Source organism: Cimex lectularius, unplaced genomic scaffold (assembly GCF_000648675.2).
Source record: "Cimex lectularius strain Harlan isolate CLEC.00 unplaced genomic scaffold, Clec_2.1 scaffold4, whole genome shotgun sequence".
NCBI lineage: Eukaryota > Metazoa > Arthropoda > Insecta > Hemiptera > Cimicidae > Cimex > Cimex lectularius.
Genome location: NW_019392723.1, coordinates 1,304,143 through 1,376,231, shown reverse-complemented (window position 1 = coordinate 1,376,231; position 72,089 = coordinate 1,304,143). Strand labels below are relative to the sequence as shown.

General features: G+C 33.3%; 1 protein-coding gene across 1 annotated transcript; it reads left to right on the top strand.

The window, feature by feature from the left end:
- The first annotated feature begins 19,893 nt into the window (after positions 1 to 19,893).
- Positions 19,894 to 49,042, top strand: LOC106673059 (cell wall protein DAN4-like). The gene is made up of 21 exons (XM_014404993.2): positions 19,894 to 19,958; positions 24,346 to 24,488; positions 28,606 to 28,736; positions 28,805 to 28,951; positions 29,011 to 29,124; positions 29,773 to 29,883; positions 30,092 to 30,292; positions 30,471 to 30,653; positions 30,716 to 30,880; positions 33,671 to 33,817; positions 36,113 to 36,286; positions 36,377 to 36,505; positions 36,971 to 37,123; positions 37,212 to 37,280; positions 37,372 to 37,497; positions 41,461 to 41,532; positions 41,876 to 42,112; positions 43,773 to 43,985; positions 44,067 to 44,294; positions 45,946 to 46,115; positions 48,924 to 49,042. Exons 1-20 carry the CDS (start codon positions 19,894 to 19,896, stop codon positions 46,105 to 46,107), a joined length of 2,970 nt encoding a protein of 989 aa, XP_014260479.2. The 3' UTR covers positions 46,108 to 46,115; positions 48,924 to 49,042.
- Positions 49,043 to 72,089: the final 23,047 nt, after the last annotated feature.

Genomic DNA, 72,089 nt, shown 5'->3' with positions numbered 1-72,089 from the left:
ATAATCAAATTAGAAAAAGCGAAAAAGGTATATTTTGTATTGTCATGAGAAAACCAAAAGAAAACTCGGACCCATGGTTTAGTACACAACATAGTTTGGGAAAATACTTCTGCCGTGTGATTTAGCGGTTGAGATCTTGTCATACCTTGGTCTTATATATTTGTATAGGTTTAGCATGAAAAGTTCATGGAGGAAACAGTTGAACATATAATTACGATTTTCCCAGGGTACAGAACACATGGAGAAACCATGTTTTAAATTATGTCTGAATTGGTCGATTGCCCATTTAATTATTTTCATTTATTAAGCTTGGAAGACTTTTACAAAAGTATATAGAAATGATTGGGGATATTAATCTACGTTTTTGAACATATTAATAGGCTTTAGAATCAGGAATGGTTGGGTCTGGGTCCTCTCAGGAGGTCAATTGGGGGGAGTTGTGGCAACTTATTGTCAAATTCTTTTTTTAGGTGGTAGTTCAGTTTCTTCAAGTTCATCCCAAGATTTGACATATTCATAAAGAAACATCCGTTTATTAGTCATAAGGTGTAACTTATCATTGTAACAATTTTTTTCAATGACAAAAATTTATTAAATTTGAAGGTGGATTGTAAATACTGGTGGGCAAAAAACACAATGTATCTATGAATATTAAAGATTTCCTATTATTTATCTGTGGAGAGAATTAAACAAATTTTTCTTACGTGTTCGTAAAAACGTTCATTTTTCTATCATCATAATTCTTCTTTAATTAGAAAATGGCTATCGTAACCGCTTCAATTATGTATAAAACAGAAAGGAATGAAATTTCTGAAACGAATGTTACATTGATTGTGGGCGGCAACTTTTTACTCTCCTGTTAAATGAATTTGATCCTTGACCTTTATTATATCAGTAGGGCTAAACGGTTCGCGGCAAATCAAGTAAATTTTGGCTTCTCTATATTCTTCAATTTCTATATCTCACAATGGATTGATTCATAGGTTTGTATTTATGATTAAGGACAGGTCAGAAATTAACAAAAGAAATGTATCGATCTGATTTAATTAATGCATATTGAAAAATAAAAATATGTGTCAACAAAAAACAGCTGTTAGGTTCATGGCTACCATGTTTGTTACCTACGTCCTAAAGGGTAACAATGTGATGACACCGCTATTCGATACGACTTTTTTCTTTCTTTTCAGGTTTCGTGGTCCGCTTGAACAAATAAATTATTTTCAATTAATTAGGATTTTGGTTGAGATAAAAAAGTCAGTGTCACCAGCGGGAACCGCTACACACTTTATACACAATCACACAAATAAATACATTTATACCTGTATACATTGTTCGCACTCATAATGTTTGGTAGATGGAGTACTCGATATTCCCCCATTTACCTATTCACTACAATAAACTATTCTAATTTGGGGTAGATGGGGTTCTTTCAAAGTTTTCCGCCGTAGACCCACGTCACTCATGAAACATGAGGGGCTATGGAGATGCTACTTCACCATCAGCCGCTCCCCATTCACACCAATAAATACATTCACTCATACAAGACACAGAAACACAAAACACGTAACTTCTATATAGGATGTAAAATTCCCAATGACCCCAATAGACGGATCAGGGGACTTCAGAATATGCTATATAACCATGTATTTAAATTAATTAAGGTTTGGGTTGAGATAAAAAAGTCAGCGTCACGGAGATGGCCACGGAGAGCATTAGTGAAGTATACTTCATTTTAAATCATTAAATTCACTAATTGATATATTACAATTAATTAAGGTTTTTTAGTTGAGATAAATCCGATTACACGACATTTGAAAAATGGCGAAAAGGAGGGAAAATTCAAAAGGTGCGGTTGAGATGGGAAGTTGGTGTCCGAGTGGATCGAAGTCACGATAGCCCAAGTGGTAGAGCAGCGGCGTATTTAGCCGAAGGTCGTGGGTTCGAATCCCGTTTGTGACACTGACTTTTTTATCTCAACCAAAACCTTAATTAATTGAAATGACGATAGCTCAAGCAGCATTGGCCCTAACCTGTTAGATCGAGTAGTGTTAACTAGCCGATTCTTACAAGTCTACGCCATAATTTTCTCGATCTAACACGACTTAACAGAGTTAACACAAAGATCGTGATTACCCTTAATGACTCTCCGGCGTAAACATACGCTTGGTGAGGGTTTTTTCCACCATAAGCTTACTGTGCAACTCTAGAATTATCCACTTCTCCATTGGTCTTATTTAGATTCATCTGTCATGGAGGATTTTACGTTTCATCCAAATTATGGTCAGGGATTATAGATGAGCCCAGGGTGTGGTTCATTCTTCTCACGGGAGGACGCGACGATGTCCACAACGCGATGACACTGTTGACCAGTGGAACGGTGACGCCTAAATCCAAATCGATGGTCGGGGATTATATTAGATGATTCGAGGGTATTGTGCCTTTGTCTATAAAGGAGTTTTATTTTTAAAAGTAAGAATTTACAGATTATGTGTGCGTTGACAACAGTAACTTTGTGTGTGGACGGATTTTCGTAAAGAGGGTGGTCGATGAGTGAGATAAGGTTAATTCTATACTATTCACAAGCAAAAGGAAAAAATTACCTAAAAACGTGGCCGTGAAGGCGGGTCTTCACAATGATATTCAAGTCACGCCGTTTAAATAAGCAATTCGGCAGAAGCACGACGTCGATGCGTGAAGATGAAGAAACTAATAGAATGGTATATATGAGAGTGATGCGATTAGGCGTTAATCAACTTTTGCCTTTGCCATGGAGATTGTTATTCTGTTAGAAGGAAAACTGATTTAGGGACAAAGATTCAGCGTAAGTGAGTTATATATATTTGCATAATTGGTAGAGAGCCGGAGCACGGTACACTAACTATACTGGGCAGATTCCGAAAAAAAAGAAAAAAGGAGAAGTAGACTAGCTCAATCACGAGTAGAGATTTAGAGTGGGGGAACGTTACACACGTCTTCTGCTAATTGGCCTCCACAGAGCCAGATAGTAAAGTATTGCCCTACTAATTGAACTCTCCCTACCTCAATTTCATTAGGTACTTGCCCCTTTCAAGCCCAATCCCCCAACTCGCTCCCACAATATAAATCTTCCTCGTTTACCTAATTTAATAGTCTTCTCTCAATTCCTGCCTCCGTCTTAATTTTTCCCCTTTATCCTTAACCATAACAATAGGTTTCGAATTAGTTTGACGCGTTTCCTACGGCAAAAGTGTGTTAGAGACTTTGAGCCGTCATAAAAGCCTTGTACCGAGTGGAACGTTGCTTTGAAACCAACGGCGCTCTTCTTTAAATCTTCGATTATGTTAATTGATTAATTATCGTATATTACTGTGTGTGGGGTTTAGTGACCGTTAGGCAATGATTATTCGGAGATCGTGAGATGCGGTCTGGTGTGAAGTACGTTTTAGAAAAACGTTTTCTTTATCGTGCCAACGTTTCGATCTTAATTGAGATCATCTTCAGAGCCTGGGATTTATAAACATTGTTTAAATTTTACAAGTACATGTAGAAGGTAAAAAAATAATTTATACAATGCTAGAAAATTTTATGTATTATCATTACATCACACAAAACATAACATACAAAACAATCATCACAGTACACACGTCGAACATTTCTACATAGTCTAATTCTTCCAAAATTTGACTTTCCTCTCCCTAATTACCGCCATCTATATAATCCTGAAAAGATAATCAGGCCGAGCCATTACCTATTTTTTCCTAATGTCGGCTCCTTTCACCTCAAAGAAGCCGACTCCTCATATAAAAAATGTCTTTCTATTCCCGACATCCCTCCCCACCCCCCCAAAATCCAACGTATATAAACAAAAAACGATATTTCACTGGCACTCTCAACACGACAGAGAAGAATGACACATCAACATGGAAAACAAACACTTTGAGTGAGTACAAATACTTTGACTGAATCTAAAATTTTCTAGCATTGTATAAATACATTTTTTATGCAAAATTTTCTAGTATTGTATAAATTCATTTTTTTAATCTACAATTTTCTAGCATTGTATAAATTCTTTTTTTTCACCTCCTACATGTATTTGTATAATTTAAACAACGTTTATAATTCCCAGTTCCTGAAGATGATCTCAATAAAGATCGAAACGTTGGCACGATAAAGAAAATGTTCACCAGACCGCATCTCACGATCTCCGAATAATCTACATTACATCATCATCATGACATTTTTGTACTTAAACCTAATAATTCCTTCAGACTTTTGTTTATTTATTTATGTTTTAGTGGTCAATTGACCAAGTTACTTCTTTAAATTAATTATTCTTTTTATGGAAGGTCTTGATTGAGATAAAATGTCAGTGTCACGAGCGGCGTGGCCTTACATAAAAAGAATAATTAATTTAAAGAAGTAACTTGGTAAATTGACCACTAAAACATAAATGGATTAATATTTAATAAGTAAAACAAGTATCACTTCACTAACAGCTCCCCGTGGCCACTTCATAAGTCGCTGAGAATGGAATCCTGATTCCACGACATTTGAAAAATGGCAAAAAGGTGGGAAAATCCGACCGGTTGTAGGTTGAGATGTGGAGTTGGTGTCCGACAGGATCGAAGTCACGACTTCTGAAGTGGTAGAGCAGCGCCATATTTAGTCGAAGGTCGCGGGTTCGAATACCGCTCCTGACACCGATTTTTCAAATCTCAACCAAGATTGTTTTTATTCTTGACCTACAACTCTTGATGTCCAGACTGGTCAAATAGTTATAACAAAATTTTAGTTTTAATAGGATAAATTTAATATTATTATTCTGTAATATTGTTGTTCTCTTTCTGCATCAAGGGAGTGTCTGATATTTGGAAAAACGAAAAAACTATTTTTGCTTCGATATCAGGACATACTGAGTAGAGGGACAACAAGAAGGACGTCAAATTGACCAAGGAAAATTCGATCCGGACATCTATCTACCTTGAAACCTTTTGCGGCATAGCAAATTGCCAAAAAAAAAAAAAACGTAGGTCCATAAGTAGCAAATATTGTAGTGTTCGTATAAGGATAACCATTAATTAAAGTTACTTTAGATAAAATTGATGCTCGCCCTTCAACATTTGGTGAATTAAAAAATATATAATTTTATACAAAAATTAAGTACTAAATTGTAATTTTAATTTATTAGAAATAGTTCAAAAAGAAAATATATGTTTGCAATAAAAACAAATTATGTAACTATTATTTATATCCATTAGGTAAAAAATCCATAAGTATTATTACACCATCCTAGTAAAAGGCTTTTTACATACCGTTTCTGACAATGTACTGGTTGAATTGAGGAAAAGATCTTATCGGAAAAACAGGTTAAGAATCAGATTGAAAATGTTTCATAAAATATGTTATTTAAGACTTGTTTTGACTTGACAATAAAATCATTCGTAATAAACGAATCGAAAAATTCAGCCTTTTATTGACTTCAAACCGGAACTTGTATCGCATTCCACATATCAGAAATTGATTGAGAAAGAACGAAATTATTTTGTAACCATTGATGATGATGTATTCTAAGAAGTCGGGGTTTTCGTTCCCAAGCTTTGCAGACTTCTGCAGACTTATTGTACTTTCCTAGTTCCTTAATTCAATGTAATCGACTAGATTCTTCCCTTAAGAATTACTAGGTTATTAACTGTCGTTGCTACAATTCATTTCCCTGGTTTTTATTTTTATCTCAGGTTATGTCTCCATTGAGAGGTTATTTCGCATTCGAAGATCATATTTGTGGTTGTTTCTTCCTCCTCACTGCATAACCTATAAATGGGATCATTATTGATATACCATGTTTTGTAGATGTTTTCTCAGATGTCAACGACCGGTGAGTCCTGAGATTAGTTCGTTCAAATTGTAGTAATGAGTTTCACCTCTAGGATTCACCACATGTCCTTTTATCTTTTTTGGATCCTTTCTGTGATGAAGATTCAATGTTTCTTTTTGTTAACCCAAGAACAGGATCTGGGTCTATGTATGGTCTTGCAGATCCTCCTCTGGCCACTCTGTCTGCCTTTTCGTTGCCCAAACTGTCTTTGTGTCCTGATACCCAAGATATCGTCGGTTTGTTGAGTTTCCTTGGTTTTAGTGATTTTAGATTAATTCTATGACAAGTTTTACATGCAAATGGTTCAATAGTTTGTTGGCTATCCAATCTCATAAGGATTTTTTTTGGCAGTGTAACCACTTAATAAGATTTTCTAAGGCACAAACGTTCATGTCATTTATTTATGCTGGAAAGACCGACTGCACGGCAACATAGCATGCCTATCCATTTGTTTAAACTCTGTCTCCCAATAATACTACCTGTTCTACTTCACATCTATAACTACTCACACCAAAACTCTGTTTTTCCGACAGCCTGGCAAAAAGCCCTTGTCCACCCTGTCAATAAAACCCCCAACCCATCCTCCCCTACAGACTACCGTATCTGCGTTATCCTGGAAAATTTCAAAGAACAAATAACATAGAAAAATACTAGATTGAAAATAAAGGGGGTACTATTTTGAAGCAAAACGTTGAGGGGGTGTCTCGTACATATAAGACACCTTGTATATTTAATTTTATATAATTTTAAATTTAATTGACAATTATTTCCTATTATCTTATAAGAGCCAAATTATTTTATATTTAAAAAACGGTGAAATACACAGGAATATTACATTAAATGCTTATATTTCATACCGTATCCTATGTTTTTTTAATCGTTTAAAGATAGAATTAATTTGAAATTGAGAATGGTAATTTGAATTTAAAAAAGGTTATTTGGAATTAAAAAGGGTTTATTTGACGGAAAAAACTGTATAAAATCATCAACACATGCAGAGCTATACCTAGTTTACAGATAATGCACATACCTTTCTTGGCACCCCTCAGCGAGAGATTGGTGGTCTGTTGGCCCTCTTAGTTTATAACAGCTTTTTCAGCCCCCGACATTTATACCTCCAACTTTATACATTTTTTTGAAACAATAAACTGTACACAGGCAGAAGATAAGTTTTATATGAAAATATAACCGTACGAGATGCTCTCGGTGAGTATGGAGGTGGATATGTGGAAGTTAGATGTTGGATTAAACTGTGGTGTTGTTAGTGTTGAAATTAATTGATAGAGGGTAGATTAAGGCTGTACGTGATAATTAGTTTGAGGTACACAAGAGATATAAATTTATGTAATGGGTCTTAGCAAGCTTTAGCAAATTTATTAAAGGCCACTTTCGTCCAAATCGCCTTTTTGTTTCATTTAGCATTTCTGTTTGCTCTTTTTAATCTAACAGAAGCAAAATAAGACTCCAATGCATTATAGTTTTATTTTAAAAAATTATAGCCAAAACGTAAATATTTGTGCAACCAGAGCTGAATATAGGTTAATGTAAGGAAGTTTTTTTTTTACCCCAACAATAACATTTTCTCGGCGTCAGCGAAATCTCATAATTAGAAAATCATGTTCCGTGAAATGAGGTCTTCCCCTCGGAGCACCCCATAAAAACACACAGAATATTTTTATTGTCTTATAAACGTCTCTGAGATTGCTGTCTTAATCAACGATAACGTGGATTATAAAGATTAGGAAATGTCGAATGATTGAATACTTCGTAATTTAAGTACAGCCCTTTTACTTTTATATTATGATGAAATTTTGTCGAATAATATAATCCACTGAGTGGATTTCTATCATGGTATGTTAAATTGAATCTGGTCGAAAGAATGAGAATTAATTGCAGGTTAAAAATCATAGTTTTGTTTTGAAATAAGAAGCTACTGGTCAACAATAAAATCTTTCTGTTCTATGTAGTGGTCTATTGTCAAAATTACTTCTTTCAATTACTTTATCTTTTATGTAAAGTTTTGGTCGAAATGAAAAGTTGCAAAACGAGGAAAATTTCGAAAGGTTGTAGGTTGAGATGGGGAGTTGGTGTCCGAGTGGATGGAAGTCATTATAGCTCAAGTGGTTAGAGCAGCGGCGTATCTAGCCGAAGGTCGTGGGTTCGAATCCCGCTCGTGACACTAACTTTTTCGTTTCGACCAAAACCTTACATAAAAAGATTAAGTAATTGGAATAATTTTTTTTACAGCTTTTATAATGAACCCACTTTTATAATGAAAGAAGCAAGGCTAAAGATTCACACCGTTAATTATAAAACATTTACTTAATTTGTTAGCGTGAAGTAAGGTGGTTTTTGTCCAATCACCCCAAGAAATATCGAGTACTCTGACCCATTGTGAAAAACGTTTGGTCGGTACATTTTGTTCAACCGCGCGCGGATCAGCAGGGTAGATTTTTGTGTAGTGTGAATGTAATTTATTAGCGTGAATGGTGAAGTTTCTTTCCCAGTAGCCCCGAGGAATATCACTGGGCCAGTGTAAATGCTAACGAGATTGTTTTTAAAAGTATATGTTTTTATTATATTATGTAAAGATTGTGTATTTAACATATGTACATGATTATCGTTGACTGACTAGGTTCTGAGGTAGAGACAGGCTGTCAGCAGGATACAAAAACTGGAGTGTTAACATTACTTTATCAGCAAGAGCATAATTAATGTGACTATTACTTACATGCCTTAGAAAAATGAATTAACCCTTTTTAACTTTTAATTAATCCGTTTTTATCTCCAATAAACCCTTCTTCCGTCAAATTAACCCTCTTTAACATCCACGTAACACTTTTTAATTTGAAATTAATCAATTTTTACTGCAAATTAACCTTTACTAATCATATGCAAATTCATTATAATTATAATTAAATTTTATATAAAATTAAGTATAAATGCAAAAGTCAATCATTAGAGATTGTTAAGATACAAACTGGTTAGTTTGTAAAATATTTTTGTTTGTAAAAAAAATCTCAAGTTATTAAAATACATATAACGTTACAGAACTTTTAATTTTAATGAATTTTTATGTATTTTAGAAAAACCTACTTTATGTTTTTAAATCTCATATTAACCGGAAATTTTTTATATATTTTTAATTTAATTGTATATAATTTTTTAGTTTAATTATAATTAATTTTCCTGTGGTATTCTCAAAGCTCAATTATTTTAAATTAAAAAAATCAAAGGTACCTAGGAATTTTACTTTATATGCTTAAATTTCGTACAATCCGCTAAGGGTTCAAATAAATAGAAGGTTAATTTAAAGTCAAGAAATGTTAATTTGATGTTAAGTAGGGTTAACTTGACAATAAAAATAAAAAACAAAAAACAATTTGGAGTTAAAAGGGTTAATTTGAAATTAATAAGAGCTAAATTTGAAGTTGAAAGAGTTAATTTGTAATTAAAAAGAAATACTTTGGTTTTAAAAGTGTTAATTGGAAATTTAAAAAGGTTAATTAAAGCGTTAACAAAATTAAAAGCGTTATTTTGACAGAAAAACAATATATAATAGGGTAGATAAGTAGTTTGCGATTAAAGTACAGCGTTTTTATTGTTGTATAAATGCAAAGTACATAAATCACGTTTTTGAATTAAATATTGTTTTGTGTAAAATATTCTTTGTTTAAATTATTTACTATTGAAATTTATAGTATAATCTATAGTATCATAGTATTATTGTAAAATTATAGAAAGTTGTTGGAGCAAATATTTGACGAGTTTTTATTCAACATTAACTTACATTTTTCGTCCTATAATAGTTTGTATCTTGTTCCTTTTCCTGTAGTAAACTTGACAAATATTTGATCTAGCATTCTGTAATTTTGGTCGTTACTGATCTTTTTGCCTGCCAACGTTCGGTTGGTCCGTTAGGCGCGTTTCATTCTTTCTTTGAAACCCAGAGAAAATTGGCAGACCATAATGATCAGTAACGACAAAATTGTTGATTAACTCTGCAGATCACAATCTCAATCTCTTGCGTTCTTTACATTGTTAATTTACATTGGTTGTAGTAATTATGAGTCAAAAGCCAAAAAGTATGTATTTCATTTAGTCAATTCGATTATGTTCAAATAGTAAAAATCACTGAATTTTAGACTTTTATTTCTTTTTATTTTCAGTATATGAATTTTTATAAGTGTTACTTGCTTTGAAATTTTAAAGTAAACAGTAACGTAAACATTGTAAATTGTTTTCACTTTGAACGAGCAAAACATGGTAAATTATAATCGAGTCGACCTGTTGGATCAAATAAACAATGATTTTTAAACAATTTCGGTCTCACAAAGCATTATTTTTTTAACATTTCGCCCAAAAGTACAATGATTATTGTAACGTTGATTCATTCGCAAATAATCACACAATATTACTCACATTTGAATTTAGGCAGCTGAGAAGCCGTTTTTATTCACTAGATGAATCGCTTTGATCTTAATCACGTCTCTCTTGCTTCTGATTTTCCACTTGTTGCTTCTAAGTATTATAATTAAAAGTGAAAATTACTTTTGAGCCAGTCGAAAAGGTGTACTTCTTTCATGAAAACCGCGTATACACCAGACCCGTTAATATTCTATAATTCTATTCTTGGTTAACAGATCCGCTTATTCGCTCATTACATTCTAAGAAGATTAACGTTGTATCGGCCGACCTGCCGAGGAAATTCTGCAAACAAAGCCTCCTGATTTTAAATTGTTATATCTTTTATAAATTTGCAAAAGTGTTGTTAATTTTTTTAATTACACTCCTTGTCCAAAAAAAGCAAAGACCTTTGGTTTTACAGAAACCGCAAATATTCTTACTTAAACGTTTTAACTTTTCAACCCCTCCAATAAATATCATATATATATATGTGTGTGTGTGTGTGTGTGTGTGTGTGTGTCGGAGATGAAATGGAATGCAGTGACGTATCTGGCTAACTGTGACGTCGTGACATAGTCGAGACAACGAGTGGATCACAAAGAAGAAGAAGAACANTTTGTTATTTCAAATTAATTATTTTTACCTTCAAAAAAATCGTTTTTTTAATTAACCCAGTTTAATGTCAAATTTTTAAACTGGTATATATAGCTTGTTTTATCAAATTAACCATTTTTATCTTCAAATTTACCTTGTGCATTTTCAAATTAACCCGGTTTAATTTCTAATTTTTTAGCCCGTATTCATACGTACAGATTTTTCTATTAAATTAACAATTTATAACTTCAACTAACTTCAACTATTTCAAATACCAACATATTCATCAATATGAATTATTTGAAAACTTTTTAGCGCTGAATTCAATAGAAGAAACGCTTTTTAATTTGTACCAACGATTCTTAAATTATGTGCAAAGAAAAAAACTGCTCAAAAATGATATTGGTAATTTATGTTTATTTGATTAATTTTAATTAAATTAACCGATATATTTTCGTTAGATGGATAAAACAAAATATTAAATACAGCATGAAGATTACTCATTTTGTAAACAAACACCTCGTTTCTTGTCTTTTCTCCAATTTAATCCAGTTGTATTCTCTTGACCCAATCATCTTGAACCAGATGTTCTCAATATTATAGTGAGAATGAATCATCGAGGATATCGCAGAGGCAGTGGGCATTCTCAGAGCGTGCCCTCCCGGGCTTTCGCCCGATTCCGGGAGGCTGGAAGTGCCAATAGGAAGCCTGGTAGTGGATCTCAGCTCATTACAACCCAAACGGAGGGCAGAAATATTGTCATTGGTGCAAGACGGAACCCTTTCCATAGTGCCCGCCAGATCCTGAATGAAGTACACGATGTTTTGGCAAGGCCTTTACCAACACAAACAATTACGAATTGGCCTCACATCTTATGCCCCTTTGAGACGACCAGCAGCAACAGCTCGCCGCCAGCACCTCAGGAAAATATGGTGCAGGTTCCCGCAAACTCGGTCATCCTGAAAAGGACTCTGAGGATCTTTTACGTCCTCACCTAGCCTATTCGGCCTTATCGGACATTTTGATTCTCAAGATGAGAGCTGACGCACCTCCGCATACGACAGGATTGTGTTACCGCCGCGGCATTGAGCCCAAGTGGGGTGAGTTGCAGAGAAAGCCCTTCGATCACCATCCTCAGCCAGTTGACCTTGCAACAACTGAGGGCATGTTGCAACATCTATGGAGTGAAATTCCGTATGAAATTAGTGAAAACCTTATTAATAGAACGCCCAAAAGGTGCACAGAGGTTTTAGCTAACAGAGGTTATTATACACACGGTATTAATTAAAAAAATTATTATGTCCAATAACCAAAATTATGGAATTAAAACCTAAATTTTTAATTCAAATTTACTTTGTGCATATAATATTTAATTTCTCTTTTTTAGCCCTTATATGTATATAGATTTTATCCGTAACCATATTTAGCTTCAAATTAACCTCCCTCCTAACACTCCCGGTCAAACCGAAAACGATTACCTCCGGTTTTAAATAAATCAGAAAAATGAAAAAAGTACAAAATAAAACCTCCTCCTATGACTTTAATTACGTAACTAAACAGATACTTTAAATATTTTATTGAATGTAGATAATGTAAATATAATTTCTGTTTTGTTGTGGTAGTGAAATGGTCGTCTTTGTACTGGTATCCATCTTTGATGTGTGAGATGATGTGGAACGTAGTCACATAGTCCTTTTTTTTCTTTCCACGATTTGTAACGTAAACATTGGTATTCCTCAGCCGATGGTGCCCTGAGTGATTCCCGGTCTCCCTTTTCCCTTGGTTCTAGAAAATGATGATTAATGGTGAAAGGGATTAGCGCAGCTTAAAAGACTCGATACGACGCAAACAAAATTTGCAAAGTAAAGAAAATAAAGGAAAACTAACAAAGGGAACATTGTAATGAACCAGGGAAATATTTGATCCTTCGTTTTTTTGGTTAACAATGATTAATGTCTCCAGAACAAATAATATCCCTAAAAATATAACATCGGTTAAGGTCAAAAATATCGAGTTAGTTACTGCTATATTTTTAAAACATTAATGGATTTTGTTCCGTCAAATTAACCCTTTTTTATTTGAAATGAACAGTTTTTAATTTCAAATTTACCCCCCTATTACCCTTCTTTAATCCCGACATACTTACTTACATGGGCTTTATTTACAAACATTGGCATCGCGAGGGTTCATTAACCTCGTAGTTGAAGTACGGTCGTAAAAAATAAATAATATAAATATATAAGTAATAGCGGGGTGAGAAATTAAACTCACCCAGTACAATCCGCTTATGAATGTTTTAAAAATTATACAAAATAATTCTTTATTTCAATATCTAACTTCGCATAAATTTTAATGATAATTATAAGTACTGTTTATATATTTATATAGAAGACCAATATTTACATTTTGAAAAAATCCTGAACGAATAATATTCAGGGTATCCCTTTACTAAAACCGTGGTCCGATCCCAGATATCTAATTTTTTTTCAATTATTTACGGTTTTCGTCATAAATCTTAAATAAGATATTGAAAAGGAATTAAATTGAAGGAATAAGAAAGTTGATTGTTAAAACAGTTAATTGGAAATTAAAAAATGTTTATTTGAAGTTTAAAATGCTTAATTTGAAATTAAAAAACGTTTCATGAAAGTTAAAAGGCTTAATTTGAAATTAAAAAGTTAATTTGAATTTACAGAAGGTTAATTTAATATAAATAAAGAAAAATGTGCAATTAAGAAAAGGTAAAGTCATTAAAAGTTAATCTGAATTTTAATAAATATGGTTATTTGACGTTATGCATGGTTAATTTTAAAATGAAAATAATAATTTGAAATTAAAAAAAGTTAATTTTAATTTAAAAATAGGCATTTTTGAAAAAAAAGTAAATGGAAGTCAACAAGTGTTTGAAATGAAAAAAAGGTTAATTTGAATTTAAAAAGGTTAATTCGGCGGAAAAAGTTATAATGAAGATTGAACAATTATGCACATTAGAGAAATAATTCCCAAATCTTGAGGAAGATTTCATTTTTGACCAGACATAAAAACGCAAAAAGTCCGAATTTGAAAAATAATTTATAAAAAACCTTTTCCTCGATCATCTTTTAAATTACCTTTCATCGTAGTATTTTAATTTATTCATCTCCATGTAATTTGCTTTAAAAATTCGTATCTATTTTTGGTTCAAATCTTGATCTACACTATTCAACAGACGGAAACAACGGAATAGTGTGGACCAAGATAAAATAAATTTTAATTACATTCTATAGAATAGAACAACAACAACAACAATATTATGACGGTAATATAATATAGTTTTTATTAATTGCACGGCAGAATATAATTAAATATGTTTTTCCAATTCGTTAAAAACATTTTTTTAAATGAAAAACCGACTTTTTTCATATACAAGGGTATAATATTTTTTGGTATAAAGGAGGTCTTAGTATGCCATAAAACAACCTCAAATGACCCTCTCTTTTATCGGGTTGTCCGGAAAATAATGCAGGATTTTAAGTTTTCATTAAAAAAAATCTATATAAAATATTCTGTTNAGAACATTGCTTTAAAGTAACTAGTTTCTTTTTTTTTTTGTTTAATACCAAAATCCTGCATTATTTTCCGGACAACCCAATACATTGAGCACTCCTATATGTATTAAACTGTAATAAAATTCTTTATTTTTCCCCTGATTATACCAAAGTTAAATCCAGTGAAGGGCATGGAAGGAAAACAAGTTAGTAATATCGAGGGTGTATGCGAGGAGGTCACCATAATGGGTAGTCACTCGAACCTGTCAAGGGCTGGCGTCGGTGGCCGTAAATTTCAAATACAACTCAATCCTGGAAAATCCCCCTGGAATTATGTGAGCCTATATCAGATTCAAACGCAAACAGGTGGCTAATATCAGTCAGGACCTTTGTTTCGCCTTCTGGCCCCTGTAATCTCATGATTGCTCCAACATTTTGGGATTTGTCTGATTGTACACTATATTTTGATACGAATTTACGTCAGATGAAGGTGAGGAATGAGTGTGATAGTCATGCAATATTATTTGTTTAGTCAGAGACTCATTTTTTCTAAAAATGTTTCTATTGTTAAAACACAAGAAGATAGAACATATCTTCTCTATTTGAACTCAATTGAATAAATTGTACAATCAATACAATGTACATAATTTTTTAATTTCTACATTATAAATTATTCTTATGTGGGATTGGGATGTGATTCGAAGGTTTTACTGAGGCATCTGTATTGACCACTTAGATATGAAAGTATGTTTAGTAAGGTTTATTAAGAATTAGGAAGATCGGGCAATGAGTTTGAAGGAGTTTGGGCTTGAGTGGATGAATTTGGATTAATTCTTTGGAGGTTGGAACGCTTGTACCCCACAGTTCCATTCCGTAAATGAGGGGTTTAGTACTGAGAGCTTCGATGATAATGTCAAGTAGACGGGTAAAACGTAACGGACTAGGGATTTGGACGAGTATAGGGTTTTGTGGATGGGACAAATGGGATCTGAAGATCTGTGTAATAGTAAGGTCAAATAGGAAGTAGAGAGCTTGGACAGGGGTTCGAAAGATTTTGGACTAGGTTGACTCTATTCTTTCAAGGTTGGAACGCTTGGTTGAACCCCACCGTCTTATTCCGTCCAGATTGGTTAAGGTGTGATGTTCAAAGTAAGTTATTTGTCGAAGTAAAGTCTTAACTAGATGACATTAGCTGCCAGGAAAGAACAGAGTTGTATTTAATTGGAGGAAAACTTAAACGGCGAAGGGTGAAGGTTTATTGGTGAAATTTGGTTTCATTGAGTATGAACTTCCATTTTCTGGTCAATTTTCAATTATCCTATTGGTTTCTGACAAGCCAGGGGTTTGGGTTTGCTGAAAGGATAGAGCTATCTTCTGAATATATGTGGAATACTGTATCGGAATTGGTAGGAATATCTGATGTGTATACTGAAAATGGAATGGGACCGGCGATGCTTCCTTGTATCTGCTTCTTCCTAGTGGCTGAACAGGAAGGATGTCCTAATGCGGACCGATAGGACTTTAGTATGGAGTAATAATTTATATAAAAATATATCAACAAACAGAATTAAAATTTGACGTAAGGATTCTATGAACAAATTTCAACTACATGTGGACACGCAGCTAAAAGTATTCTGAAGGACATCGCCAACAATGAGAAGAAACTCGCATCTGCTATCAACCAGAGAACTTTTTTGCTGAAATGCAGACAACACAAGGCCATGAAGATGATCTCAATAAAGATCGAAACGTTGGCACGATAAAAAAATGTTTTTCTGAAACCTACATCATACCAGACCGCATCTCACGATTTCTGAATAATTTGACGTAAGTTGAAAGTTAAAGTAATATGAAATTTCAGATGATTTCTATGGAGCTTTGTGAACTTCGCTCTGTCTTTAGGAAGGTCCTGGTAGTTTTGCCTTTGTGTTATTTATTTATTTACAAGGCTTCGCATCAGCAGAGGTCATATAAACCCTCAGGGTGCCGGTGTTTTTGAAAAAAGCCGATTTGTGAGCATGTCGAGTTCAAATTGATTGATCAAAAGGATTGCTAGATTGAAACCCGGGATCTTTACCTTACAGTGATGAGCGCCGTGTCAACGCCTGAACCGTTGGGGCCACCGACGCCCCCCTTCTTTGTGTTATTCTAGTAGTAATGAGTTAATGGACTACTCATTTTTATGCATGACAAATGGGTTTGCTGAAATGATAGAGCTGTCTTCTGAATATATGAGGAATACTGCATCGGAATTGGTAGGAATGTCTGATGTGTATACTGAAAATGGAATGGGACTGGCGATGCTTCCTTGCAGAATACCTGCTTCTTCCTAGTGGATGAACAGGAAGGATGTCCTCATGTCGGACTGATAGGAATTTAGTATGGAGTAATAGGTTATATAAAAATAGATCAACAAACAGAATTACCACAACTAAAATTTGACTTATGTTGAAAGTTAAAGTGATAAGAAACTTCTGATGATTTCTATGGAGCTATGTGAACTCTTTAGGAAGGTCCTGGTAGGTTTGCCTTTGTGTTATTCTTGTAGGCAATCCATTCACTCATTTTTATGCATGACATTGCACGACAAAACTTTCCAAACCGGATTACCAAATGAATATGAAGTCATGAAAATACTTCACCTCTTATATCATTTTTGTACATTCCATTACACTTACAACTAAAAAAGTGAAGCAGCTAATTTTTAATGTTTGTATCTTTAGGCTACTTTGTTAGTAACAATCTACGTCTAAATTAAAAGTCGCAGACAGGAACCACAGTCGCATCTTTGAACTGGCGGTTGGCATCATTTATTTATTGGAATCCCGGTATAAAAATAAATCTTTCGCGCTAGTCTGATTAATAATCGCGATTGATGCCGTTCCAGATTGGTCCATGATCAAACATTCATGCATGGCCCGCATGACTCTAATAAAAGAGCCGGACAGGGAAATGCAATCACAATATGTAAATGGGCTACTCTGCAATCAACCATTTGCTCACCTCCCTTCAACCTTCTCACACCAGATTTCACATTATGGACTTTTTTTTACAAATCTGCCCAATATTAAACACGTGTTTTCTTTCGAAAGGATTCTTGATGAAATGAAGGATGACGGACATGAAACATTTTCTAGAGTTTTTCTATTTTAGAGAGAAAAAAAATGCAAGTAAATCTAGTCTGTTCTGATAGAGATCATCACAAAAGTCATACAGTTACTTACAAATATATTGGATTTGTGTATTGCGTAGTCTTTTATGCCAAAATAGTTATGCCAGCACATACGAATACAGGTGATTGATTTTTTTGTCACTATTATTCAAGAATCAATTAGAAAATCATTCATTTAATAAAACGTAAAATGATTTCCGGATATACGCAAAAAAAGTTATAACCTTGCCGAAGTAAAATAGAATGTAATTATTAATATAAGTGAAGGGTAAGGAGAATAATTTACATAGTTTAAAAGTTTGTAATGGTTCTCCATTTTGGTAATTATTCATTTTTGTAATGTCTCGTAATTGGGGTGTTGAAGAGGGGCCATGTTTCCCCTTTCCTATCAATTTTCTCTCATCTCTGATCCTCTATGGCTCTCTTTTATCAAGGTAGCCGACGTGACTTGAGTAGTCAACTTGCCAACTTTACCCAACACCATGTTCTTTTTTTTCTCTCTCTCCTTTTTTTTTTTTTTTTTTTTTTTGGTTCATCCAAACGAATTTATACGTTCCCACCCACCTTCGGCCCAAGTTTCCCCAGCTCCTCTTTTCTTTCCTCAACAACCCAATTTTGAAGTATCATAAGTATTTAACCAACCGCTCGCCTTTCCCTCTCACTGTCTTTCGCCATCCCTCCATTTCCAGCTTTCTATATCTCACTCTTTTATTCCTGCCCTGACTTACTCGGACTCTGCTAATTATACTTAGCATGATTGACTATAATAGTAATTTTTTAAAGATATAATAAGGAAAAGGATCTTAAGGATATACTAAGATTTAAAATGTAATTAAAATTTTTTTGTCATGACTGTCCAATTAAAAAAACAACAAGAATCATTGCCACATCAGTTTAGCTTTTTTATATCAGACTTTTAAGTCAGACATGTATTACTCAGATTATCTGTGTTTAACTACAAATGAATTTTTTAATTTCAAATTGACCTTTTAAATTTCAAATTGTCTCTTTTTAAATTTAAAAACATTCTTTTTAATTACATATTAATATTTTCAATTGCATCCTTTTAATTTTAAATTGGGGGACCGCGGTAGCCGAGTGGTTAGCATGAGAGACTCTCACGCCGCGGTCGTGGGTTCGATTCCCACCGTCGCCTCTGGCCCTTTTTTCACAACAACCCCCCAATTTGAACACACATATAAGAATTGTCACATGGCTAATATGCATAGTTCATAACGCCAAAAAAAAAATTTAAATTCGCCTGTTTTAAATTCAAAGAAACTTTAAATTTAGATTCAAATTTTATATTAAAAAAATATATATTTAAGAGAGTGAATGAAATTCACTGACAGGCAAAAAATTCCATCCACTTGTAATATAACTTGATTTGTGTATATTTTTATATATTAATCAAAGTTTCACGTTTTATAACGTTTAATAATTAGTCTCTGTCAAAAAAGTTAAAAAAATGTAAATTGCTAAAGAAAATGAAAAAAAGACAGATAAAATTTGTTTAAATTTTGTTTTAAATTTTTAATTAACATTTCAATTTCGCGTATTTCCTCCTCTTGCCTTAATTACATCTCGAAGAAGTGTCGGCATACTTTCTATCAGTCTGGAAATGTCTCTTTGCTGGAGGTTAGTCCATTTTTCACAAAAAGTCCTTTCAAGATCGTGGAGTGTATCAGGAAGTGATGGACGTGCTCTTATTCGTCTTTTGAGGGTATCCCAGATATGTTCGATATGGTTCAAGTCTGGAGAACGGGCTGGCCAGGCTATAAGACCCTGATGGTATGCTGTTGAAGTAACTATGTTACACGGTTGTAACATAGTTAACAAAGACAACCAAAAAAATTGAACAAACTATGTACACTAAACACAGACAACAAAACGAACCACAATACAGAAGTTGTAAAACCCAACTTTAACTTAACAGCAAAGCACAGAAATAAAAGTAAAAAGGTGAGCGTAAAAACAAAGAAAAAATGCATTAAAAAAAGAGACAATAAACACAGTGAACAACCAAATTTTTAGAATTTTTCCTCTTTTTTGTGTGTGTTGTTTGTATTAGGATATATTTGAGTTGTATATATTCTGTATATTTTGTCCTTATTTAGTTTTACCTAAAATATATATTTTCCCCGTATTCCAAATCCGAAAATTGGTACAATCGCTCGGAAAAATGTCTAAATTTTTCGACTTAAATCGCCATAAAAATTTCATTGATATCTATTGTCATTAGCCTACACCATTGAAATGAATGGTAAGACAAAATCAAAGCTCATTCTACGAGGTAGAATTCACCTTGAACGTGTCACTGGATCGTTTTCGGAGGGGAAATGATTTCTTTCCGCCATTCTAGGATCAGTCACAATTTGAAAACGGAGCAGGTATTCGCTATCAGGTATTTTCACACAATTAGGAAATAATTGCCGAAAACAATCAACCAAACAGATTAGGTTTTCACAAGTTAGTTGAATTTTTAGCATGTAATTTTTAGTAATAGTAATGTTTTCGAATGTTTTGAGTAGTAAACTTGTCTTTTTATTTACAATTAATAATTATTTTTATCATTATTTTATAACAGGTTTTTTATAACAATAAAAATCAATAATTTAAAGATAACGTAATCCAAATAAACACTATTTTCCTTTACCTAGGGGAAATATTATGTCGTATAATTTTTTCCCATTTTTCTTTTTGTATTTTTAAAGCATAGCATTTTAATTTTTTTTCCTGGTTTTTGTGTTTGTTATTTTTCAAATGGTTTAATATTAAAATTATACGTGAATCAATTGATCTTGCTGAAAATTTCGCCACAAACGATCATTCGCTAATTGATCTTAAGACGATTAATATTTTACATTATTATAATGATTGTTATAAATTTAACTAAAATCTAATTATTATTCATTGAGTTAAATAAATTAATGTTATTTGTAGGATGGGGCAAAATTAAATATTTCATACTTGAAAGTTTCAACAAACTGGCCAATCGCAGAGAAAAAGTCCTTTATAATATTAAGCTAGAATTAGACTTAATTAATTAGACGACCGAATTTAAACCAAATGTAAATTACGATGGGAAAAGGTCTAATATGTATTATAAACGAATAAACGGATGCTATCTGTGCCTAATACTCTATAAACATAGGGTAGAAATACGCGCACTTTGAAAAAGCAAGACAAAAGTGCTTCGTTGTTTCGTTTAATCTCGTTATATCCGATTATTTTCGACCTATATCCAGGATTGTAGGTTAATAATAATTGAAATTAATAATAACTCAACACTGAAGGTGGAGAGAAGCAAAAACTCGTCTGACATAATTACACGTTCGGAAACAACCAGGTTCATCAATTCACAGACTACACAATTTAAGAGTTAAAGTGAAGCGAAATCAACAGAAGTAACAATAACTAAACATTAATTGCTTTATTTATTTATTTAACTAGAACCTAGAAAATACTATATTTTTCAAACTGACATGTTTTCTACAATATAATTTTTTTATAATTATTTTAAGTACACTACAGTAAGAATCATTTTTTTCTTTATCGGTGATATTGGTTAATTTTATATGTATTTATAATTTTTTACGAGGGTTCGCAACAGCAAAGGTCATATAAACCCTCAGGGTGCTGGCGTTTTTGAAAAAAAAAAACATTTGTAAGTATGTCGGGTCGAATGCAGGGCCGCTGGATTCGAACCCGGGACCTTCACCTTACAGTGATGAACCTAAACCGTTGCGGCCAATAACGCCCCCAATTTTTTTATTGATAAAAATCCATATAAAACGGGAAAAAGTTGTTTTGAAATTAAAAAGGGGTAATTTGAAATTTATAAAAGTTAATTTCAATTTAAAATGGTTAAATTGAAATTTAAAGAGTTTTTGAGCATATATTGGTATTACTGGTTAATTTGACATACATATAACTATTGAAATTTTGGAAATTGAAATAGGGTTACCTTAAATAATTTATAAAATAATAATTTGAAACAATTTTTTTGCCTTATCAGTGGTATTGTCTAGTTCCAGGAAAACCTCTACGCAACTGTTAACAAATTTGAAACTAAACAGAGTTAATGACAAAATAAAAAAAATTAATTTGAAGTTAAAAGAGGTTAATTTGATACAGGTAAAAACCTGTAAATGGCAGTTAAAAAATTGAAATTAAAAGAAGCTAATTTGAAAGTAAAAACGATTAAAGGTAAAAAGGGTCAATATGAAATTAAAAATGGTTTATTTGAAGTTAAAAATGGATTCTTTGAAATTTAAAGTTTCTTGCCTTACTGGTGATGTTAGTTAATTATAAATATTATATTACTAGTTTTTCTTTTACAAAAGAAGTTATTCTTCTTTTTTATATTAGAGTACGTTTGATTAATGGACTGTACAACATATTAAATATTTTTTTACAAATCTTTTATAGGTTGTTTCAAACGTGTCACGATTTTTCTTCAGATATAAACTAATTTGGCAAAATTATATTTAGTACATTTTTCCCTCTTGTTGATACAAACAAAAAGTAAATACATGTCCTACTTTACAACACTCGGTTCCATTCATATTGTTCCCCACAGCTTTGGCCACGGAAGGTAAAACAAACGAAAACTTTTATGCCAAAAACTCCCCCTGTCCCATAACCTGTGTAACCGTTCGATTGGAATGTTTGGAAAAAGTATCCCTCGCGTGACGAAGTGTCAAGGAAGTAGAAAACAGTGGAAAAAACTCAAATTTGAATCAATTTAAATCAAACTAGTAAAAAATTGTCCGCCTGCCCGAAATGTGAACCTTGTGTTGAAAATCTCTCAAGCCACAAAGCGGCCCATAGACGATCAATATTATTGCACAATATTTTGGGTTGTGCAATTTAAATGATCGTGTGTAGACGATATTGAAAGTTTGTGCAATACATTNAAAAAAAAAAAACAAAAAAAAAACAAAAAGAAAACAGCCAACTTCCGGCAGACGGATAAGCATCCATGCTGTAAAACGCTTTTAATATTGTATATTATGTAACACTTCTCTTTAATGTAAATAAAGCATGTTATCTATCTATCTATCTATCTATCTATCTATCATATTAAATATATGAACAGTACCAAAAACCAAAATAGGCTATCAGTAAATTAAGTTGAATTTTTTTTTTTTTGACAGAAACGATTTGTTATAAGAATCCTCTAGCCCTCAAATACGACGTTTAAACGAAATAAACAACGTTCATTTTTGGCATCAGCCGTAACCTTTTGTGCCCGATATTGCCCTTCTACTTAAAAAAGTATAGCAATTCTGTTCTTTATCCAAACCGAACTTTTACACAACAATTGAAAAGAAGAGTATTTCCTACAACCTTGCCGACTGCACCCTAAGGACATACGTTAGGAAAAACCAACTAACACTGAGACTAGATAAGATTCATTGAGAGAAGATCTCAAGCACATTGTCGTTTAAGGATTAAGACAGGTTTTCGAGAAAATGTAGAAAAGGTTTGGGCAGTAGGGCTAAGGTGGATCGAAAGCTCGTTTTTACTTTTAAAAGTAGGACTCATTGTCTTGAGATATGGTATGTTGAGTTTATAGACTGTGATGTTAATGGCGCAGTTATGACGTTCCACGACAGCTTTCTGTGTACAGTCCTAAGTGTATATGGCTTGGCTGGAAGTCAGTGCTTGTTGTTGATGTACAATGGTGGGCCAGGCTGTTATTATATTTGTGTTTTTAATGTACATGTACCTTGTGTACATTTTTCCTCATTCAGTTTTGTCCTCTACTTCTTGCACCAGGCTTTGAATGATGAATTCGAGTTATTCTTGGTTGTTTAAGGCTGCTTGGAGTATTCAGGTTAAAAGACAGATATGCGATGAAAATTATGGTGGTGGGACTTGTAGGAGGATCAGCAGTGTAAATGGTACACAATATGAGATATAAAATGCACTCTTGTTGAACCCCGGCTTAGGTCTAATATCTTCTTTTTTTTTAAATGTGAACTGTGTACAGTTTTTCCTCATTCAGTCTAGTCCTCAACCTTTTCCCCAGTAAGGTTTACTTGGATGTTGAAAGTTGTTCGGATAGTATTCTGTTTCGAAGAGAGGTCCCCTTTTACCAATGAATTTCATACTCTTTTTCTATAAAAGCCAAACTTTTTAAAACACCCTTACTTAACTATTCTGTTAACTTGATATCTTACAAAGCAATTAGCATTAGCATCAAAACAATAAAAGCGTATTTTTTATTTAATCCACTGCCTGTTTTCAATCATATAAGTGTATAAGTAATCATAAGAAGAATATACGTTATACGAAGGACATCATCATTATAAATAATAATTGACTTCAGTATTAGCGTGCGACATAGTAATGATGTCTTAAAGCGTGTTAAGCTTAAAATCTGAGGAGTGATTTGTTTACAACTTATCATTGTTTTTGGTGTGCTCTAAATTTGTCATCAGAGATAAGCGATAAAAAAAATCTCCTATCGCTTAGTAATACAGTTTGGAATAAAATTCAATCCATACAATGCTCACCTAGTCATTTGTTAGTCATTTCTTTGAAAATTCCCACCTCGATAAATAATCTTGATTAATGCGATTTTCGCTTAAGGGAAATTCCCTTCCTTCGCGCACTTGAACACTCGTTTTTTTCTATCAGCGAAGGGAGGTCTTGAAATTTGAATGGCGTGGTATTAAAGGTAGTATTATTATTACTATTATTTGTGATTTTTTAATTTAAAAGAAAGATCTAATTTTTATTAATGTAATGTAAAGGAACTACAAATTTTTTTTCGATTTCAGGAGTTTGAAAATGACAGAATACCCTGATGAAACAAAAGCGTGTGATAAGGCACCTTTAACGTCAAGGAACACAGAGAATAGAAAATGTTGCTACAAATGGGCGGCCGCTTTTGGAATATCATTAGCTATATTTGGCACGATAGGTATGTTATTGCATTTAATTAATTTCCGTTTACATCAACAAAGTTACACATTGGCGAAAAAATAAGCATCCGCGGGAACCATCGGCTTCGGTGTTTTGATGATGCAGAGTCATACCTCGGAGTTGTCATTCCAGCCGTCGGTGTGTGGCTCCAGGGGCTGTTAACTGCAGATCATTTCAGCCCCCAATTCATACATTAGATACAATTAGTCAGGTAGTTTGGAGTACTCGATAATCCTCCGCCCTGTACACATACTCTATAACTAATTTAATTGGGGAACGATTGGGTTCCCGTTTCTCCAAAAATCCTTCACTTTCTCTATAAGGAGCAAAGGAATGAACTTTGCATGAATGTTGAAAAATTTTTATTTCATTTATTAATTAAACAAAGTTAATTTGAAAACAATTGAAGTTAAAAAGGGTTAATTTGATTTTATAAAAGCTTTGTTTGACTTATCCGTGATGATATTGAATGAAATTAAAAATGATTTATTTGCCAGGAAAAAGTTGTATATGCCAGTTAAAAAGTTGGAAATTAAACAGGGTTAATTGGAAAAAAAAGTTAATTTCAATGTAAATTTGCAGTAAAAAATGTAAATTTGATGTAAATAAAACTATAAATAACAGTTAGAAACATAGAAATGAAAAACAAGTACGGAAATAAAAAAGATTGATTTGAAGTTAAAAAAGTAAATTTGATATGAAAAAAGTGTTGTTTTTTGCCTTATCGGTGATATTGGATGAAATTAAAAATGATTAATTTGCCAAGGCACAAAAGTTGTATATACCAGTTAAAAAGTTTAAAATTAAACAGGGCTAATTCGAAAAAAAGTTAATTTCAATGTAAATTTGCAGTAAAAAATGTTAATTTGACGTAAATAAAACTATAAATAACAGTTAAAAACATAGAAAGTAAAAACAATTAATTTAACATAAAAAAAGGTTGATTTGAAGTTAAAAAAGTTAATTTGATATTAAAAAAAGTGTTGTTCTGCCTGATCGGTGATATTAGTTGAAAGTTAAAATGGTCAATTGGAACTTAAAAAGGATTGAAAAAAAAAACGTTAAGAAATTTGAAAATAAATAGAAAGTTAATTTGAAGGTAAAAATGGCCAATTTAAAATTACAAAAAGGTTAATTTGAATTAAAAATGGTTACTATGACGGAAAAAAACTGTATGCAACAGTTAAAAATTTTGAAATTAAACAGCTGCTGACTTAAGCGTGGCAGTATGGTACTGTTGCTCACACGGATCACTGTATCAATATCCCTGGGCTATAACAGTTTTTAAATGTATGTGTTTATATGTTGGTGTGAATGTAAATTATTAGTCTTTTTATGTAAGGTATTGGTTGAATTGAAAAAGTCAGTGTCAAGTGCGGGATTCGAACCCACGATCTTCGGGTCAATAAGCCGCTGCTCTACCTCTTGAGCTATCGTGTCTTCGATCCACTCGGACACCAACTCCCCATCCCAACCTTCAACCTTTCGAATTTTCCTTCTTTTTGCCATTTTTTGAATCCCGCTCGTTTTCATTTCAACCAAAACCTTACATAAAAAGATTAACTAATTGAAAGAAGTAATTTGGTCAATAGGTCACTAAATATGCTGGGAGTAAATTATTAGTTTGAATGAAGGGATTATCCTCCGCCCAGAAGAATATCGAATCTCGGGTAAGATTGTGTTGTCTGGAAAGTGAAAGTAATTTGTAAGATATAAGGAAATAAAGTAAACAAAAATTAAGATGAAAAAACTAATTTTTAAATCGAGAACCCACGTTATAAATAACAGTAAAGGCTTCACAATTATATTCCGATCAGTTATGAAGTTGAAAACTTTCTTAATTTAATAACCACATCCCATCCGGCTAGCACGGAATTTATAAATTACGGTTCAATTAGCTTAAAATCAATTCGAATGAGTTTATGTCAATTTATAATAAATTAAGATAATAATACGATATATTGTTTCTCACGTCGTACACAATTTTCTCGAGAGAAGTTACCTTTCTTTAAATTGTTGACAATTTTAAGCGTATATATGGTTGTCTTTTTTGTGAAATACATTCCATGAAAATTATCCCATTCGATTTAATACATTCATTCATCGGCTATAACAATCCTTAGGTAACAATTTGATAAAGATTATTACCTAATTGAGTGAGAATTGTCATAAAATAACAATAAAACTATTGAAATGTAAACTTCGAAATAGTAACAGATATAATTATTTAGGAGTATACATCCTTTTTAACAGCATTTTAATCTACTACTAGAATACCTGAAATAATAACCCAGAGAGTTATATCAAAAAGAAAAATTAAAAACATGGCTAAAGTTAAAGGCGGTTGAAGGTACCAACGTTACGATTAGAAAATCTTTCATTCCAATTGTAGGGTCCTTTTAAATATCACAATTTTTCTTATTCTTTGGGTCATATTTCTAGTATTCTTCACCTTTTGTATCTTTCCTTACAAGTGAATCTTTAGTTGTATTTTCCACCTTGAACCATAAACGCTGTAGATTGTGTTGTGATGCACTGTTCATATGTACATTCTACATATTTATAGACATGTATTTTATGGTCATTGCCAGTGTGACCTGAATGGATTTGTGGAAATGAACTACACTAAAAACATTAATGGGTTCATTGCTTTATTCTTCAACACTGAAAGTCAGGTATCAGTAAAACGTAAACAAGCAAGGTCACATTGACTCAGTTAACTGATCAAAGGATCAGGTCTGTACCGCAGTTCGAAGAAACACCACCAAGCAAATAGATTTGGTTAATCTGATGATTTTCTGTTCGTACTCTACTTTTCCCAATTGCTCCTGTATTGTAGAGTGAATTCAGTGTCTATGAAAAGGATTTATAGTAAAGTGGATAGTATTTATTTGTACATAGAATTATTTATTGATTATATATGAATGTATCCCAATTGTTAGTTTTTATAGTTGACTACGCAAAGAAAGTTTAGATGAAAAGTGATAGATTTTTCTGTTAAATTAACGATTGTTTAATTTCGAATTAACTGTTTTTAGCATCAAATTGGCCCTTTTTAATTTCAAATTAACATTTTTAACTTCAAACTAACCCTGTTTAATTTTAAATTGTTGTTAAATTGTACAATAGTAATAGCTGATTTCCGTCAGATTAGCCATTTTTAACCTCAAACTAAACTTTTTTAATTTCGAATTGATCATTTAAAATTTAAAATTAATGTTCTGTTTTCATTTTAACCGTGTTTATTTTCATTTTATTTGTTTACGAGGGTATTTCAATTACGTGGTTGTATGAACTTTCGGGGTGCCGGTGTTTTTGAAAAAAACAAAAAAAAAACCGTTTGTAAGCATGTCGGTACGAATGCAGGGCCACTGGACTCGAACCCGGGACCTTGAGGGCCGTGTCAACACCTAAGCCGACCCCCACCCCACCTATATCTTTGAAGTACTTGACGATGTGGAATGTAGTCAAATAGTTTATTTTTTGGTTTTCTAAATTATTGGAATAAAATAATTGGTCTATAAAATTATTACTTTATATTCTTTTAAAATCTTGAATTAATGGTAAAAAAAATATATTTAATTTTATACCACTTTATCATAAATTAAGATAAGAACCTTTATTTATATAATTTCTAGTTTTAATTGTAATTGATGTGGTCTCCATTATTTTTTATGTAAACAATTTATTTAATAAAAAAAGAATTTTAATTAAAATTATTATATTTCATACCTGTTCCTAGGTTTCGTAATGGTTTAAAGATAGATTTTTTTTTAATTTAATTTTTTAAGGAGGGTATTTCAACTACGAGGTTTCGAAACCCGTACCTATACCCTACAGCGATGAACGTCGAGTCAACTCCTAAACCGTTGTGGCCATCGACGACCCCAAAGATAGAGTTGATATTTAATTCGAAATTAAAAAGGGTTAGTTTAAAGTAAAAATGTCAATTTGATGTTAAAAACAGTTAATTTAAATTTAATGAAAAGTTAGTTTGAAATAAAAAAAGAGTACATTTTGTGCGAAAATGGTTAAGGACGGAAAAAAATCCAAGCGAAGACTCGAACTCACTCATGTTTTATCTTAACATAATTTAGGTGTATTATAATTTACAGTTCTTATAAACGCCGATGGTTCAAGAGATTCATCCCAGCATGCGACTTGTTCAGGACAGTTCTCTTCCTCTGCACAGGAGCAGCAGAAATTGATCGAGGAGCCCATCACCACGAAAGCAATTCGAAGCAAGGTGGTATACATACAATTCTTATTGAAAAACCTTTGTTGTACAAATCTGCAATGTTTGATTCATTATAGGACCAATCGACAAAAGAACCAATTTTTGATACATCAAACGAGATAAATGCACTAGAAGGTGAGCAGTTGTCAAGCCAAATCAGCCACGGAAGACCAGAAATTCCAGTTTATAGACAAAAACGGGATATACTCGACGATTGGGGACAGGTATTTTTTTAATCTTTACTCCGCAAACAAACCGTTGTTCTCAATTTGTTTTGTTTTAGTACGAAGACTTAAAAAATTACAGACAGATGAAACAATATCTTAACTGGCAGGGTTATCAGGCAGATGATCAATTGGATGGAAAGTGGGTTGACATACATAGCATATACCCAGCAGTAAGTGGATTAAATTTAATCCTTTATATTATATTTGTTTTTCGTTTGGTTATATTTACTGACGAAAATTTTCATCCTTAATTCAAGATTGAATGAAATCATCTCGTAAATTTAAATATATATTACACTTGGTAAAACTTATTGATTAAATTATTACGAAACTTAAATTAATTTTTTTGTAGTAAAATATGTTTTCTGTGCACGCTTGTATATCGACATGTTGTTATGAGCTCATAGGAACTGTAATACTAGAAAAATAATATCAGTCCATAATGACTTTTATGAAAGAATTCATAAAATTCCGGTATACAAAATTCCACTAAATCCCTCGTCCTAATCATAACCTCCTGTAGTATTATCAATAATCCTGCCAGGAGGTTAAAATAACGGTGGACATGCGATTGGGTAACCCATGCGGTCCGCGGAGTAATAACAGATTATGGACTATACCCCATGCGTCTCCAAACGTAGGTATCACACGTAGGCATGGGGGGGTATTTACTTTTCTTCTCCCGGGATGCATCGGGTACTTTTTACCACAACCGGGCCGCATGGCGTATGCTTAAGTTGACGCGGGACGCATGGGATAAAACGCAGGACTTGCGTTCTGTAACAGTCAAAATGATAGTTCTGTTTCTGTGTTAACAGCGTCGGTCGAGTAGGCAAAAATCCTCCAGAGCGACAACGGTCAAACGTGGAACGCACAAATCACGCTTTTACAAAGATCTGAGTGTACAAAATACTACAATGGCCAGAAGGGTAAGGATTATTTTTAAATCATAATGCAACTATTAATCTTCAATCTATCGGCGGTAGAGAGAGGCATGTGTCCTCCGTGCTCACAGGTGTGAGCGGGAAATAAACTAAACATTTGCAATATATATTTTCATATGTACAAGCTACAAGTAAATTATGTAGTGAAAAAAATTTATAAAAGTGTAACATTTTGACCTGAATTTATTTTCAGAGCCACAGGAGACGTATATCAAAAAAGCTAACGGCCGTAACAGATTCTGTCATTTCAACTGAAAAACAGACTTTTAATCTATCAACAACAGCAATTACTAGTGACTTAAATAGTGACTTAAATCTAACCACCACCACAACAACAACATCAACAACAACAATTCTATTAAAAGAACAAATCACAAAAAAGGAAAAACCAAAGGTTAATCATTGTTACATATTTAAATCAAAATAATGTCATATGAGATAGCTTTTTTTGACTATCTGCGCTAACAATGCCAAAACTAACAACTTTTTAATATAAATTTTACAAATTATAACCAGTTTTTAAAAAATATATACTTAAAAACGTTTCATACGAATTAATTTTTCTCTAACAGAGGAGACGTTTAATGAAAAGGATATCTTCCACGAGTTCCCCTACATTTTCAACGACGTCTTCACCTTTACAGTACATCCCTTTAAGCCAAAGGACGTACCGAGTTAGAAATACAACCCACATTAAAAAGAAGAACAGAAAAACGAAGAGTCGTCATTCATATGTTCACTATACCAAAGCTCAAGTACTTTTTAGTTCAGAATATATCACTTTAGAAAATGGTTCACCTTGGATTTCTTTTTTTAGCACTTTGTGAGCAATGAGACTACAGCAACGACATTGAATTCGACGACGCCTTCCATGTTGAAGACTTCTCCTTCACAGACGACCTATCTTGAGACGACGATAAGTATAGGAAATACTTCAACCACACAACCAACGGAAGAACCTCGCAATATAACTACGACGAAGGTAATATAATTAAATCCTAATCAACTCAAAAACATAAAGTTTAATATAAAAAAATTCCATAGGTATGTGAACGAATATTGTACGAATCACAAATTACATTTCCACTTGATTTATGTTAATTTCTTTCTTTCGTTGATAAGGGCAGGCAGCGTCAGGTGGCAGAGTAGTGGCAACAGTGAGTTGTTTCAGCAGGCAAATGAAGCCAGAGTATCGTCATTAATGTGTTGTTTCATCGGGCAAATGACATTACAAAATAAATCATGGATGGTTTCTCTTTTGGCCTATGCATTTGTAGATTTGCCTCTGAGGTAGCTAAAGAGCTATTAATTGATTAATTGATTGATAGGAGCTCAATTCTTTACATGTATGCTCTTGAATACATAACTATGAACACGAACCGAGCCTATGACGTCTCCTGGTATGACTCTAGAATCAGCCACTTTGAAATTTTGGTGGTCCGGGGTCATACGATCGCCAAAATTAGGCATAAGGGGCTATCGACAAGGCCATTTCAGTCCCAACCGCAAGCATATGATAAATCGTGGGCTTTTGTGGTAGTTTGGTAGTTAGACCGACACGCTCTCGGTTCGTTGACGGTCGTGGTTCGAACTCAACGTTTCCCACTGGAATTTCCAACCCTGACCTCCTTCCACAATTAAATATTTTAACCATTGTTCATACTCCGACTAATATGTGCGAACACAATGCCATTTTAATTATAACAATAATAATAAAAATAAGTTCAATGTATGTCAGGATGGTTTGACCGTCCATTGTGATGTAGTTTTTTCTAAGATTGCAACAAGTCTTATCAACGGTAGAACTTGTAAAAAAAATTGTGGGGTACGTTTTGAATGATTTATATTGACAGGTAATCTGAAAGCATGCAGAGCATATATGATGGGTAAAGTTGCACATCAAAGCCCTTATTAGAACAATTTGCATTTGAGATTCGTCATTAATATTTTTTTGTATTGACGAGGCACGTGTGCAAGGGCACCCATCGGCCGGATGAAAACACGGTCCGAGGGTAGCGCACACCTCGGGTCACCTTTTCTTTTCAATTACTGTATCCTTACCTATACAGATTTTTTAGAAGGATGTGCATGCAGTGCAACCATCCACATCCTTCCCCAATTATGGGTCTTATTATGGGCCAAGAAGCCTTAAGAGCGCGCATCATCCAGCCCAAGGTACTCACCGAAGAGCCTTCAAGTAAGCTCTTTTTTCATTGTATTAACATCATCAATATCCTTGGTTTGCAGTTTTGCATTTCTTTCCGCTATATTATTTCCAACTATACCGCAGTTCCCAGGTACCCAGAGGAAGAGAACCTTAATATTTTGATTCTGTAGTAACTGTAATACATACAGAATATTCAGAACTGATAGGAATATTCTGATGATAGGGTAAAATAATGCAGATGATGAGTCCGTGCAGATTATCAGGTTTTCATGTTTTACAGAGGTTTATTACATTAATACATTTATTTAACGCATACACTTCAGCGGTGTGGTTGCTACACAAATATGGTAAGTAAAACATATGCCTACCGGCGATAGTCATAAACGAATGCCGCACCGAGTCCGAAATTACTCCCTTGATCCATCCGTATAAATAAACTAACAAAACTTAATATCTTCCATTACATTTCGTGGTCCGATTGATCAAATAACTTCTTTCAATTAATTAATTTTTATGTAAGGTATTGGTTGAAATGAGAAAGTTAGTGTCACGAGCGGGATTCGAACCCACGACCTTTGGCTAAATACGCCGCTGCTCTACCACGTGAGCTATTGTGACTTCGATCCACTCGGACACCAACTCCCCATCTCTACAACCTTTTGAATTTGCCCTCCTTTTTGCCATTTTTCAAATATCGGTAAATAGATTTAAGTAATTTGGACAATCGGACCACGAAATATAATGGATTTAATAAGTAAAACGAAGTATATCTTCACTGAGAGCTCTCCGACACCATTTCATTTGTCGACGAGAATCGAATCCTGTTTACACGACATTTGAAAAATGGCAAAAGGAGGGAAAATTCGAAAGGTAGGTTGGGATGGGAAGTGGATGTCCGAGTGGATTGAAGTCACAATAGTTCAAGAGGTAGAACAGCGGCGTATTTAGCCGAAGGTCGTGGGTTCGAATCCCGCTCGTGACAATAACTTTTTCATTTCAACCAATACCATATAAAAATATTACTCAATCTCTTCGTTAATAATGTTAATAATAACGTTCGTTATCATAACGATCTATTGGTCTATGTGATTTTACACAATGGTCTTTTTCCTGGATAAACTCCGTCAAGTTTGTTATCAGACATATATCAAATATTTTTTGAACAAAGTTGTTCCCTGTAGTTTAATTTTCATGTTGTTTGCTGCACATCAGAATCTAATAATTGAGTCATTATTAAACCGCTTAGACAGCCAACCACCATTGCGGTGTCATCAATAACCACTGCTTAACGAGTGTGTAAACAGAACAATAATCGAGACGGTCAAACATACGCGGGAATCACAAAACTGTTTTTCCAAATCCACACTTACAACTTTCACTCTTCGATTGGAACTTCCTTCAACCGATTTCCTATTCATAAACCGCATAAACCAACGCATTAAAATCCCCTTTTTATATGCAACAAGCTTCGCTTAAGTAAAATTCCCGTATTATTAAGTTTCGTCGATTTTGTCAATTTTTTAAATTATAACTTGGAACCTTCCGTCAGTATACATATATTTCTCGGTTTTTTCTTTTTTATTGACAATATAATTTATTGTTAAGGTTCCGAGAAAGCGAATGACATCAGTAGGAAAACCATATTCTCGCGAGATGATGTCAAACTCTTGGAACAGTCATGGTAGCTACCCAGCGTACAGAGGACAAACAAAAGGAAATCGTAGGAGAACCAGTGCTTGGAGGCCGACAAGGGTAATGTATCATTTTCTATTTTTTATTGAAAATTAAGTAATAAAAGGCATTTTGAGAATTATTTTTCAAGTAGGTTTTAACACGAGCATTAATGTACATGGTCAGTACAGAAAAATCCATGTCATTTAATAAAATTTGATGAGATTAAGGATAAAACGCCTACGTTTTTATTGGACGTAAAAATTGCCAAATTTGGCACAAACTACTTTTCGATTTCAATGTTTAATTTTTAACTTTTAACCTTTTTTAACTTCTTAGTAATTAGTCTTTTTTAATTTCAAAATAATTTTTTTAAGTTCAAATAAACTTTTTTATTATAAAATCTTAACCCTGTTTGTAGGAAAAGCATTAAAAAAACGTAGAATATGGTATGAAATTTAAGCGTGTAAAGTAAAATTCCCGTTGACTTCCGAATTTCCATAAAATATAAAATGATTGGGCTCTTAGAAGACAATAAATATTAAAAATTAAGTTAATAATTAAATCTGTGGTGATTATTAGTGACCGTTAATCGATAATTATTCCGAAATCGTGAGATGCGGTCTGGTGTGATGTAGGTTTCAGAAAAAGGGGCACTCTCAACACGCCACGCAAGAATGGCACAGTTACACAGAAGACAAACACTTTGAGCCCAGAAGATGATCTCTATAAACATCGAAACGATGGCACGATAAAGAAAATGTTTTTCTGAAACCTACATCACACCAGACCGCATCTCACGATCTCTGAATAATTAATTAATTAAATATAAAATTAATTGTTATAACCTTCTTTTATTTTGAAAATTATAAAATGGGCTCTTATATAAAATACCAACTGAATATTAATTGCAATTAATATTTATAGTATTCTAAATTTATGTATAAAAATAAAGAACAATTCTTTTACTTTGAAAAAAAAATGGGCTTTGAGTAATATATGGGTCCTTATTCAAAATAACACCTAAAATTAATTAAAAATGACGTCCAGTTAAATATAAAAACAAATGAATCTACCTTTAATTCGATATTTTATAATTATGAAAACATTAACCTATAAAAGAGTTATTTTATTTTTTTAAATTTCGAATTGATTTTTCTTTTAATTTGAGATTTTAAAAAATACATAAAATACCACCAGAAAATTAAAAGCAATTAAAATTAAAAGTTATATGAACAAATATAAAAACAAATTATTTTTCTAATAATTCGAGATTTTTTAAATATAAAACAATCTGTCCATTTAAAGAAATTCTTTTTTTTATGAGATTTTAAAAAATATATAAAATTGTTTGTTACATAAAATATAAAATTCTGTAAATAAAATGAAAAGTTATATACAATTAAATACAAAACTTACTTTAATTGAACTATTTAAAGAAATATTTTTTATACGTACAATATATAAGGTCTTGGTTGAAATGAAACGTTAGTGGCACGAGAGGGATTCGAAACTGTTTATTTCAACCAAGACCTCACATAAATAGAATAATTAATTGAAAGAATTAATTTGGTATATCAGACGACTAAACATAATCGTATTTAAAAAAGTTAAACTGGGTTCTAATCTCAAATACTGACGTTTACTTACAATTAATTAGGGAATTTATATAAAAATAAATTTAAAAAACTGTTTCTTCTATTAATTTAAGATTTTTTCAAACATGAAATAATAGGCTTATAAAAAGTTATTTTATATTTAAAAAACAAAATCTTGAATTAATGGAAGAAACTTTTGTTTGTGTATTTTTTCATATAACTTCACTTTGAATAGTAATTGTAATAAAATTAACTTTTATGTGGTATATCACATAACCTAATTTATACTTATTAAAAATTTCTATTTCAAATAAGAATTGTTTATTTTTATATTTAATTTTTTATAACTATTAGTTTTAATTAAATTTGATTTTCATATGGTCTTCAAAGAGACCAATTATTTTATATTTAAAAAAATGAAGGTTAACTTTAAATGAAAAAGGGTTAATGTTACCCGGAAAGAGGGTAAATTTCAATTTAAAAGGGTTAATTGGACCGATAAAGCTATATGAGGGTAATTAATTTGTATTAAAAAGATACTCGAATATTCAGGAATTTTAGGTCAGGTACTTATATTTCATAAAACCTAGGTTTTTAAATGTTGTAAAGAAAGGGTCATTTTGAAATTTAAAATAGTTAACTTGAAATTAAAAAGGTTAATTTCAAGTTATAAATGTTAATTTGAAACATTTAAAAAATTTCTATACATTTATTTTTATCAACAACTTAACAATATAACAAAAATAATAATAATACCCATATTATTTTTATGTTTTAGTATCCGAGAAAAAGAGGTTCAAAGAAAAATTACGTTGCCAAGACTGGGCAGAATTGGACGATTACAACGCCAATAAAAACCACTAAAACGACAATGACAACGCTCACGGATACCAATACAGAAACGTCGACGTTCCAGCCTATGGAACAAGTTACCAACTGGAATATAACTCTGGTAACGTTCTAATTGATATCTTGTATTTTAACTCAAAATACTTTTGTTCTGCTCGTCAGTGATGTTTCACGGTTCAGTGCTCAATTCCAGGCTATGCAACCAAAGATGAACCATTTAGAACACCAACTGGAATATGCGAAATACTTAGAGAATCTTAAAGAATTTCTACCTTTGCTGTACGGAACTACCAACCCGACGACTGAAACCTCTTCGCCAAAGGTATGCCAATGAGAACAACCGGATAGAAAAATAATATTTTAAAAACGTACTACATTGGATCCTTGAGAGTACCACATCAAACTTGATGTATTAGATTGTTCGAAGGTTTAGAAAAACAAATAAGATATTTAATTTTCACTGAATATTCATGTTAAGTCTCGTTGGCTTAACGAGGTTTTTTTTGACCCCATGCGTTACCGAAATTGTCCAGAGTAGTTCTCTTAAAAGACAGAAAATGTTTTACTTATGAGAAGTACTTTTCCTTACTTACATATATAAATTCCTTAGAAATACAAACACCCCAAAGAAATGATCTTTTATCTAGATGATTCCAAAGCATAAAAAACCTCATAGCCTTTCATCATCCTCTCAATTGGAAACAAATAAATTAAAAATCCCTTATTCAATCAAAGTAAACATTAACAACTTACAGCATTTTAATAATAAATGCGTATGTTTCTGCAGGTTACAAATACAATGGCGACAACAACGAAAGTTGCAAATTTGATAATCGATACTAATCCTGCTTTACCTCCGTCGACAGGAAATTACAATCCAACTCATGTTGAGGCCATGGCAAACTCCTCAGCTCCCAAAACAGGCTCTGAAAGAAAACAGGTGCGTTGGCCTTATCAATTTCTCATGTGAATTTCTTTTAACCCAGAACATCCTAGATTTTAGATTTTGACACAATTTATGTTACTAGGGGGATACAATTGAAGGAACCATTTCCAAAAACGTCACTGCAAGACCGGATGTGTCACCAAAATCAAATGTAAATATATGAAATAACGATAATAATGTTAATAATAATAGAACATTCAATATTTTGAAAACTGTAGGAACATTGAATTTTTCTGTTTTAGGTGGAATGCTCAGTTTGCCCTGTTATCACAACGCTAAAACCATTATGCGAAATATGCCCTTTTGTAAGTTTGTTTCATTCCGGAGAAATAGATGAAAATAAACCAAACTTCACGATTTTAGCTAAGGTGATTGAATTATGTTATAATTTCACGCATTTAGGTAGACGAATACTAATAGTTGAGAAATCAATATTGCATTTTTGATAATACGCTCATAAAAAAAATTTATTAAACAAAGTTACTTGATAATACGTTTATTTGTTGTGAAAAGAGAAGGCTACGGACCTATAATCGCCGATTTTAATTAAACTTTCTTTAGTGATGCTAGCTGGAAAAATATTAGACAAATATCCTAGTATTCTTGCCAATGGGCCCAAGTAGCCGAGAAGAAAATATTTTAAGTATCATAACCTTTAATACATGCATGTTAGACTTTTATGGGATTTTTTTAAAGAAAAATAAATTATAAATTATTATTATTATCTTTTGTTTTTGTTTTTTGGAAAAAATATATAAATAAAAGGCAGCTTTTACTTTTTAACAAAATATACTCCCAATATTTTTTTAAAAATTAGATTTACACCCTTTTTTTATTATAATCTCCGAATATAATATTTACAGAAAAAGAAAACCTGGTATTTTTGAACTATTATCAAAAAACTTAAAATCTAATTAACAAAATTTAAAATAATTATAGAAAATAAGTATATTAAAATTTATGTTTGTGCAACCCCAAATGAATAGAAAAGAGGAATGATGGAAATGTGAAACTCACTCGACATATGCCTTCTTAACCAGATTACTCTTTAAAAAAGTCGATGATTTGTTAAAGAAAAACTTCGTTAAATATTCATTTATTTTAGGTACACGTTAAAGCGTTTCAATTCTAATTTTATAATAAAAGAATAGACATTTTTGGGCTGGATCAATAGGGCAAACTTTTCTAGGAGGTCTGAAAACTTAATCCTTCTGCCTTTATACTTTTTCAAGAATGCTTACGTTTTACGTCATTATAATTGAAAGAAATAGGGATGAAATAATTAAATGCTGCTCAAACGTTTTATTTTTTTTCCAATTGTAGATTATTTACAATTTGAACCAGTAGGTGTAAATTATATAATTCTAGAGTCCTGTAAAGTTTTCTTATGCTTAATCCTTCTGCTTTTAGGCTATACCAATAAAAATTTGATGGTATGTAATTACGTGGGAGAAATAAGGACGAAATAACCAAAACTCTTCAAACGTTTTATTTTATATTTGCGGTTTTAATTTATTTACGGAGGCTAAATTGATGGAATTACGTGTAGTTTATATGTAGAATTCTAAACCCTAAATTCATGTAAATTAATAGAGTCGTAAACTATTTTAATCGCGATAAAAAGTAGACATTTTTGGGCGGGATTCTGTGGGACAGTTTGTTTAATCGTTTGTGTAATAGTCCATCTAAAAATTTATCACTCCTCTGGATTTTATATTATTTAAACGTTATTAAAACCCATTTATGTTTAGTGATCTAATTGACCATATTAATGATTTCAATTAATTATTCCTTTTATGTAAGGTCTTGGTTGAGATAAAAAGTAAGAAACTCGGGATTCGAAGCCTGACCCGAAGGTCGTTGGTTCGAATCCCGCTCGTGACACTTTGTCATCTCAACCATGACCTTGCATAAAAACAATAGATAATTGAACGTGAATTACAACCGTTCAAAAGAGCAATCCTTTTTGTTTTAGATTACATCAAAAACATTTAGATTTTATGTCAATATAAGTGAGAGAAATAAGGATGGAATCAACAAGAACTTTTCAAACCAAATTATTATGTCTCCTGTTTTAATTTATCAACAGAGGCAAAATTTAATTTTATTATGTGGAGTTTATAAAGTTGTAATAACCGAAGGGTCTTGTGGATCGGTGAATTCATTTCAATTTTGTCGTCCCTTTTGTGATTTTAGAAGACAGTCGCATTTGAAAGACAAATAATTTTAGAGAGAAAAAATATTTTTTTTATTTTCCCGAAAATTTGAATACAGGGATTTTTGAGGGTGCAAAGGACGAATGCGAAATTTGTATTTTCTCCAAAAAAAATTAATCTTCTGTGTAATATTTAGTGACTATTAATTAATGATTATTTACAGATCGTGTCATGCGGTCTGGTGTTACGTAGTTTTAGAAAAACATTTTCCCTATTGTGCCAACGTTTCGATCTTTATTGAGATCATCTTCAGGGCACGTAGTGTTTGTTTTCTAGGAAGATGTGTCATTATTGTGTGTCGAGTTGAGTTTAGAAAAACATTTTTTTTACCGTGCCAACGTTTCGATCTTTATTGAGATCATCTTCAGGGCTCGAAGAGTTTGTTTTCGAGGAAGATGTGTCATTATTGTGTGTCGAGTTGAGTTTAGAAAAACATTTTTTTACCGTGCCAACGTTTCGATCTTTATTGAGATCATCTTCAGGGCTCGAAGTGTTTGTTTTCGAGGAAGATGTGTCATTATTGTGTGCCGAGTTGAGTTTAGAAAAACATTTTTTTACCGTGCCAACGTTTCGATCTTTATTGAGATCATCTTCAGGGCTCGAAGAGTTTGTTTTCGAGGAAGATGTGTCATTATTGTGTGTCGAGTTGAGTTTAGAAAAACATTTTTTTTACCGTGCCAACGTTTCGATCTTTATTGAGATCAGTTTGTTTTCGAGGAAGATGTGTCATTATTGTGTGTCGAGTTGAGTTTAGAAAAACATTTTTTTTTACCGTGCCAACGTTTCGATCTTTATTGAAATCATCTTCAGGGCATGGGATGTATAAACGTTGTTTAAATTATAAAAATACATGTAAGATGTGAAAATGAGTTAATACAATGCGGTACACAATATAGAAATTTTAGTTTTGATCTAAGTATTTGTACTCACTCGAAGTGTGTGTTTTCTTTGTACATTGTTGTGTGTCATGTTCGGAGTGTTAGTGAGATATTGATGTTTTATATTTGGTGATATGTATTGTTTTATTTATATTTATATATGTTTGATTTTGAAGGAGTGGGTAGAAAGAAGGTATAGAAATTCATTTTTCTATGAGGCCTCGGTTTCTTTGAGGTGAAAGGGACCGACAATGGAAAAAAGGGTAATGGTTTGTCGTCGGGCCTGGTTAGCCTTTCAGGATTATTATAGACGGGATTATTAGGAAAAGGAGAGATAAACGGGTGCGGTTTTAGACTATGTAGAATTGTTTGATGTGTGGAGTGTAATGATCGATTTATATGTTGTATTAAATGTTTTGTGTGTCATATGTATTTTATTGATTTTGAATTTGATTTGATGCTGTGTTTAACCATTTGTAAAAAGGTACGTTTATGTTTGTTTTGTTATGTGTTTTATACTTTTGGATTGTTGAAATCGAAATTGTGTGTGTTCAAAATGGTGGGTAGCCAGTGCTGTAGGATTTTGTTTGGGATATTTTTTCAATCATAGATATGTTGTTTTACCTTCTTATCCAGATATTGGATGTAATTATAAATCCCCGGCCCTGAAGATGATCTCAATAAAGATCGAAACTTTGGCACGATAAAGAAAATGACCGCATCTCACCATCTCCAAATAATCATTAATTAACTGTTACTAAATATTACACATTTCTACACGAGATGTTAATTCAGGTAATTTGTTGATCACGGGTAATTTATTATTTTCTTATCGCAAGTGAAAAATAATTTACTGATATTATAATTGAAAAGACATGCACAACAAAGGTAGAAAACATATATATAAAAAAGTAGTTGTTTTTATATTTTGGATGTTCCGGCAATTCCCTCATCTTCAACAGTCCTAGCAATCATACAACAAGGTCCGAATAAGTAACTTAAAAAGATACTTCAAAAATGTTCTCAGCTCCTAGGGCCTATTGGTCAGAAAGCTCGGATACGTGTCTAATATTTTTTGATCTAGTATCATCACAAAAATAGGTTTCATTAAAATCCGTGATCCCTCGTACTAGCCTACCCTTGTAAGTTAAAAGACTACGCTATTGTTCAATGTAAATTCCACTTATTTATCTGTTTTTGTTTTCAAATCTAACTTTACTGTGGAATTTTTTTATAGGACTGGAAATTTGGAAAAACAATCTGGAAAGAGGGAAGTGAGAAATTAGAGCTTCCGAGATTTAAAAGACAAGTAATTATCAAGTTAGCTGCTATTTAGTGTTACCGCAGTTTTAATTAAATTTTAAGTTTAAACTAGACACTTTCATTGCTAGAAGGGAAGTTTTTCCTTTTTTTCTTTGAGATGGTTTCAAATGAGTAACATTAAGATAAATGCATGTCTTCATACAAAATCTATTCTTCAAATTCTTCCATGCTCCTTGTATATTTTAGGGAAGGTTCCGATGTGATGAAATGATTTACATTTTAGATTTAAAAAAATAACAAGAAAAAGTCACCTCATATAATTGTTTATAATTAAAAAAAAATAGCACGAATAAATTTCCTTTCGCTGTGATCTCGATTTCTCTTTTCAGGTCCTTCTTCTATCTGATGGGCTATGTAGCGGTAGCCCGATTTCAACAACCGCCCTGCACAAGAAAAGGATATTGTGCAGATTGTACGATGAAAAGGATTTCGAAGTTATTTGGAGTAGTAGAAAGGATATTAAAAAGAATTTGAAACATTTATTATACACAGATCACAATTTAACATCTGAAAACGCGAACACTTGCCGAAGCGTAGAAAATAGAACACTCGCTGAAAAGCAGCACGTGAGAAAAAAAGATTTTGTTTTTTCTTTCGTGGTTTTTCCTTTCATCAACTGAACTGTAGCCCCATATCAAGATTACAAAAATTAAAAATTCATTTTGGATTTGACTAATCTAGGATTAGACCCTAGTCGGTCTGTCAGACGCGTTTCAGCATTTCGTCATCTTCAGTGAGCCTGTTTGACTTCAAAGTATTTTTTGTAGGTCATGATTGATGAACTGTGTCGGGCTATATATACGGCTGCCTGAGCCTTTGGAAGTTGGAGCCTGAGTTAAATTAACATAGTCAAAGCACCTCACCCATCACGACTTTATAAAAGAGATTTGATGTCACTTATTAATCGCAATGGGTATTTTTCAGTCCTTCTTTCTTCCTCTCCCTAGAGGAAACTTCCAAAGTTGTCTACACCTATAAAGGGCATATTTCTCTGTTTCTCCTTCAATATAACAATATTGGCACTGGTTTTCTGCCACCTCTAGCCTGTAAATATGCCTCTAGATTCTGCACTCCTTGGTTTAGTAGTTCTCCAGTTAGTTTCTGCAATGGTTCTTAGTTGTTCAGTCTCCATTCTGATATTGGCCATACCGTCTAGAGCTGTATGTGGACCTGACTGTTGCTGATCCTTAGACGGTTCAGTATTTGGCCAGCAAGTAGCCTTTGGTTTTTCTCGTCTGCTGGCTGCAGTGTTAGGGGTGTCATCCCTGACTATAGTCTGGAGAACAGCGCCCTTCATGAAGCAATCGCCCGCACAAGTAACAATAAGGTACCATCGTCCATTTTTCCGAACTTTACCTGAGGTCCATCGCAGGGGACGCAGTGAGGGGCATTAAAAGTCCTGGAGGGTATCCGGTCTATCCGTGTCTATTTCATCCTCGGGGTGTCCGACTGAAATCACAGTGACCTTCAGTGCGGCCAGGAACTCGCCGAATAGTCTTCGCTCTTCGTGGATCTACGGTTTTACAGGTCTTGCGGTAATTCAGCAGATTTTCTTTAAAAGTCCTCCATGACAAACTTTTTAACCTAAACATACTCAACTCCTTGTTTGACTAGGGCTTGCACCTCTTTAGGTTAGCTATCTTCTCAAGGGATTTAGCCTGGTAAATCTAGTGGATGTGGCACTTCTGCGTTCCCTTTGGCACTACTGCCTGCACTAGACGATTGTTTTAGGGATTTTTATTTGTTTTATTTTAGTATCTTCATACATTCCCAGAGAAGTTAGGAATCTAGAAGTCCTGTACAGAACCCTGCATATATGGGTAAGGTGCACCAGTTTCTCCAGGGAACCTTAAGGTTATCCAGCTTTGGGTGTTTTTTTTATGGTTGTTCCTTTCCCTACAATTCACCGTTAATGTCAGGAATCGTCCTCACCTCTCACCTTTCATGGCATCTCCCTTCACCAAGTCCTTCATGGACGTGGTAGTTATACTTAAGAAAGTGTAGGAGTTAGGGCAAACGTCTCGTTAGTTATTGGGAACATCGGGACCCATTTTACAACTCCACTACAAACTAAAATTAAAAAGTATGTCGTAGCAATTAAAAATTATCACTTCGACTGTTCAATGTTCAATTATTTTATTTATTTATATATTTTATATATATTTATATATTTTAAGACATCTAACAAGTCATTCATACCCAATGAAGATGACATTTACTTTTCAGACCTCGTTGGAAGAATATCAGTTCAACTGTACGGAAACAGTGTACATTTTGATTCCTGCTTTCATGATCAGAAGGGGAAAAGTGGAAACTCGCATTGGTACAACGCCCACACCGGCCAGCTCGTTTCCAGCAAATAAGACCTCTTTATTCCCAACAAAAAGTCTTAACACATCTCAAAATACGAACGCGTTTTCGAATTTTTCCAAGGAACAGGTGAAAAAAATCAACTTTTCCCTGATTATTCTTCTTCTAATAAATACAATACAAATACTAATATTATATTACGATTTTTAGCCTTTGGTTGGTGCGCCTAACTTTACTACGCCCAACTCGACTGATGTCGTTTTCGACCCAGCAAATAGCACAACAGTCGTTCCAACGACCGTCCAAACCACACAAAAAGTAAACGCATCGGAAAATATACAGACTACAGTGTCGCTTCCAGAAGTAACGTATTTGATGAAAGACTGGAATATAACTCAGACTGAAGTGGGCAGTCATCAACTGACCATCGAGCAACAGGTAACATAGACTCAATAAACTTGTATAGTCATTGCTTATTATCTATTATATAGACAAAACTAGTTAAATTTAGGTTTTCCCTTTGATGTTCGTTAGCTCGTAACTGAAGTGTAGGAAGTTCGTAGAGCTTGGTCATATTCAGTCGTTTCACAGTGTGCCGTAGATCGCTTTGAGATTTAGGTGTCCTCGGAGTACTAATAGCCGCAGCAAAGTCCCAATGAATACCTGTGCATCAACCCCACAATTGTCCTGTAGATGGAGATTATTTTAAGGAGCTGGTAATAGATGAGGATTTTCTTCTGGTTCCCAAAGGCCAATTTGTATTTATTAACCAGTCTAGTTCGTTTTTCTTTTTACTTTGTATTCTCTATTTAAATTTAGAATCTTACTTATTTATTTTCAAAGCTTCTTTTGTTTCTTTTTTTATTGATAGAGTTGCAGTCTGATCCACGATTGTTGCTGTAGTTGTGTTTTCTTTTGGTATAAATCAGAAACAGAAATGATCCTAGAACGCTTCCTTGGGGAATACCCTTCATTTTTTAAAAGTTCGAGGTCCTCTTGTTATTATACGGAATAGTCTGTCTGTGAGATAGGATAAAAATTCACTGTGTTTTTATTTATTCATTTTTTTAGGATGGTTTAAGTTTTATGTATCAAGCCTTTATTGCCAGACTTTATCAAAAGCTTAAAATATCGGGTAGTGAAATAAGTCATTAGGTTTATTACGTTAAATCAATAAAAATTTAAAGTATTAGTGAGAAAATTTAATCAACAATATATATGTTTTTTCTATAAAACTGACGTTATTAAATTTCAAATTAACCTTTCTTAAATTCATATTAACTCTTTAACTTAAAATTAACATTCCTAATTTCAAATTAACCTATTCTAAATTAAAATTAACTTTCTTCTTTCAAATTAACTCTTTTAATTAACGTAAAAATATTCTTCTTAATTACAAATTAACCGTTTTTCATTTCACATCAAGCTTTTTTAATTTCATATTAACCCTTTTTTAACGTCAAATCAATCTTTTTAATTTTAAATTAACCATTTTTCAGTTAACAAATCCTTAATTTCAAATTACACTTTTTAATTTAAACAAAATTCTTGCTTTAGAGCAAAAAATAACAAATCTTTTGAAGAGGCTTTAAATCACTGGAACAAATCAACATTTACGGTGGCTATTTTTGTGATACCGGCCATTTTACTGATTCCAGAAATTGTTTTAAACCTTGTTTTACTACATTTCTTTTTTTAGTGTTTTCTTTCAAAATTAACTTTTTTTGATACAAAATTCCGGGGTCTTTCTTGAGTTTATGCTTGATTTTATATTATGAGCCCCTTTTGGTGTAACGAACTTAATTACTTCTTCCTCTAAAAATGTGTTTTTATTATAGAAGGCATCATGTGAGGTTCAACTTTGTTTAAGTATATGTTCTAGTGCATTCACCGCCTTGAGTTTTTATTCGTATTTGGGCAATAGATATTTAATATTTTAGTAGCTTTCCTTTGTGAATAAATCCGTCGATATGTGGTGTTAGGTTTGCTAGATAACTGAATTTTTCCGTTCTTACATTTTTGAAGGTATCGTTTTAAGGCCTCTCACAAATATCACAACAATTAATAGAAATCATATCATTTGTGTCAGGCTCATACAGCTCTAGCATCGACAGACAGTTATGTTATGACCGTCCAGCCAACAACATTGGAAAAGGAGTCATCGACGCCTATCGTTGTCAAGAGTCGAATGGAACCCGTCACAAATCCAAATATATTAATGGATCACCCGGCCGAGGAGGAAAAACATTAAAAGTACAGGTAATATTATTTTTCACAGTGAACTCACAAAGGGAGGCTAATGACTTGACAGATGCATTTACAAAAATGAAACAAGCAAAAGACGCTTTTAGTAGAGCAGATTATTAATTGATTATAGAACAATTAGTTTTAGGCTTCCTGTTGTAACACGTTCGTTGTGGGACCTATATCGTTTGACTTTACCACTCCGGCGTCATTGGCCTGATAAATATATATAAAGTGGGAAGTTTATGGGCCGACAAACAGCTGAGGTCATCGCCGGCCCTCTGCGTGTTTCCTTCTTTTTCTCTTCTTTCGCGCGTATTTTGTTTTAAACAGCAGCCATTTGAGCGTCTAGATCTGCTTACTGATTCTGGTTTTAAATATATGCTACGTGAAATCCTAGAATGCTAGCATCTTGTTTGTACCTCAGGTTGTCAAATACGGAATAGAAACAAAACATACAATACACACAGACGCATATATATATATATATATATATGTATACATCACCACTTATCACTCCCCCCCAGAATACGCGATATTCCTCGGGGCGGGGTTGAACCCACTCCACTCTTGCTGATAACTTACTTTCACTCTCCAGACGTCACACACTTACCTCAGAGTACTCGCTATTCCTCGGGGCGGGGTTGAACCCATTACATTTTCGCTAATAAATTAATTTTATTCTCCAGACGTCACACTTACCCCAGAGTACTCGATAATCCTCGGGGCGGGGTTGAACCCACTCCATTTTCGCTAATAAATTAGTTTTACTCTCCAGACGTCACACACTTACCCCAGAGTTCTCGATATTCCTCGGGGCGGGGTTGAACCCACTCCATTTTCGCTAATAAATTAGTTTTACTCTCCAGACGTCACACACTTATCCCAGAGTACTCGATATTCCTCGGGGCGGGGTTAAATCACCCTTTCCTTTCATGCAAATAAATTACATTCATCTCATAAATTAACATAAATTCAACACAGACACAACACAAACACACATAAAAAAACTATATACATTTCTTACTTCTTTATACATTTCTAACTCTAACTTTATATATTTCTTCTTGTATATACATATAGCCCTGAGGTACTGGAACAGCGATCTGTGCCTGCTGCCGTGCTCCAAGACTCCAAAATATTGTCTATATACATCAAGCCTTCTACAATTGAAAAGGTGCTCGACCCTTATTCTATCCTTGCATAACGGGCACCTAAGCGGTTGATTTCCGGCAGAAGGTGTCCGTGCGTTATTCTTGTATGACTTATGCGTAGTCTTGTCAGTATGGCCTTTTCCCTTTTCGAACCGTTCTCCGTGGACCAGAGACCGACTTCTTTCTAAACCTGCCACAGTTTAGCAGGGTTTCTTCTATTTTTACGAGCCCTGCGGTTTGCCCATTCTCTTTTTACAGAATTTGAAATTAATAGTTTTAGGTCCGCTGGGCGTGTAGGTTGATTACTCTGATAAAACTAGATAGATAGATGTATAGGTATTTTATTTGTCTTCAACAATTTATGTTACACAAACGTCAGATGCAATAAATAATAAAGAAAGAAATACATTTATATGAAGAGGCACTTGTGTTAAAGTCTTCTACACAGGACAGTGCTTTTTCTTCAAGAATCTTTTTTAATTTTTTGACGAAGTTTTCATAAGGTAATGTCCTTAGTTCTTTTGGAAATAAATTATAAAGCTTAAGCAGGGACGTCACTGTTTTTGGCTGATTTTCAAGTCTGACAAAGTAGGAACATGTAGCCATTGTCTCTCAGATAGTAACTTACGTTTGTCCCCATTAGTTTTAGTACTCGATAATTTCAAATGGACATGACAACCTTTAACAAAAATGTACAATGAATTAATAGTTAAAGTTCTATATTTACAAAAACATTAATGGTTACAAGGTCACATTAAACTTAATACTTTTTTTACCGTTGCGACCACCCATGCTCGCAAAGATAGAATTAATTTGAAATTAAAAAGGGTTAATTTAATGTAAAAAAATGTTAATTTGATGCGAAAAACAGTTAATCTGAAATTAATCAATGGCTAATTTGAAATAAAAAAAGTAAATTTTGCGCGAAAGTGGTTAATTGTACGGAAAAAAACGCAAGGTGTCACAAGCGGGACTCGAACTCACAAAGTTTTTATTTTAACTTCCTTACCATAATTTAGGTAGGCGTATTGCATTCCGTTTTTTTTTTTCTTCTAATTAATATTATTGGCATTGCGTGCATTTACTTATAACCCAATACTATAAACTACCAATGAATGGAAAATTCCATAATAAACCATTAACAAGTCATCTATTGTACATCTGATCAGCTTTTAGCTTTCTTTCTGTTAACATACATTGATGTTGACAGTTTTATAGAGAGATTATGAATATGTTCATTCCAATTTGTACTCTAAATAAAACCCAATATTTATCATTTTCTACATGGTTTTCAAACTTAACACTTTTTAATGTAACACTTTTATAGCTTGGGTAGGGAACTAGTAAACTGATGGCACCATCGTAGCGTCATTTGTCTGGTAAAACGTCACTGATGGCACCATTATGTCGTCATTTTCCTAGTAAAACTAGTAACTGATGATGCAGTCCTGCTAAAACTATTCACTGATGACGCCCATTGTGGAAAATTAAAAACGATCTTTTTTCATATGATACCACAAGAGACTCCTACTAACAACATAGAAAATCTGCTCTATTTAATTCACATTCCTAACACGATAATAAATATAGAATAATTCTATGGTTAATCTGTAACATATTGTCACAAAGTTGGTGTTATTTTATTTAATAGTTTATATTTTTGTTGTAGGGTAAACCACTTTAGATGGCGACTTGAGAGACGATTCTTTGGTTTAAAAATATTTAACTGCATTCATTTAATTTAATTTATCCAATCAGTACATAATTTGTTGTTAAATAAAATGTGGTGTTGTAGTGAAAATAACAATTATTGTATTAAAAAGTTAAGTTTTAACATTTCTAAAGGTTTTTTATTATTCTTGTTTTAAAAGTTAACACCAATAAACACCTGTTAGCGTTAGGTTCCTTGTCTGTACCAGCATAATAAAATAAATAAAAACAGGAACATGGAATCACTGGAGATGTGCCGTCGAACAAAACCTACACGAGTGTTCGAAAAAGTCTAAAGCTGATTATTTCTATTCTATAATATTATTATAGCTTTTTATGTCAAATTACTTTTTTTTATTTTAAATAAATCATTTCTATCTTCAAATTTACCTTTTTAATTTCCAATTAATCCTTTTAAACTTCAAACTCACTTTTTTAATTACTAATTATCACTTTTTAACTTCAAACTTACATTTTTAATTTCAAATTAACCATTTTTACTTCAAATTTACCTTTTTCAATTTCAAATTAACCCTTTGCAATTTCAAATCTATCCTTTCTTTAAAGAATTAAAAAACTTAGGAGATGCTGTGAAATATAAGCATTAGCTTCAAACTTACCAACTTTCTATCTTCAAATTTACCTTTTTAATTTCAAATTAAACCTTTTAAACTTCAAACTCACTTTTTTTAATTTCGAACTATCACTTTTTAACTACAAACTTACTTTTTTAATTTCAAATTAACCATTTTTACTTCAAATTTACCTTTTTGTAATTTCAAATTAACCATTTTTACTTCAAATTTACCTTTTTGTAATTTCAAATTAACCCTTTGTAATTTCAAATTTATCTTTTCTTTAAAGAATTTAAAAAAACTTAGGAGATGCTGCGAAATGTAAGCATTATCTTCAAACTTACCTTTTTCATTTTCCTATTAGTTGTGTTTAACAAATAAAGTACTGGACCTTGTCTCCATCCTTGTGGCACTCCTACATTATTTTTAGTTGTAATATTAATCGTCTTGTTAGACTCTAAAATTTCTGCCAGTTCGGTTGGAAGTGATAATATCTGTTTTCCTAACTGTTTTCCTACCATCCCTTTTAGTTCACTGATGAGTCGTTCATGCCAGGCCATATCAAAAACTGTGAGGCATTAAGGAAGATCTTCGAGTGTTCTGTATTAAGTCAGAGTGTGTCAGTAGTATGGATATAGTTCTGTATGGTTTCACCTCGTTCGGCGGTTTCCACGGTTTTGTATCATGATGACTGCAAATTTCGTGATGGTGGGAACATGTTTTAATCGGATTGCAGCATTAAATAGGTACGTTTATTTAACTAAATCCCTTTTTCGGGCCATTTTTTTATATTTCTTCAGTGAAAAGGTCATATCCTGGAATCTTTTTAGCAGGTAAGTTTTTAGCTTATGCTATTTCGTTAGGTGTAACTAGCTTTGTATTTTCTTTGGTCAAAAATGAACTAATTTTTTTTTCTTTCTAATCGGCTTTCATTCACTAAGAAGTATAAAACAGTGTCAAATTTGCCAATTTCAACTGCTTTTAAATTACATATGTAAAGATACTTAACTGCTGTCAGTATCTTTCGATGGTGTCCTTTATGCAGAAGCGTGTCGTGCCTTGGCTCCCTACAGGGCGCGAGTAGGCATGCCGCCAGATTTAAAGAGGTTCTCGGACACAACAGCGAGTTTCAGGGTCCCCTATTCCTCTTTTTAAAGGAATTGGGAATTTTTTATTGTATATAAGTGTTAAGTTATGTGTTTTGTATTTCTGTGTCTTGTATGAGTGAATGTGATGGTGTAAATGGGGAGTGGCTGAAGTAGCATCTCCATCCCCTCATGTTCCGTGCGTAACTTGGGTCTCGGTGGAAAACTTTTAAAGTGCCCCATCGACCCGAAATTAGAGTAGTTTATTGTAATGAACAGATAGATGGGTAATATCGAATACTCCATCTCCCAAACAGTACGAGTTCGATCAATGTATACAGGTATGAATGTATTTATTGGTGTGATTGTCTCGTCAGTGGGCGAAATCGTCGGAGAGGCTCTTGCGAGTCAAGAGCACGACCGGTAGATAGCTCCCCGAGGATCTGAGCCGTAAAGAACGAATGGTTCATGCCAGACTAAGAATAGGTCATACACAGTTGACACATGGGCACTTGCTGGTGGGCCAATCTCCCCCCGCAGGTGACCCTCATGCAGAGAAAGGTTGCTCGACCTGTCCCACATAGTCAAAACGTGTCGTGCCTTGTATCCCGAGTAGGCATGCCCCCAGATTTAAAGAGGGTTCTCGGAGACAAAAGCGAGTTTCAGGGTCCCCTATTCCGCTTTTTAAAGGAATTAGGAATTGTTTATTGTATATAAAATACGATAACAGTTAAATTATGTGTTTTGTGTTCCTGTGCCTTGAATACAATTCACTTCAGGTTGTGTATATGACTCGGGCTGATGGCGGAAATTTTATAAAAATACCCCATTGACCCCAAATTAGAGTAGTTTATTATATGGAACAGGTAGTTGATGGAATATCAAGTACTCCATCTACCAAACAGTACAAGTGCGAACAATGTATCATATCATACCATACCATACATAATTATGATCATATCATATCTCTATATCCTATATCAAATATCATGTAAAAATATATATTTTTTTGATAGGGGCATCCGACAGCTTGGTCATTTCAGCCCCGAAGCACTAACAAAATACCTCGGTAGTGTCACACCAATAAATACATTCATACCTATATACATTGTTCGCACCCATACTGCTTGGTAGATGGAGATATTCTTCGGGGTCAACCCAATCCATTCTTGCTAATAACTTACTTTTACTTTCCAAACGTCCCACACTCGATATATATATTATTTTTTATTTTTATTTTTTTTTTGTGAAAAAGGTTTAACATTATAAAAATTTTCGTATATTTTTAAATTAAGTAGAAGCTTTCGAAAAATCAGGGAATATGATAAAATAGTGAAAGAGACGAGATCGATGAAAGTCTTCAATTTATGTTCTCGTCGGTTTATTTTTCTAGCGGATTCAAGGCGTTCTGAATAACTTCAAAGAGTAATATTGTAAGTCTATCTTCCCTGTAGACGTATAATACGATTAAAATTATTCCGGGAACCATTTTATGAAGTATTTTTTTCTACTAGCTGTACTGAGAAATCAAAGACTTTTCTCTTTTTCAACATCAACCAGGATGAAAGGAAAGCCGTTTTCTGAAGTGGAATATTATAATGAATATAATTTATTAACTAGAGTATTAACGACAAAATGTCAAAAACTGAAATCTATCAATTGACTTTTTAAAAATACTCGTCGCACATGAGATAGCGTCTATGTAAAAGCACGGCGTTAAAAAGTCATCAAAGTTAGTCACATTCTCACTCAACTTTATCACTCCTACTATCGCCCGTGTAGTAAAATTTATCTCGCTCATCTCATTCACCGATGTGCAAGTGCGTACAAGTAACCAGCCGTTTTTAAAGAGATTTATCGCAGTAATGGAAATCAGATAATGAAGAGAAAACGGTGAATAGGACGTCAATCATTGGAATAGGATTGAATGTAAAACAGGCTAATCTCTTGTTTTGAATCTGGCGGCGGAGCACCCTTGTAATTATGTGCGCCATTAAAGAAGCTCAAACTAACGAACCTTGAAATAAACGTATTTTTCGCATAGGACGATATTTATTAAAGGGAACATTAACAACATTACGTTTTCTATTTCCTAGATGAATTTCTCTTATTTAAATTCCATTGATGAAAAATAAATTGTATAACTATATTCATACGATGTTTTAATTCGTACAAGATTCAGTGGGTATATTTCTTTGAAACATAATTTGGTAAAAATGTAAAACGACTATGACAGATCCTTTCTTACCAATTAAATACTGATGAAATTCTATCGTAAAGCATCCAATAAACATTGTGTGTCACCATTCTTCATATTTTTCCTAACAAAAAAAAAACTATCATAGCTAATGTGTGATAACCGATTTTAATCAAAAGTTATTAAACCACCAACCGCTAGAAATCTAGAAAAAACATTTATTAAGTTAGTTATATAGTTTTTATAACCTTTTCTCTTTTTTGTTCACGTACTTAAAATTATTATATAACAAAGAAAGGATAAATTTGAAATTAAAACGGGTTAATTTGAGGTCAGAAAAAGGCTGTGGAACAGGCTGACCAACTAGGCAAAGAAGGTACAGAACCACAGGAGGACCAGGCATGAGATTTATAAATTTATCAGTACATTACATTTTAAGAAAAGTATAAATCTCTAATGGGTAGTTTCAATTTAACAATTTTGATATAGATCGACTCTCATAGAAAACATGTTGCTAATATTTTCATCAATTCATTCAACGCTCTCAAATCTGAAAGTAAATAAAGGACAGGATTAAAAAGAAAAAACCGAATTTTAGTGTCCTTAGGAAATCGTTTGACACGAAAATTAAAATTCCACTGATATTGCCCAAAGATTATAGTTAGAAAAGAATTGATCCCAAAACTGAGGCCATATTTTTTACCAGGCGTCGCCCTATCTTTAGAGAACAAATATTTGTTAACAGCTGGCAAATTCCATGGGATGAAAAAATCAAATACTTATTATTATTTTGGCGTTATTTTGAACGTTTAGAGATTAGTGACCGTTAATCGATAGTTATTTTGAACGTTTAGAGATTAGTGACCNTGGACAGAGGGGATCGCAGAGCGTCGGGTAGGTTAGCGTGGCATAGCATCGGGTAGGTGTGCACGGGGGTAATGCAACCTTGTGGAAAATCGGAGTTTGGATTTGCGTCGGGTAGCATCGGGTAAGTGTGTTCCTGGCTTAAAGGTATTCAATTCAATATGTATCTGATTTCATTTTGCTTATATCCTTTTTTTGTGGGTTTTTTTGTAATTTTCCACGAGCACAATATTTTTAAAACCTCTATATTTAGACAAGGGATCAAATAGATCAATTATTTTCACAGGATGTGCCCCGCCACTTCCCTTGAAACTTAAAGGAATGTGTTCTATGTAAATTTATTACAAATAAATAAAATCTAATGTAATCTAAAAAAGAATATATGATCTTTTGTCTAAGAGATATTTTATTTTTAATGTGTGGTGATTAGTGACCGTTAATCGATAGTTATTTTGAACAGCAATCTCAATTTCTCTAGTCACGTATATATAATCATAAAAAAAGGGAAGGTGGCTACGAGGTACCTCTTTCCGCTTTTGTCCCACAATTCTGGACTCAATTTCAATAATAAACTCCTCCTTTACAAAGTTGTGTTAAAGCCTGACCTCCCGTACGCCTGGCCCGCTTGGAATCACACCTCCAGATCAAATTTGAAGAAGTTACAGTGCACACAAAACGAATTTCTGATGCTGGTAACCTCTTCGAGCCGCCGCACTAAAATTAGCCTACTCCATGAGAGTACAAACATGAAATTGATACACGACGAAGCTAGACGGCTCACTGAAAACTTTTTCAATAAACTGATTGAGCCCAGATATCTTACATGCCAAGAAATTAGAAGGAACCGTACGAATACAATTTGGAAGCACAGGACAATAAAACGTACATTAAACTAATAATCAGGCTAATATATGGTTAAAGATGCGTATATGTGTGCGTGTATGCACACTGTAATTTTGTAAATTATGTATACGAACGTGTATAGAAATGTACATACGTTGCATATTTGTTTGATTATTAATCTTTTAATATATTAAGGTATTTCTCTTATTCATTTTTTATTTATTTAATTACTTATTTGGAACGTCGGTGGCCGCAACGGTTTAGGCGTTGACACGGCGCTCATCATTGTAAGGTAAGGTTCCCAGGTTCGAATCTAACGACCCTGCATTCGAACCCGACATACTACAAATAAGCTTTTTTTTCAATAGCACCGGCACCTTGAGGGTTTATATGACCTCTGCTTTCGCGTCGTAAAAGAAAAAAAAGATTTACTTATTTACTTTGATTAACTTAAATTGATTATCCCATTTATTATGCCAAGTTACTGTTATATGTTATTATTTTTATGTTGATATTATATTTGCACATACCATTTACTTCTGTGACATCGCNGGTTTCAGAAAAACATTTTCTTTATCGTGCCAACGTTTCGATCTTTATTGAGATCATCTTCAGGGCCTGGGATTTACAAACATTGTTTAAATTTAACAAATACATATAGGATGTGGAAAAAAGTGAATTTATACAATGCAAAAAAAATCTATTTTTTTATATTCAATCTTGTTGAACTTTGAATGAGTCGAAATACTTTGATTGAATAACCAAAAAAAAATTTTTTTGTATTGTATAAATGCACTTTTTTCCACATCCTATATGTATTTGTTAAATTTAAACAATGTAAATCCCTGAAGATGATCTCAATAAAGATCGCAACAAAGATCGCAACGTTAAATAAAATGTTTTTCTAAAACGTACGTCACACCACACCGCATCTCACGATTTCCGAATAATTTTTTTTTTTAATATATCAAGCCCCGATAAAACATGAAATGGATATGTAGAAAGCATAATCCCATTCCGTCTGAATAAAAATAAATGGTTCTTAAATCACGTTATTTTCCACCGGGGGTGAAATAGTTTTGCGTCGGCGGACAGATGGGGTGGCTAATGGTAGCATAATTTGTCTTAAGAACCAGTCTTTGATATGAGTCCAAGTTTCAGGGTGATATAAGAAGTTTGCCGTTGGATGGTTATTGGCCACAAGTTACCCCTAACTTGTCCTCCCTTTAATCACGGGGCCCCAACACCCGACGCAACTATTTGATTGAAGTTTCTTTAAGATACGAGTACTCTATGGGGAGTACGCGTTACAATCTTCTGGAAAACACAGGGAAAACTATATAAACCCGTGCTCACCGATAATAGTTGACACGTACGTGCCGACTGACTTTTGTCATTTTTTTAAAGAATAAATTCTACAATTCTCCTCTTAATAAAATTACTTAATACTAAAAATCATTAATGATTGTATCAAAGCTAGTTTATCTACCTAGCCAATTAACTTATGTGCATGTCTACACTAGGCGCTCCCCACCGTCAGTGCTGGGATATAACGGCGGCACGTTGATTAAAGAGCTTGGACCAATGGGCTAGGGTGAAAGGATAAATTGGAGTGAAAACTGTAGTAACGTTTTCAGATATGATAGTTCATGAAAGGGATGTATAGGGATCCGTTAATCCTTATAAAGCGGTGACGTGAAGGGAGCATTGAGGATAAACGGAGGACTTTGGATTCGTTGGAAGTTGGAACTTGGAAGATAGCTGGAGGTATTCCTTGAAATGATCCAATTGCTATGTTTTTGTCAATCGACTATTTTGTTCAAAGGTTTTTTTTATAAGGTTGTAAAGGGCGAAATGCGTGTTAACAGATACGATATTATGAAAAGATGTTTACAGTATGGGTATTAATGATGTTTGTAAGATATTAACTCGTGTTAGTGAGTACACATTTTCAATAGAGAAATGTCCAGTAAGATCTTGAATGCCTTCTTTTCTTAGCATGTTAAACGTTAATTTTTCCGCAATGCATCGTGTGGCGATTGGTAGAACCAAAAATAAAGCTATAACAGTCCTTGAAGGCTTGTTGTTGTTTGTTTTGGTTTTATTTTGTGTTAAATTGTAAAATGCTATCATGCACTCGAAAAGTACTAACAAATGACACGCTTCAATTCGTGCCGACATACCTACTTGCATCTTAACGGCTAAAAGCCTACTACTTTATATGAGAGTATAAGGACAGATCAGAAATTAAAAAAAGAAATGTATTGATCTGATTTAATTAATACTTATTTAAGAATAAAAATACGTGTAAACAAATAAGCTGTTAAATTCATGGCTGCCATGTTGGTTACCTACGTCCTAACGGATAGCATTATGTCTACATTTTTCTACCTAAAGCCAGAAACACACTTACCCGATACTACGCCATGCGACGCTACCCGATGCTACCCGACGCAAATCCAAACTCCGATTTTCCATAAGGTTGCATTACCCCCGTGCACATCTACCCGATGCTATGCCACGCTAACCTACCCGACGCTCTGCGATCCCCACTGTCCAGATTTTCGTCGGGTCGCATCGAGTACAGTCGAAGACAAAAGAACCGGACACTCATATTTTTATTCAAACTACATGTATTATTGTCGTTATATTAATTACAACATACTTATTTTAATATAAACCAAATTAACTGTGATTAAAAATTAATTAGTTTTTATTTAAAAAATTAATTTTAATGGTTTGGTAGAAAATTAATCAAAACACCGGAATACGATTTTTTGATATAATGAATTTAACTAACAATTTATTGTACTCGCTTCGGCGGTACATATACTAAAATTGGAACAATTTGTTACACGGTTTTGCTCATAAAATTTAATTAACAATTTATTTCATAGTTTTGCTCGTAAAATTACACCATTTTTGTCGGGTAGCATCAAAACAGGACACTCATATTTTTTGTAGTTTATTTCAAACTAAGTATATGTAATTTTGTCGTTATATTACAACGTGTTATTTTAATGTAAACCGAATTAAACGAGTTCAAAAATTCATCAGTTTTTATAAACATTGTTTAATTATGATGGTTAGGAGTAACTTTATTTAAAATAATTAAGTTTAACAAACAATTTATTAGCCGGTTGTACTCACAAAATTTAACTAACAATTTATTACAAGGTTTTGCTTAAAATAATGCATTAAGAATAAAAGGTGCGTGGCGATTGTGATAGACGCTGTACGCGATGTGTGCTTGCGTCGGACAGATGTGCATACCCCACCAAAACGTGGCAAGGCGTCGGGTAGCACCGGGTAGCGTCGCATGGCGTAGCATCGGGTAAGTGTGATCCCGGCTTTAGCGATGTCACAGAAGTAAATGGTATGTGCAAATATAATATCAACATAAAAATAATAACATATAACAGTAACTTGGCATAATAAATGGGATAATCAATTTAAGTTAATCAAAGTAAATAAGTAAATCTTTTTTTTTCTTTTACGACGCGAAAGCAGAGGTCATATAAACCCTCAAGGTGCCGGTGCTATTGAAAAAAAAGCCTATTTGTAGTATGTCGGGTTCGAATGCAGGGCCGTTAGATTCGAACCTGGGAACCTTACCTTACAGTGATGAGCGCCGTGTCAACGCCTAAACCGTTGCGGCCACCGACGCCCCCCATATTTGTTTATTGTTAATGATTTTTACGTAACGATGAGAGGGTTTACATTTGGAATTGACCAAAGGTCTACCTTGAATTTGGAGCAGTTGGCCCAAAACCTGTAAAACTAGTATAAAATCCAGATCAGACGAACACAATCGTTTATAAAAACAAAACCTAAGAGAAATCTTCGAATTTCTAGTTTCAAACTATGATCTTCCGTTTATTAGACCCTCGGACAGAACATTATAAGTACGTCTGGATATTTTTAAGCGCCATCCTTCGCATACGACGGGAAATGAAATTTCAGAGCCCGCCGAATGTGACAAGAGCGGAAATAGCAAGTGTCCCGCCGTTTCCCAACCCTCCTCAAGTCCCACCTCATTTTAAGCATGCTTAAATTATTTACCCGTCTCCGTTTCAAAAACATTTTTATACCGAAGGCGTTCCCACTATGACCATTGATGTCGGTTTCCGGTTAATAAATGCAATAAAAAAAAGAGACATCGATTCTAATTTTTCTTGCGACACAACTGTAAATGTAATATTTGGTGTGAAAATATATACTACGACTATATTACAGCATCATATTCCCATACTCTTTTTTCTTGACTTTTGATGGATAATAAATAAGTATTGATATATATGGAGATATATGAAAGATGGAGAAATATGGTCGAAGATAGAGATGGATAATAGATAAAAGATCCGCCGGGAAATTCGGGAAAAGTTGTATCTCATTATTATTTTGTTTTTGTACGGGGGCAGGAGTGTTCGGACCCGGAACCAAATACTCAGAACCCATGGGAAAGCACACCAGTATCTTCCAAGCAGAAATTCATGCAATTGAAAGATGTATCCAATTCAACCTAAATAAAGGATACAAAAACAAGAATATAGCTATCATGTCAGATAGCCAAGCAGCCATCAAAGCACTAAGCTCAAATACCATTAGTTCAAGGATGGTGCTGAACTGCAAAACCAAATTAAATATATTAGGTTCGCAGAATAAAGTCAGCCTCTGCTGGGTCCCAGGACACATGGGAGTAGAAGGCAACGAGAAAGCGGACACCCTTGCAAGAAAAGGGGCTGCCACACCGCTAATAGGACCCGAACCCTTCTGTGGAATAGGAATACACACTATTAACGAATACCTCAGACAGAAGGACAAAAAGAAAATGAGCGAACTTTGGAATTCACTTATTGGACATAGACAATCCAAGAATCTTCTAACCAACTTTGGCAAGAAAGAAATCACAGAATGTGTCAAAGGAAGCAGGAACAGACTGCGAATCCTAACAGGATTCCTGACAGGACACTGTAGATTAAATGGACATCTAAAGAAAATTGGAATAATCCAAGATGGCACATGTAGATTCTGCAAAGAAGCAGAAGAGACACCAACACACTTACTAACAAACTGCGGAGCTACACTAGCCCGCAGGAGGAAGTGTTTTGGGATGTACAATGTGACCATAAAAGAACTACAACCACTGAAACCGGGCCTATTAATCAAGTTTCTTGATGAAATAGGACTCACCGATGTGCTTTAAGCAGAGCACAGGGGATACAATAGCTCTTAAAGGGCGCAGTATACCATACCCTGAATTATTACATCTATTTATCTATCTATTATTTTGTTTTCCCTCATTATTACTCTGTATTTTTCTCACTTTTATTTTGTATTGAGGTATCATTTTCATTTTCTTTACGTAAATTAAGACGTTATGTAATTATTTTATTGTATGTATTGTTACAACTAATAAAAAGAAACTTGTCAAACAAAAAATGTGTTTTCTATGGTAATTTGTTGAAAATAATTCATTGATGGTTTGTAAACAATACATTTCTTTCAAACAAACTATGAAATTTATCAGAAGAAGAAACAAATAAATTTTATTCTGGGGCTTCCGTGAATATCAAAAATTACAAAATTTGGCATGTCAAAATGAGCTTATCAATAAAGATTTAAATGTAAGAGAATAAAAATAAATTAATCGTGCGACATTAAATAAAAAGTGAAAAAATTAATTTTCTGAAGAAGCCGGGAACACACTTACCCGATGCAACCCTATGCGACGCCACCCGATGCTACCCGACGCCTTGCCACGTTTTGGTAGGGTGTGCACATCTATGCGACGTAGTGCGCAGGTCATGTACAGTCACACAGCGTGTTTCACAAATCAGTATCACAATCGCAACGCATCTTTTGTTCTTAATGCATTATTTTGTGCTAAACCATGTAATACATTGTTTGTTAAACTTAATTGTTTTAAATAAAGTTATTCCGGTGTTTTTATAAATTTTCTTTCTACCCATCATAATTAAATAATTTTTATAAAAACTTATGAATTTTTGATCTCGTTTGATTTGGTTTACATTAAAATAGGAATGTTGTAATTAATATAACGACAAAATTACATATATACTTAGTTTGAAATAAACTACAAAAAATATGAGTGTCCTGTTCTGATGCTACTCGACGATAATGGTGTAATTTTATAAGCAATTACAAGCAAGCAAGAAATAAATTGTTAGTTAAATTATATGAGCAAAACCGTGTAATAAATTGTTAATTAAATTCATTATATCAAAAAATGGTATTCCGGTGTTTTGATCAAATTTATACCAAAACATTAAAATTAATTTTTTTTAAAATAAAAACATGAGTTTTTGATCTCGGTTAATTTGGTTTATATTAAAATAATTATGTTGTAATTAATATAACGACAATAATACATGTAGTTTGGATAAAAATATGAATTTCCGGTTCTTTTGTCTTCGACTGTACTCGATGCGACCAGACGAAATTCTGGAAGTGGTGATCGCGTAGCGTAGAGTAGGTAGCGTTTCATCGGGCAGATGTGCACGGGGGTAATACAATCTTATGGAAAGTTGGACTTTGGATTTACGTCGAGTAGAATCGGATAGCGTAGCATATCGTTGCATCGGGTAAGTGTGTTCCCGGCTTAAGGCTTGAGGCAGGGAGAATGGAATTAGGTAGAAATTTCCAAAGAAATAGTACGATGGGATAAAGAATGAGCGATTTGTGGTTCGATTTGTATGAGAGTGGTTAGAGATTAGAAGGGCGGAATTAATACAGGAAGTGAAATGGGAAGAAGTTTTTTGTTAGTGGAAGGAGCCAAGAACATATAGCCTGCAATAGGAAGGGTTAGACACATGAGAAATATTTATATAAGTCAGTATGATAATCCAGAGTCTGTTAACAAGCTTGCGGGTGAGTCCACTGTAGAGTACACGGTCAAAATGGAAATGGGGAATTACAAGGGAGGAGACAAGGAGTTTGTGGTGCTTATAGGGAAGTGTTGTCTTGCATGAAAACAGAAAGCGGTCGGAGATTTGGGCAATGTGAGGTTTCCAGGATAGGATTTGATCGAACAGGATACTAGATTTTTACAGATGGTAAGGTACGAGGTAAGGGCTGTAGAACAGGATGGGATCCAAACACTTCACTATAGCCTGGTACTTGATATTCAAAGAGAGTCAATTTTGAACGGCCCAGGAGCAGATGGCATGTAGGTCCTCTTGGATTCGTCGTGGATTGAAGTCCTGAGGTGAAAAGGAGAAATAGATTTGTGTCATCCGTGTATAGGTGATAAGTGCAATAGTTAAGGATATTAGGAAAACCCTTAATATAACAACAAAAGATGGTTTCAGATAAACTGGAGCCGGGTGAAACAATTAAGCTATGGAGTAGGGATGAGCATCGGTGGTCGATGTTTAGAAAACATCGATGGTAGGCGAACGATATTCGATGTTTTCAACGTCGATGTTACTGTGCCAATGTTTTTTGACCATCGATGGTAGACTGACGATGTTTTATAAACTTCGCTTTTTCGGTTATTCCTAAGTTCCACTTTTGTGAATAGGGAATGACGCATATTCTTCTGATATGAAAGTGACCTATCCGAACATGTCGGGAGTTGGTCAATTTGATGCCTTAGTGGCACATCTGTTCCCTTTATTCGAGTTAACACTAGTTAACATCTAACAAACATCGTGAATACCCCTTATATTCGAAAGCTAGACAGATTATTTCAAAAGCCAGAAATCGCTTAGTGGGTAAATTTTAAAGGCTTCAAAGCAACGTTTTTTTAATTCCGTTCCGGAGAAGAGTGGTAGTGTTTCTCATTGCAAAATTTGGATAAATTAATTTTAATAATTTAATAAATTAAGGATATGGTTGATTTTATTTACGTACATGTTAAACTTTTTTTGAACAGGGGGCAGAAATTGAAACTTGGATTATGGATGTTTTACAAAGTAACGAAGAAAAAATAGGGAGGTATTTTGAATAAAATTCACAGACACAAAACACTTTAACAATAAACGTCTTTTATTTAAAAGGTACCGAGAGATCTGTATATAACTATAAATGAAACCAAAAGAAAAAAAAATCCTAATAAATTTTATTAAAATAATAAACATCGTTTTTATTAATCAAGTTCTTAATGAAGGCGAAGTCTGCAAAATTAGTGCAAATTCTAAAGTGGCACATAACAATAAGTTATGCATATAAAAATAATTTTTGGTTTGAGTAATGAGTACTCAAAAAACCATCGATGTGTTGACTATAGAGTCGATTGGTCGTACCACCATCGATGGTGAGGTTCCGATGTTTAATCCATGTTGACTATCGATGTTTTTCTATCGATGCTCATCCCTACTATGGAGCTACCGTAGGTTTCATATCCTTTACAAATTCAGTCATGACGCCACCGCGGCGTCATATACCTGGTGAAACCACTTACTTTTGTCGCCTAATGGCGAAACAAGTTGAGTTGTATATAAATAAACTACTTTATATAAATAAAATAAGGCCTTTTTTTTAAATAAATTTATTTGGATTTTATGACGTTGCAGACATTCCTCCTTTGTGCAGAAAAATGTGTATGTACCCACCTGAATAAAAGCAATTTCTCAAATAGGAATTGATTAAGAATATTACCTCACTAATATAAAATTTATTAAAATTAATAAATACAATACGTAAAACCGCTTACATTAATTTTATATTCAGAGATGTTTAGGTAAAGAACCGGTCTGGAATAGAAAAGATTATTCATTTATTCTCTTCCCGCTTGTCGTCTTCCACAACTAAAAGATAAAAGGATTGTAGATGATTGACGCTTATGAGATTTTGTATTAACGTCATTGCTGACATTTTTGTCCGTGTATAGGTGATAAGTGCAATATTTAAGGATATTAGGAAGACCGTTAATATAACAACAAAAGATGGAGGCAGATAAACTGGAACCGGATGAAACATCTAAGCTATGAAGCTACGCTAGGTTTCCTTGACAAAATCATTCATGACGCCACTGTGGCGTCATCACTGGTGAAACCACTTACTTTTACACATTATCGCAGTCCTAAACTAAATGAAATTCAAATGGGAAAAAAATGATTTCAAAGGTAACACACATTTGGCTAGTTAAATTAACAATTTGTAACAAATCAGGCAGCCCCGTTTTCCTACAAACATTACAGGTATTTTATTGGAACTACAACCAAGACCAATCATTGGACTCGACGGTTTTGGGCATTCCTGTAAAAAAACACCTTATATATTTCTTGAAGGTTTAACACAATGTCCGAACCAATAATAAATAGTTCATGAAGAACAGATTTAACCAGGCGTACGCTACATTAACATAAAATTTATAAAAAAAGTTCTTTTCACCCATACCTTTTGAACTTACTTTAAAGTCCGTATCAACTGATATTTCATATTCACTGTGACTGCTCTAATAGTTTGAACAATCAACGTATTTGCTACAGTTTTCGAATCTTAATATCTTCATCCAGATATACATGTCGCACCTCACCCACTACAAGGAATGCATAACCTTGGTGAACGATTCATTTCGCCCTCCGGAAGCCATTACATTTTTCCAAAGTTATGTACGACATACATAAATCCACAAGTAGAAAATCTCCTGGCCTTGAAATTCGTGTAGTTCAGCCGCATGGTGAAACAAATCACTTATCACGCCTACTTGGTGTCTTCTTTCTCACGAAACAACCCATCTATGATGATAGGCATGGTATTATCGGCCTGTTGAAACGTTTCACTTATAACGCCAACATGGCGTCGTCAACTTTTCTCAGATGGCCATTGTATTTTTTAATCAGAGTAGACGATGCCAATCTGTGGCACCCACTTTCGTATTTTATGGTCGTATTTGATGCCTAAAGCTCTTAAACCAAACTCTAAATTTTTCTACAGACATTCTCCGTGTGATGTCTGACATCCTCGGAAAGCTCTTTTTAAAACGTTCAAAATCCTACCTAGATTCACAGTTCTTTCTCGAAAATTTGATAAAATAAGAGCCCCAAAAAATCCCCTGTGCTTCTGGATGTGACCCAGGTTTTTGTTACGGAGTGCTGTTTTCAGAGAGGTGCAACAAGGAATACTGACATATAAGACCAATACAAGCCGGCAACACACACAGATTTCTTAGTTCATAAAAAATGGATTTAGAATAAGAAATTTAACATTTTCTATTTAAAACGCTGAAAAATATATTAAATCGATCAATACTTTAAACGGGTACATTTTTCTAATTGTAGCTTTCTCCATAGATTCGTTTTGGTTAGGGAATGATAGGAATTTTAAGAATTTACTGACCTATGTCAGCACAGCTTACATTTCACCGGCTCCCACTATTTTTCATTTAAACCATGGACAGTGGATTCAAATGAAAGTTGGGCAACTGTAACCCTATAGGATATTCGGAATAACACAGACACACTGAAGACGGCGAAAATGCCGAAACGCCTCTCACAGACCAACCTATGGAGGATGGGCAGACCAAAATGATCCGTAACGACCAACAGGAGGATTTGTTATTTTCTTTGATAATAAATTTAACTTTCGCTGAATAAATTAAGCTTTAATGAACTCATTGTTACTTCGAATATTATTTAAGAATAATTTCAAGTACAAGTTGTCGATGTAATGTAAGGGCATGAAAGTCTACAGGAGCAAAAATTGGCCCTCTCATTCATAATAAGGCTATGAATATATCATTGGTCTACTTTTATGTAAAGAAAATGTATGTTTGCTCACCAACTTTCCAGTAAGGACATTATATGACCATATGCCTTTTATATTAGTGAAATTGTAAATAATATATTTTTTTAATGATTTTAAAATTCAATAGTTGGTCAAAATGAGTTTTGTTTACAAAATTAATCCCTGTCCGGTTTTATAAAGATATAGGTACTTATTCTTTTAGCCCCTTGAGATTTGTTTACTTTGTCGTATTTTATATTCTCAAGAGGTTCCGTTGTAGTACGACGTCTCAGTTCCAATTCGGGTCTCGTAGTGATATTTAAAAATCCGAAATGGGTAAGAGTAAGCGTTCCAAGGCCCAGAAAAGAAAATCCAACCCCGAAGGAAACCGGCGGGAATCGAAGAATCGTCGAACTTCCCCTAGGCCTGATTCCTTTGTAGTGCCACTACCGACGTACAATCCCCGCTTGGGCGAAACTTACGAGAGAGAAATCCAAGAAATCCAAAGGAGGAAGTTCATCAATGAGATTATCAGGAGAGATGAATGTCTTAAGACAATTAGGAGACTTAGACGTATGTTGCAATGAAAAATATTTGTAATTGATCTTTTCCAATTATTCCTTTAACAATGTTTTACTATGATATTCGTTTTAGTTTTTTCATTATGATAATGTCATTTTAAGAAGTTCACTTATAAAAAAATAATTTTAATAGTCTATTCAATATCTATTCTCTTTAATTGTTGTAGATTTTCTTGTATAATAATAAATAGTTTTCAATTTGTAAATAAAATTATATTTTTCATTTTACTGCCTTCTTTCCTTACATGTTTCATTATTTTATTTATACAGAGAGTTCGGCTACTCGTATTATCTTTGCTTGTAGATTTGACATTCAATATGGAACCATAAAGTCCTATTAACTATGGTCCGAATCTCAGCAGTTTCGGAGTTATTCCACTTTTTCTGAATTTTTTAGATTTCACGGCCTTGCTTCAAATAAACAATGATAACTCCAGAACTGAAAGGTTTTGGACAAATCTGTTGATACCATTGAAAACTACGTACAATTTCCAATAAGATGTCATCCCTAATAAACTTGAAAACATGTACTAACCTTGCCAATCCTTCAACCACGGTTTTTTCTCTTCCCTCATCAATTTTTTCTTCTTTGAAAAAAGTAATTAAAAAGAAATTGCACCACTAAAAAGAGTATTAAATGGAGTACGTTTTCTGAAATTTGCTAGGCTCTAGATTTGAAAATAGAAGTTTAGAATCACAATAGTACGTTTTTCAGCTTTGACGAAAAAATATTTTTCAAAGTTCTGGCTGCTAAAACGCTTATTTCACCAACATTTACAAGTTTAGTATTGATCACATCTTATTGAAATTCGAACGTATTGTAATTTTCAATGGTATCAGCGGATATGTCCAAAACGTTTTAATTTCAACTTTGAAACAAAAAAACGAAATCACCACGAAATCTAATGGATTTAATAAGTAAAATGAAGTATATCTTCACTAAAGCTCTCCGTGGCCATTTCATTTGTCGCCGAGAATCGAATCCTGATTACACGACATTTGAAAAATGGCAAAAAGGAGGGAAAATTCGAAAGGTTGTAGGTTGAGATGGGGAGTTAGTATCTGAGTGGATCGAAGCCACGACAGCTCAAGTGGTAGAGTACAGCGGCGTATTTAGCCGAAGGTCGTGGGTTCGAATCCCGCTCGTGACACTGACTTTTTTATCTCAACCAAGACCTTACTAATTTAAGATGAGCAGTTTTTAATTCCAAATTAACATTTCTTACAATTACGAAATTACCATTTTTAACTACAAATAATCTTTTTTAAATTTCGAAGTAATCCTTTCTTTAAAACATGAAAACTGTCAAAAGATTACGTGATTATGTAAGCACGTAAAATAAAATTCCTGCATTTGACCATATGAAAACACTTTAAATTATGTTTTTATAAAAACTCATAAAAAAAGCAAATGTTTTATTTATTTTTTTAAAAATAAAATAATAGGGCTTTTAAAAACAAGATTTTTTTCTAACTTCTCGCACTAAAACAATAATCCTTTATGTCTATATCTTTTATATAATTTTTAGTATAATTAGAATGATATCAAAATTTACAGTAATTTATTAAAATTTAATTTAAAGTTAGAAATAGTTAAACTGAAATTAAAAATCGTTAATTTTACAAGAAAAAGGGTTAATTTAAAATTAACAAAGATTAATGTGGTGCTTAAGATGGCCAATTTCAAAGTAAAAAAGGTTAATTGGACGGAAAATAGTTATAAGAGGCGAATTATTTTATATACAAAAAAACTAAAATATACAGGAATTTTACTTCACGTGCTTTTATCTCATAATCACTCTTAAATTTTTAACGCTTTAAAGAAAAAGTTTATTTGTAGTTACAACGAGTTCATTTTAAATTAAAAAAGGTTAACGAGAAGTTAAAATTCTTAATTTGTCATTAAAAAGGTTTAATTTGAAATTTAAAAAATTGATATGGTGCGAAAGAGGGTCAATTTGAAATAAAACGAGATAATTTGACGAAAAATGGCTAGGCCAATTATTTTACATTAAAAATACCCCAAAATGGACAGAAATTGTACGTCTCGAGCTTTAATTTTATTCACTCCTAAATTGTAATGTTTTAAAGAAAGGGTTTATTTGAAATTAAAAAAACAGTAATTTGAAGGAAAATCTGCTTTAAGACCGACTAACCTTTCTAAGCTTCACACTACTGTTTTGTTACTCAGAGTATAAATCGATCGACAATTCTCCAGAAGAACAATGTTGCGCCGGTGATTTCATTCGAGTATCATACCTGATAACGTTAAAGATGTATTGACACAAGAAAAGAGGCATAAACACGTATAAACGGTTTTAAAGGTAGGAAGCATAATTTACAATTCAGTTCTTATCGCAGTTCTCCCCCTTACTTGTCACCAACAACTTATTTAATCAATCTCAAAGTTAGCGTGAACTTTTGTCCCATTGGTGTGTTGGCGCCTTGAAAGCCAATAAACCAAACTTCTAACAACACTTCGCGTAATTTTTATTCAAAGAAATGAATTGAATCACCACTTGTATACAGTTAGGATTTAATTAATTCTAACGGATTTTACTAAACTCGACGGTTTCAGGAGTTTTATAAATAGGTTTAACCCCTCTCGACTATTTGTACTTCGTATTACCGTGTTCACGCGTGTTGTTTGGTAAGTCCTAATTTCAAAATTTCCCCACTTCTATTAAATTAACTTGTTAAGTTTCCATGTTTTCAACCGACATAATTATGACTGGACATATTACATTATAAGACTAATCTGAATTATACTCGCGAATTTGATTGTAAGACAAAAATTTATTTCTATAACAAAAATTGTTTTAATGAATAGAAATAAAAGAGAGTTAAACAGGTTAGCTTTGTCATAGAACCTTTATGCAATGTATAGTGATAAGAATGTTCGGACGACTTCACCACCGCGAACAAAATTGGCCTATTAGGCAACTTCCATTATTACTGATCTCCTACGCACACAATAGCCATAGTCTCCGCCTAATACTGCCCAAAGCTTATATGAATTCTAGTCCTTGGTTTATTTCCATAGATACCTCCGGCTCAGCCTCGGTCTTCTGCCTTGTGCCAGTCTGCTCTGTAGGGTATCTTAATTTGAAATTTCTTATCTAATCTGAATTTAGGGGTCGTGGTTAACAGGAAGACTTCCTTAAAATTTTTTTATGTCTTTGGCCACGTATTTGCCAAGTTAGAGGTTCTGGGTTCAAACCCCGGCATACCCCATGGCTGTATAATTGATACATATAAATGAAAAACTATTGTAACGTGGCTCTGACCATTTGTCTGAAACACCCAAAGGGTTGGACTTATGACAGGAATTACTTTACTTTCTGTTACCTTGTATGGATATACACTACATAGGCAAACACATTGAATTTAACTAAATTTTATATCCTATAACGATTGAAATATAATATAAGAAAACTATTTCCCTTTAATTCTCTCTCTCTCTCTCTCTCTCTCTCTCTCTCTCTCTCTCTCTCTCTCCTTCCCTCTCTCACTCTCTCTCTCTTACTTTCTCTCTCTCTCTCTTTCTCTCTCTCTCTTTTTTTCTCTCCCTCAACTCTATCTATAATTAGTGCTCATAGTTGACCAAATTACTGTTATCAGTTCACTCATCTATCTATCTCTCTACTTATCTATCAATTTATGTTTTTACTAACTTGTTTTCATTCTTTTGTTTTTTACTTGGTTGAGTTTTTGATTTATTATGCTGTAAAAAGTAGGCTTGTTGAAGTTTTAACAACTACCTCTCCGTTTCTCACTCTCTCTCACTCTCTCTCTCTCTTTTCTTTTCTCACTCGCGCACTCTCTCTCACCCTCTCTCTCTCTCTATTTTTTCTCTCTCTATCTTTATTTCTAATTGGTGGTTATAGTTGACCAAATTACTATGATCAGATCGCCTATCTATCTCTCTACTTATCTATCAATTTATTTTTTAACTAACTTGTTTTCATCCTTTTTTTCTACTTGGTTGTGTTTTTGATTTATTATGCTGTAAGAAGTAGGCTTGTTGAAGTTTTAACAACTACCTCCTCCGTTTCTCTCTCTCTCTCTCTCTCTCTCTCTCTCTTTCTATATATATTTTTTACTTTCCTTTTTGTTCATTCTTTTTTTCTACTTGGTTGGGTTTTATTTATTATGTGGTAGGAAGTTGCATTGTTGAAGTTTTAACAACTATCACTGTTTTTCTTGTTTTCTATCTCTTTCTCTTAATCTATCTTTTTTCTAACTTTCTTTCTCTCTTATCTTTCTCTTGCTTTGTCTGTCTCTCTTTATCTCTCTTTTTCTCAATTTATTATTATAATTTCCATTTAATGTAGAAATTGAAATAATTGAAGAGCAAAATTTAATACAAACCACAAAACAAAATTGTTAATAATTTACGTTTTTTTTACAAGTGTAGAAATTGAAGCAAATTGCTTTCTGAACTATTTTTCTATACCATGGGCGAATTATTTAAATGAGCTTGTTAGTTTCAACGGAAACGACACTCTATCAGACAGTAAAAATTAAATTCCGTTTGAACGACCAAAGCATTAGGTTTTTTCCTTGGAAGCTTTCTGCCTTTTTTCTTTTCTTGTCCGTCAGGAAGCTGATTATATTTTTGTTGCTATATAACACAGTTTTCACGTGCTGGCGTTTGAAGAAAAGGTTCCATTGACAAATATGTATATTTAATTACGGCTTATTTTCTCGCTAACAACCGCAGGTCGAAGGGAGGCTTTCATTAAACCTCTCCTCTGATATTCCAATTTCTTCATTCGCCGATGAAAAACTCTTTCATTAAGAAAAGATGATGGACCTGCGGCAAAGGCTCTGTTGTTGCCAGATGGAAAAAGGTAGCAATTTTCTCGAGTTTCTCTCAAATCTATGAAGATCGTACATTTTTTTACAATTATTATTTTAAATCACGAAAAAAATTTATATGAAAATGTAACACTTTTGCATTCATTATGTAGCATCTTAGTGTTAAGACAATAAATGTGAAATAATCTCTGTTAGACATGCATTTGCATAAACAAGAATGGTTTTGGCAGGTTTTTTATGATAAAGAAATCTGTGGTGATTTGTTTATTTGTTAAAGATTAAGAGTAAATCGACTTAATTAAAATTAAGAATCGACCACGTAAGACGAACCTCATGGCGTTGTAAGTTAAAATATCTAACATTACAATTTAATTAATTAATCTTTTTACGTAAGGTATTGGTTGAAATGAAAAAGTTAGTGTCACGAGCGGGATTCGAACCCACGACCTTCGGCTAAATACGTTGCTGCTTTACAACTTGAGCTATCGTGACTTTGATCCACTGCAGCGGCGTATTTAGCCGAAGGTCGTGGGTTCGAATCCCGCTCCTCGCACTTACTTTTTTATTTCAACCAAAACTTACATAAAAACTAAACGTAATGGATTACAATTTAAACACAAATCAGCACCAAATAAAACACTGTGAAGAGACACTGTGTCTGAATGAAAAGTTGATCTTTATTTATGGATTCGAGAAAAAGGTGCGTGTTTGAAAGGAGGCTACAAGTGCCCATTTTACGATGTCGTTCACTTGAGCTATTTAGAGCGAATAGATTGAAATCCCGACCAGGACGTATGAATAAATGTCGAATAACCCAACATCATCTCCTTTTAATATTTTATTTATAGGCGACTGTCAATTTCTTTTTATTTTATCATTTAAACAAAATACGTGTAAAAACTGGGTCGTACGTTTGTTGAAGAACTCTGTCTCATTTTGTCTATCTTTCTGTCAATACAGGGTGTTCGATTACTCTTGTTACAAACTTTGTCAGCAGATTCTTCATTCAAAATGGAACCAAAATGTCCTAATTAACTATGGTCCGAATCTCCTTATTAATAATTTAACCATGTTTTCAATGGTATTAACGGATTTGTCCAAAACCTTTTGGTTTCGGAGTTATGATTGTTTATCTGAAGGAAGGTAGTGATATCTTAAAAAATCATAAAAAGAGGAATAACTCCGATACTGTGAGATTCGGACCATAGTTAATTTGGACTTTTTGGTTCCATTTTGAATGTAGAATCTACTGGCAAAGTTTGTAATACGAGCAGGCGAACACCCTGTCTATCAATCTTATTATCATTTCATTTACTTTTTTTTTACCGTATTTCGACTTGTTGTGTTTTTGATTTGGTATGTGGTAGCAAGTAGACGATGCTTTAACAACTATCTCTCTCTCACTCTTTCCCTCTCTCTTTCTCCCTTTTTATCTCTATCCCTCGATTTCTTTCACTATTTCTCACT

What these genes read in the sequence shown, in the direction of transcription:
- LOC106673059 (XM_014404993.2), top strand. Translation starts at nt 19,894, where the DNA reads ATGATTTCTTTCCGCCATTCTAGGATCAGTCACAATTTGAAAACGGAG. An exon ending in ATACTACAATGGCCAGAAGG is followed by an intron (nt 29,884 to 30,091) that starts GTAAGGATTATT and finishes ATTTATTTTCAG; the next exon opens with AGCCACAGGAGACGTATATC. An exon ending in CACTCGCTGAAAAGCAGCAC is followed by an intron (nt 42,113 to 43,772) that starts GTGAGAAAAAAA and finishes TTTACTTTTCAG; the next exon opens with ACCTCGTTGGAAGAATATCA.